The sequence below is a fragment of the Crinia signifera genome, chromosome 6 (genome assembly GCF_055691185.1).
Source record: "Crinia signifera chromosome 6, ASM5569118v1, whole genome shotgun sequence".
In the NCBI taxonomy this organism is placed as follows: Eukaryota; Metazoa; Chordata; class Amphibia; order Anura; family Myobatrachidae; genus Crinia; species Crinia signifera.
In genome coordinates, this window is record NC_139222.1 from 260,219,669 (window position 1) to 260,271,977 (window position 52,309).

Here is a 52,309-nt window from a genome sequence, read left to right on the forward strand (position 1 = left end):
TGAGGGGGAGGCGCAAATCGCAGTGGGGGGGTGCCATGAATCACGGGAGGGGGAGGTGGTCTGCAAATCGCAGGAGGGGGGGTCTCGGGGGCCCTTTTAATCGCAGGAGGGGGTCACGAGGGGTCACGCGAATCACGGGAGGGGGGTCGCGCGAATCACGGGAGGGGGGAGGTTGCAGGGGTCCCGCGAATCGTGGGAGGGGGTCGGGGGTCACGTGAATCGCGGGAGGGGGGGTCACGGGGGTCCCGCGAATCGCGGGAGGGAGGGGAGGTTGCAGGGGTCCCGCGAATCGCGGGAGGGGGGTTTGCGGGGTCCCGCGATGCGCGGGAGGGGGGTCCCGCGATTCGCGGGAGGGGAGGTCACTGGGGTCCCCCGATTTCGCGGGAGGGGGGGATCGCGGGGGTCCTGGCAGAGGGTAGGGGTGTGCGGGAGTAATGGTGGGTGGTGGCTGTGGAGTAATGGTGGATGGTGGGCGTGTACTGTAGCCCTGGCTGGGCGGGGAGTGGTGATGTCAAGGAGGTGGAACGTTATACACATGAAAATGTTCTACACAGGAACATTCTACACAGGGATGAGTGACAGATCTGGCTAAATATATAAGAGATATATTATATACATTGTGCGTATATACACACACGTGTGGTTTGGTGCTTTCTTGGGTTATGGTGTACAGCAGGGGTGGCCAAACCTGTCCTCAAGATCTACCAACGGTGCATGTTTTCCAGGCAACCTGTGGATCTATAGTAGGAATGAATGCAGCAGGTTTGAAAATGTGACAGTTAGTATTGACTACAGATGTGCACCAGCTAGGTGGTTTGGAAAACATGGACAGTTGGTAGATCTCGAGGACCGGTTGGCCACCCCTGGTGTACAGGGGTGGCCCCCCCAAATAAAAATTCTTAAAAATTACGACCTTGTCGCTTGCTTCAAAATGTTGTCTGTCAACCTACGGGGTATGGATCGTTTTATCAACCATACTTAGGTCGACACCATTGGGTCGACAGGGGGGGGAAGGGTTGACAGGGTTCTAGGTCGACATGGGTCAAGGTTGACAGGTGTCTAGGTCGACATTGGTTTAGGTCGACATGGGTTTTTCACAGTTTTTTACCCGAACACAGTCGACATGGACACAGTTGGAAGTCAACCGCAGCCCTTTACATCGCTCGCAATGCTTTGGGCACGGTGCCTCGCTGCACTCGGCACTCTGTTTTATTTTCACACCACGCCCCATTGGATGTTAGGGCATGAAATACCGCCTGTCGGCACATGTCAGCTCAAAAAACAGTGAAAAAACCCATGTCGACCTAACGCATATGTTGACCTAAACCCATGTCGACCTTGTCCCATCTCGACCTTTGCCCTGTCGACCCAACGGTGTCGACCTAAGAGCAGTCGACAATACGACTGTATCCCAACCTACGGACCAGATACCGTTTTCTTGCGAGTGGTGTAAGAATTCTTTAAACAAATAAGATAAAATGCAGAAAGTGAAACATTGCTCAATGTACTGTAAGCACAAAGACAGCTAACAAAGGAAGAATACGATTGTATTACCCATGGGACCATTTGCTTAATCATTAATCGAGCCAGACAGCACACGCTCTGCTAAGGAGCAATATCCTGTCTGTTAATTAACTTCTTCCTCCCAATGACACACTGCTAAATTCTCATGAGCAGGACACTCCTAAAGCCTTTGTTTTCCTACATACACTGACCTCATCTACCTTGTATGTCCGTGTTTTATGCAAGCTCACGTAGAGTACGTTAGAATAAAATGCTCCCCCTCAATCCCTCCGTCATGGATGAAACACAACCACCCACGCCATCACGTCAGGCAGACACAGATTACACTGTCGCCACAAATCTTTATATGAAACGTATCTAGTCTCAATGCAAGGCCTAACGAAGTGATAAAGTGGCAGGTGATAATGCAGCAGCCAATCTGTCCCTAACTGTTATTTTTCAAACCCAGCCTGTAACTTGACAGGAGCTGGTTGGCTGGTGTGTTATCACTTTATCACTTCACCAGGCTTAATACATCTGCCCCAATTTATACTATATCTGATTAACCTTTCTGTAATCAGATCTAAGATGACTCAATCCCACACCTACCACCACCTTCAACTCCCAGACCGTGCAACACGACTGCGTACATACACTGTAAGTTGTTTTAATAGAGAGGTTCGTTTAATGCATGCATCCACATCCATTTATGGAACCAATAAAGGCCTTACAGGGTTCGGCAGTATGGCTGGTGTAATGCTTAGCAGCACTGAGGTTGTGAGTTTGATTCCCAAAGCGGGCGTACCTGTGTGAAGTTTGTATATTCTCCCCATTATTCTTTAGTTTTCTCAAATACTCCAAAAACATACTGGTAGGTTAAACTGAAAATGAATCCTAGTATGAATGTAGTATGTATGTGCCGGTGGGGGCCGTGGATGGTCGCATGCACGGAGCTCCCTTCCCAGTCCCCGTCGGAGGGGTGCTTCAGCATCGATGGAGGCGGGGGAGGACGGGTGAGAGTGCAAAGGAGGAATGAGAGTGCCGAGTGCCCCTGGCGCAGGATGCAGCGTCCCCTGGCCGGAGACAGGCAGAGGCGCCGCAGCATGCATGACCACCAACCGCTGCCCTGGTGGTGAGACACAGCTCCATCGGGACGGGGTATCCCGACTTCCAGCCAGCAGCGACACCCATCAGCAGATGCTGTAACACCCTCCTGAAGAAGGATCACCTGTCGAGACAGAGGAGATTCCCGGCCAGCGGGCCGCAGGCCGAGACCTCCGGTGGACTGAGAGCGCCGGTCCGCCCCCACTCCCACCATCAGGTGAAACCAACATGGGCCTAGAGGGGGCCCAACTCCAGCCCCCAGCCTCACTGTCTCCCCCCACACACACACACTTGCTCTCCCCCCAGACACGGCCCCTGACACTCTGGCCCCACAGAGGGACAGCCTCAGGATCCATCCACGCTGGCTGACTCCTGTGGTACGCTGAAAGGCAAATGGCCTGTTAAGCCCTTCTACTGCTGCCCTGTGCTGTGCGTAGCAATGATCAAGATGGCGCCGCTGATGGCTGCCTAGGAACTGTGCCAAAATATGTACTCTATGTCACCCCTGTTGTGTTCTATATCTGTACTGTTCTACCATCTACCTATCTGGCTGTTGCAATCACCAAGTGGCGCCACTGAATGGCTGTCTGGGTGCTGTACAGCTCAGTTAAATATATGTCCCCATGTCCGTGTTCCTCATCATTTAGTGCATATGTGTACAGTACATGTGATCTAGATCTGTACTTTCACTGTTTTTACTTTTTCCCATCCTGGCTGTTGCACAGCAATCCAAATCGAATTCCTAGTATACACAAGTATACCTGGCCAATAAAGCTGATTCTGATACGGATGTATGTATATGGTTAGACTAGATGGGACAAGTGGTTCTTTTCCGCTGCCACGTTGTCTGATCCTACGAAAATCAACAGATGCAAGTAAAATAAATAAATTTAAAAAAAAAACCATACAAAACAATTTAAAAATAAAATTGTTTTTACTAAGTTTGGGATAAAATCAACCAATACAGAACTTGAAAAATGCTCATGTACATTAGTGAATACACAGAGTTCACATTAGGATTTAGAAAAAAAAAAAAGAATATCCCTATAACCGTTTGTTAAATAAATACTTTATACTAGTTGAAACTAGAGTTTCCTTTGGTAGAGATTTCAGAAAGAGAAACTTTTTGTGCAGAGAGAACCATACCGGTGCAATTCACGACATTTTGAAACCATTTCATTAGAACTTTTAGATACTTAGATTTCTACAGTGTATTTGTTTCATTTTGGCCTTGATTAAATACTTTCCGTTTCGGTTTCTTAGCTTTAGTCTAGTACTCGGTAAACTAAGCAGCAGCAAGGAGTTACATTTTTTTTTTTTTTTCGTTTTTAAAACAAAGAAAAGAAAAATTTTAATAAATTAATTTTGTGGTTTGTTTGCCGTTACTACATCACTACTATTAAAAACACAGAGCAGGTTTATTTGTGGTTTGATGTCCTTGAGAATTCCGCGTGTCAGCTGCGAGGCCCAGGTGACGGGCGTCCTTCACAGATGACCATATATCTCATCTTGCTGTCAGGAGAGCAGCCACCCCGAGTCTCTTCAGGGGAGTTTGTCAGGATGTTTATAGGCGTAGTGAAACTCTAGAGGAACAGCTGTCTTATCTGAAGGTGGAAGATGGGAAAAAGGAAGATAGATGTTAATGCATGACCACATAAATAACACACAGGCTATACACATCAATACAAATCAATTGCAAGACTGAAAAAGTAATTTTAATTAGTCTGTAAGAAAGCCTTCAAATTAAAGGTCCCCCATACACTAGTCCTGGGGTAGCCAACCCTAGTCCTCGAGAGCTACCAAACAGTGCATGTTTTGCAGGTCTCCTCACAGAATCACAAGTGAGCTAATTAGCTCCATCTGTGGATCTTTTAAAATGTGTCAGTGATTAATGAGTGCAGCTGTGCAGCAGCTAGGTTGTCTGGAAAATGTGAACTGTTGGTAGCTCTCGCAGGCTAGGGTTGGCTGCCACTGCACTAGTCCAACCTGATTTCCTTTGAACTCCCCAGCAGCTCCCCGGAAGTTGCCAGGGGAGTTCAAGGGAAAAATCGGATGTGATACACCGGCATGTACTGCACATCTTATTTATTTATAAGTGCAGCACATCAAACTTCCGACCCGCTGCGCACGGGACCGCGGATCAGATGGGATGTCAATCAAAAGCGATTTTGGCCACTTTTCACCCTAACTCTAGAGGGCAGTCACTGAGGAAATACTACAGCAGATGGGGCAAAATATTCTGGCACTGAGGCCAGCTTGTAATTGGGATAGGTGGGATGTGGCAATTCTAAGGCAACCGGAGTAAAGTAAAGCTGGGTACACATTGGAGCAATTCCGTCCTGATTTGCCGTTCCGAAATTGTGTGTATGGCGGATTGCACACTCCTGCGGTCCCTAGATTGCTGTTCTACACAAATGTACGGGGCCCTACACATTGAAGCGATATTGAGGCATTTTCTGAGTGATTTTAAATAATTTCTATAAATTTATCAAAAATGCCTCAATATAACCGCTGTGATCTAAATGCGCAGCCCCGCGGGTCTGAATCTATTGCCCAATAATAACCTGCACACAAGTTATTAATCGATCGGGGCCAGTGCACTGCCCCTGACAGATCGTGTGTAGGGCCCATAAGTGAAAGACTAAAATGATCATGTTCTGTCCTTCATTAGCATAAACAAGGTCACGAGCGTGTTTGCTAATGGTCCCTACACACGTTGAGAGCGTTCCGAGCGATAATACATCGCTCAGGTCTCAGCACACAGAGCTGCATGCGTATGGAAATCTGCTGGTGCAGGTGCAAATAGCAGACAGTGATGCTTTTGGTTACGTGGATTACTAGGGAATGTATTATGCTGGGAAACCCTTTTTCTCTCTGTAGACTAAGGTACACAGTCGTTTCTACAATTCTTGCCAAAGTATTAAATCCATGTGAATTGTGCTTGGCGTAAATCAGGCACATACAGATACTGTAGCAATATCCACCCCACAGACCAAGCGGTGGCTTGTCTGGCGGTCCGTATGGAAATCTGTTGAAAATGTCCCTCCAAAAATGGCTGCCAACCAGGACAAGACAGATGATAGAGGTCCTACTGGACCTCTAGCATTAGTCAGGGAAGCACAGGTTGCATAACATTACCCAAAAGTGCTAGAGATCTGGTAACGCTAGCGCCAGCGTTGACCATGAAAGCTCTGGCAACGAGCATGTAGGTAGAAATTAGAATTAATGTATAGGGGGAGGGACATAGACCTACATTTACAGGCCTATTCTCCGATTGGGGACACTCCGATGATGGCTGATCCTCCAAACCAGGCACAATAAGAATGGCATTCTGCTTAATTGTAAATGTATGGGCCCCAATTAGGGAAAGCAGCCAACTACACTACACGAGCGAGGTCCCATGCCAGAGACCGGCTACATATTAATAGCTAGTGGGGAGATGTTCTGAAAATGTGTGCTGGAGACTATTTAAATTGAACAAAAAAGGAAGTGCCAACACGTCGCTTACTTTCCCAAAAGTAGACTAATTCACTTCTGCAATTCAATTTGGGTTTGTCACAAGCCGGAAGCACCTATCGTACTGGTCAGTTCAGGCTGCCGGTACATGCAATAGCAGAATAACTACATGATCAGTGACAGCAACATAAACCCTTCTCACTATCCCATCTCTATGGGTAGAACTACACTTCATGTAACTAATAAAATGACATTTTCGGATTAGGTAACACAAAGCGTATTTGATACCCCTTTCAGATATGCAAAAATTAGGGAATTTTCCACAGGAACGTGGATCCTGAGCCCCTGCAAACTTGTCCAGGGTTATGTCTGAATGGTGCTACCTGTGTTTGTCTGTCTTTTGACAGTGGAGTCGGCTTCTGATGAGGTCATCAGCAGCAGCCGGGAGAGAGACACCTCAGGCACATGTGCGGACAATCTCGCCAGGCTCCACATGTCCTCAGCAGCCGTAATAGCAATGCATTGTGGGAACTCCTAACAGGCCCTTTTGTAGTCAGCCCCCACCTTTGTATGACATCATTATTGTGAGCCAGCAAAGTGTCCCCTTTTAATGACGAAACAGGGAAATACTTGAAAAACCCGGCTTACGCATGAAAGGGGTCTACCCCGGATATTCCTGAGGCGGCGGTATAGTGTAAAAGAGGGTCTGTGACTAAAATCTCGGGAGTGTACTGGGTTGAAAACTCTGGATCATCCCGGGCAAATCTGAGGAAGCATTAAGTCACAGAAAGAGTAGTGGATAAGTGGAAAAGCCTCCCATCAGAGGTGGTGGAGGCAAATACAATAGAGAAATGTATGCTTGGGATAGGGATATTGATATCCTCACAAAAAAAATAAGGATCAAATATGGTTTTATGGTTTGAGGTAACATGTTTAAATAAGGGGCAGACTAGATGGGCCAAGTGGTTCTTATCTGCTGTCAAATTCTATGTTTCTAAAATCTCTGGTAGTATGTCTGAAAGGGGAATTATTTTCGATTATTATTTTTGGTTTAAATAATAGCGATCACAGGCTGCAGCAGAAAGGAGACCAATGAATAAAACGTAAATGTACGACTTAGAGAAAGCAACTCAGCCACCAATAGTGTCGACCTTCCAACAAGGCCGGCCTTAGACATTTTGTTCTATTTCACGCGACGACTTAAGCTATGTTGACCGTCAGCGGCCGACCCACTGCATGTCTACCTAATGGCCGTATACCACGAATATAAGGTCTATGCCGTATGAACAATCAGCTTTCCTCAGTCGCTGTCACACAGGGTTTATAAATGACAGCTGCTGTGCGATACGTTCTGTAGAGCACGTGCATTCATTACTAGACAATAACATATCAAAGGTTGTGAAACATGGCAAAAATCAATACTTTGTTCTTCATTAAACCTGCGCAGCCCGCTCCTTTCCCATAGTAATGAGAATTCCGCTAGGTGGTAGAGTTAGCCAACACGCAGTTTAGAACTCCAAGATCTGACAAACCCCCCCCCCAAACACCGTCTCCCTGTTCTGTCCCTTTATGAATCTAATGGGGTAAGAGACAAGAGCATAGGACTCTGTCCAATGGGCTGGAATACTTCTGTGTGATTAATCAGATAGAGGCTCCTGGTAAGCAGTCATTAGTACGTTATCTTTAGATGTCATTTGTGAGCAATGCACCAGATTGTACAGGGAACAGTGTTCCGAATACAATGCAGAGACCAACACCCCAGCGTGACACATCACACGGACATGCTGCCTTCTCATATTACAAATGTGACGGATAACTGTATGGCAGTAACACGCAGAGCTGGCGATACAGTGATCTTCCAACTGGTAAATACACTGTACTCTGCTTCTAAGCCCTCATCCTCATAGCTACATTAGCGTGGTATACGGTCGACATACACTCGGTCGGCCACTGAAGGTCCACAAGCCTTATGCCTACACATGTAAAATGTCGACATGTCCAAGGTCGACAGGGTCAAAATGTCGACAAATCATTGTCGGCATTGGGAAGGTCAACAATCAAAAAGGTCAACATGGGGTTTTTCATGTATTTTGAGCCAACAGGCGGTTTTACTTACCCTACCATCCACTAGGGCATGGAGGGAGAATAAAATAGTGTGCCTGAAGCATAGTGAGCGCAGTAAGCCATGCGCGGGGCCGCGGTGCACCGACACGGTGTGTGTTGACATAGGGACAATAAAACCGCGAAAACCCCATGTCGACCTTCCCATTGTTGACATTTTGACCCGGTCAATCTTTTGTGTGTCGACTTGAGGCCTGGCAACCCAATGACTCATAAACCACAATACAATTTTTTTTACCCAATGTTGCCTTTTTTCCAGAAATAACGCAGCGGGCTTATCCATGCTGCAAAAGTTGCTTATAAGCTTCTATAGCTTATTGCCATAAAAAGGGGGCTTAGCTGTCGGAGCCAGGCTTCTAAAATCTAAGTGTTTTGGAACTAGGGGGATTATTCTGATTCACTCGGAAAGGCACAGTCCCGCTCAGATGTAACATGTGCAGAGATCATTAGATGTGGGTGTTTTATTGTTTCTGTGCAGGGTAAATACTGGCTGCTTTATTTTTACACTGCAATATAGACATCAGTTTGAAGTACACCCCCACCCAAATCTACCTCTCTCTGCACATGTTACACCAGCCCCGCCTGCAGTGCACATGGTTTTGTCCATTAGAGAGTGATTGTGCCTTTCCGAGTGAATCAGAATACCCCCCTAGGTGTACAGGATTATATTACCTCTCCTTTAGCGGTCTATGGTACAGACACAGGTCTCTCCAGCATTACCGCCTTATTACGGGATGATACTACAGCAGACCTTCCCATTGTTGACATTTTGACCCGGTCAATCTTTTGTGTGTCGACTTGAGGCCTGGCAACCCAATGACCCATACCCACAATACAATTTTTTTTACCCAATGTTGCCTTTTCCCAGAAATAACGCACCGGGCTTATCCATGCTGCAAAAGTTGCTTATAAGCTTCTATAGCTTATTGCCATAAAAAGGGGGCTTAGCTGTCGGAGCCAGGCTTCTAAAATCTAAGTGTTTTGGAACTAGGGGGATTATTCTGATTCACTCGGAAAGGCACAGTCCCGCTCAGATGTAACATGTGCAGAGATCATTAGATGTGGGTGTTTTATTGTTTCTGTGCAGGGTAAATACGGGCTGCTTTATTTTTACACTGCAATATAGACATCAGTTTGAAGTACACCCCCACCCAAATCTAACTCTCTCTGCACATGTTACATCAGCCCCGCCTGCAGTGCACATGGCTTTGTCCATTAGAAAGTGATTGTGCCTTTCCGAGTGAATCAGAATAACCCTCTAGGTGTACTGGATTATATTACCTCTCCTTTAGCGGTCTATGGTACAGACACAGGTCTCTCCAGCATTACCGCCTGATTACGGGATGATACTACAGCAGGTGTTCTCAAACTATATTGCTCTGGGACCCAGTCAGGCAATTAAAATGATTACAGGACCCCAGCAAGTTACCGCAGAATGGCTGCCACACCTGTGTGGCCAGCAGAAGGCACATGTATGGCAGCATTGTGGAGGCACAAACCATGTACTATATTCTATATACACACACACACACACACACACACACAAGATAGAGTCCAGGAGAAACTGAGGGGTAGTTGAGGGGCTTCCCCGTGGTCACAGAGTCCAGGTGGGGTTGATGTGCCTTGAGTGTGAGTTAGCCAGAATGCTTTGGGGGAAATTTGCTAAGATGTGTATTATATTTCACATGTGATGTTGCTATGGGCAACCAATCACAATGGCTATGGGACAGGAGGGTTAGGCTATGGGCTGCAGGGAAGAAAGGTTAGGCCTTCCCGAGGAGGGCTAGGGTTAGGCTGCGGGTCATCTCGTCCTCCAGTCATCTGTATGTATCCCAGTTAATGTCCTGTTTGAGTTCTAGGTTGTTATTTTCGGTTGGATTTATGCTGCCAGTAAAACATTATTTTTATCTATTCACGGTGATTATTCCCCATCATAATCTCCCATCTCTCTGGAGAGGTCTTCAGTTTACCCATCGCAACCCCATGGTCTGAATGCTAGCACTAAATAGAAGCAGGTTGGAATGCTGCAATAATTTAGGAGATTACCAGCAGAAATGAGATATCCAAATGCTAACATAGTAAGGCAACCCCAAATACCAGGAGGCAGAAGGTGGGTAACACGCATGGATTCTGTTTGTACAATCAGGTTGCTGAAGGAAAAAGGGGCAAAAACACATGAATATATAACCTTGGTATAAACCTCCACTATTAAATACTGTCACTAAACCAGTATAATATAAATATAAAGGGACTTGTATAGTTTCACGGCGCCTGATATAGCAGATGCAATATCGGCCGATATATCGATGCAATTTTTTACCCGTTCATAACTCCACTATCCACTACGCATGGTGTTGATTTTATATAGTGTGGCGAGCGTAGCGAGCCGTAAGCGTTGTGAGGGGACGCGGAATACTGCGCTCGCCACACTATATAAAATCAACTCCATGCGTAGTTTTGAACAGGTTAAAAAAAAAAAAAAAAAATCGCATTAGATCGCATCGATATATCGGCCGATATCGCATCTGATATATCGGGCACCGTGAAACTAAACAAGTACCAAAACAAGTACCAAATATAAAAACTGGTTTTGAGGACTTGTTATATTTGCATACCGGTTTAAACTAGTATTTATTAGTGGAGGTTTATTTTGGTGTTATATATTTATGCGTTTTAGCCCTGTTTTGCTACAGAGCATGGTTGTGTAATAGTTATTAAGATATACCGGCCGGTATTATAAAGTTTTATTTGGTAATAGTGCAATTTATATAGTTCTTGGTCTTTTTCTACTTATAGATGACTGGTGGTGTGGATGCCGGTGGTCAGAATACCAACACCGGAATCTAGAGGAGTCCCTCCCTGCTAGTGCCTAAACCTGTACCCCACCACCTAAACTTACCCCCCCCCCCCCCCCGCCACTCAGCCTAACCCCCTTCTAAGACACTCTGAGCCAGATGCACTAAGCTTAAAAAAAAAGTGATAAAATGGAGTAATAAACATCCAACCAATCAGCTTCTGCCTGACATTTTTCAAACACAGTCTGTGACATGCCAGATAGGAGCTGATTGGCTGGTTGTATATCACTCTCCATTTTATCACTTTTGAAGATTGGTGCATCTGGCCCTAAACCAAACCTTCTCCTAAGTGCCTAACCCTCCCTCCTAGCAGCCTAACAACCACCTTCCCCACAGTCGAATCTTACGTCCTCCCTTAGGGCCAGATGTATTAAGATTGAAAAAGTGATAAAATGGAAAGTGATAATCAGCCAGCCAATCAGCTCCTACCTGTCATGACATAGGCTGGGTTTGAAACATGACAGGTAGGAGTTGGTTGATTGGCTGGTTGTTTATCACTCTGCACTGTATCACTATTTGAAGCTTGATACATCTGTCCCACTGTTCCTAAACCTAAATACCCCTCTGCCTTAACACTACTGCTCCTTGCATACTTGCATTTGAGATGCTGGCAGTTGGGGTTCTGGCATTCTCACTGATGTTGGTATCCCGCCTGTTGGGATGCTGAACACTTCCCAATGAGAGGCACAAATGGGGGCTGATAGAGAGAAAGATGGGGGGACAGAGATGAAAAAGGCAGATGGTGGGGGTACAGACATGAAGTTAGAAAGAGATGGTAATGCAGAGGGAGGGAGAGAGTTCCATAGAGTTGGAGCAACAAAGCTCGACCCCCAGATGAATTCAGGGAAATTCTGGGTACTGTTAGTAGTCCTTCAACGGATTGAAGTAAATCGAGTAGGACAGTAAGGAATCAGAAGCTGCTGCAGGTACCTTGGGCCCTGGTCATGCCTGTTCAAGCCAATCTTGAAAATTATTCACCATTTTACAGGTAGCCAGTTTGGATTGGTACTAAATCCCGTCGTTCAAAATCCCGACACCAGAAGCCCGACCGCCGGAATCCCGACAAGGGGTGCGACGTGGATCGCCCCCCTTGTGGGCTCGGTGCGCTCGCCACGCAGCGGACCCGGTGCCTCGCTACACTAATTTATTCTCCCTCTATGGGTGTAGTGGACACCCATAGAGGGAGAAAGTGTCGGGATTTCGGCGGTCGGGATTCTGGCGTCTGGATTTTGACAGCCGGGATTCCGACCATCGGGATTGTAACTGCAGCCTGATTAGTTAATAGTCTGGCGGCTGCATTTTGTACCAGCTGCAAGCGGTGCAATTCTTTTGATGGGAGACCCAGGTAGAGAGCATTGCAGTAGTCTAGGCGTGATGATATAAATGCATGTATGACTTTAGGCAGGTCTTCTGAGGGAATTAAGTACTTGATTCTGGCTATATTCCTTAGATGATATAATGACGATTTCATTGTGGCTGACACCTGATGTTTAAGTGTCAGGCACTATCTAGGACCACACCAAGATTCCGCACATGAACAGAGTTTTTAGTGCTGTGCCGGTCAGTTGGTTATGCTGCCGTCTTGTCCTGTGATTTATCATCGGGACTTCTGTTTTATCTGGGTTCACTCTCAGCCAACTGGCACTCATCCACTCCTGGAGCTCAGCTAGGCAGCCGTTTAAGGTTGTTATTATGTTATCAGTGCCTGGAGCAAAGGACAGGTACAGTTGTTGTGTTCATTCTAGCACCCGCTATCTTTGAAAACCCATGCAGTTCCTGTTCCCTGCCTGGGGTGTCGCTGTCTGCTGTGGTGTTCCTAGCACAGGTCTGGTTTGCATATCAGTGCCGATATACATACCACACTGCTAGAAGCACTACAGCAGATAGCGACACCCCAGGTAGGGAAGAGGAACTGCATGGGTTTTCAAAGATGGCGGGTGCTAGAATGAACACTACAGTTGTGTATCATCTGCATAGACCAGGCCATGACGTCTGATTATATCACCCAGTGGAAGCATATATACTGCAAATAATAATGGACAAAACTCAAATCACACAGTCACGGGAAGGCTGCATTATGGTTTGGTAAAGAAGCTAAAGGCTCCCCAAGAGAATATGATGGTATCCCTGCTGTTGAAGGGATGCCCAATACACAATGTGTACTGTATTGCAATGTACGGACATTACAATTACAATTAGGAGTGCCCAATGTACAATTAGGAGTTTCTCAATACCAATTAATTCCAAGAACAGAGTGATCATACTCTAGAGAGATTGCTGGGGTTTCCCAGATATGGCCGACAGCTCTGCCCCAATGTTTCCCCAGCTGCCTACATGATTTGTACCATAGATTGCTATGCGCCACATATTTAGAAAATCTAGTTATTCTCTCTGTCAGGACTGACAGTTGCATCCTGAGCAATCCTGTCGTGCTTTATCCCGGCCGCTCCTGGTGTTCCTCAAACTCACACCTCCAGCTTTCCTTCTCAAGCATCCTGCACTTAGGTGAGTCATGTCCTGACTGAATGCTAAGCTCCATTTGCTGTCAGCACCATGGTCTGTCAGATAGGATGATGGATACCACTGTAATTCTTCCTTCCATCTCCTCCGTTAGCTGATGCAGGCCTTTTCAGCACTCTTTGAATAGGCAGAATTTTACTTAATGTTCCCCCATTGATTTTGTGATTACGCCTCAGGGGTTCTGCTCAGACTGTTTGTTCAGTTATAAACGTTATCATTTTTCCTTCTGGGCCTCTTCATGTGCTGTTTGGTGTTATATTACACAGTCCTCACTGCCGGGGAGAATATCCTGTAATACAGGTGCTAGGGAACTTACACCTTTGGTTGGACCTGGTCAACATTTTCCTGTTTGGAATGAAGGAGATTCATGGGGTCATCCTGCACCCCATAACTTATCCCGGCCATGTCATCCCAAATGGCCCTGTTAATTGATCACATGTATGTAGGGTAGTCAATCCCAGGATTGAGAATGGTGAAAAAAAAACCCAGGATTTGGCCCTAATATTGCTGGGATTTGAATCCCGGGATCGGATTGAACATATGCAGTCTAATGCACCCGCTCAGATGCTACCTAGCTGCTCCAGTCTCCGGCTGTGCGGCTCTGCGCAGCGTGATGTGGCCAGAGGTCACGCTGTGCAGCCAGCCGCTCCCCCGCTCTGCAAATCCTGTTTATTTATTATTAGGGAGGCCAATCCCATCTCTACATCATGTAGGTCAGGGATGGGGAACCTTCGGCCCTCCAGATGTTGTTAAACTACACATCCCAGAATGACCTGCAAAAGTTTTAGCATGGCCAAATGGCAAAACTGTACCAGGGCATGATGGAATGTGTAGTTCAACAACAGCTGAAGGGCCGAAGGTTCCCCATCCCTGATGTATGTTATTAGGATGTGTATTTTTGTCGATCCCTCAGTATGACATTACCAAGTGGTGTGCAATGATCTCTTTCTCCTGCCCCCTTCCCACCGGGCTTGTTCCAGCTGATGCCGTTTCCCTGCCTCAGGGTATACTGTCTGGATGTAGAGATCCCCGTCATGCTATGTTTTGTTTATCTCTGAATATAATTACAACGCACTCATCTTTTTTCCCTTAGATGTTACCACCTGGTTCCACAAAACACAATACACATCTACAGCGACGCTCTTACTCCTGATGCAAAAAGCCCGTTCATATGGAAGGTTACCTTCACAGCTTATCATTTACACAAAACACACAGCTCCGTCACACAAGACTCAAGAGTATAACAAACCTGCTAAACAACACCCTCCAGCATACTGCACATTCAGATACCAACACAAAAGAAGTGTTAATATTTCTCCCAAATATGTCCACTTCCATTAGCACAGATCGAATCACACATATCCGAAGGCGCAGTAAATTATCTTTATAGCCGACCTGTGCAGCCGCAATGACCATAGCATATACCCAAACATAGCAAGAGATTCAATATGGACTACGTGCGTCTCATTACTATACAAAATTCCAAAAGGGAAGCAATATTGGACATGGTGACTCCGCTGGGGCAAAGACGGATGTGAAATATTCTCAAAAAAATGCTGTAGAATATGTGTGCGCTTTATAAATATCTGGTAACAAATAAAATACCGATATTACGTGAACCTGCATCCTAGATTGGTCTATGCGCCCAACACACCCTACTAGGCCTTTTCAACTTAAGCTGGGATGAGATCAGGCCGATTTGCTTTTTAATAATTACGTGCTCCGGATGCTAGGTTTTATATATTGCACATCAAACGTAGTGATATCGCTAGCTAGCGTTGAACATGATCGTTCCGTCTTTCATAAAAATCATTCTAACGTGGGCTCAAGGGCACTGGTTCCGATGTCAGAATGAATACCAGGTGCTCCAGTGTGTAGCCAGCTTTATTCCGGGTACAGACTGGATGAATTCTACCTAGCCAATATATTAGCCCGGTAGGCTGCCATATCAGATCCTAGGCCGTGTGTAATGACACCTGAATTTGGCAACCGTGCGGAATGCCGGCCAAACCTAAGACCTTTTTTTAAAGGGGCAATCACTTAAAAGGCAAAACTACCTTGTCACAGTTAGGCCGGCATCCCTCACAGTCACCGAACACAGTAATTCTAATAAGGCATTTTATTGGCTGCCTTTTAAATGTAAAATACAGAAGGTTAAGAATAAAAAATTATTTAAAAAAAAAAATATACACAAAAAACACCAGGTCCCAAGAACAAACTGATACAATTAAATAAAGAGGAAAAACTCTTGATCGTACACCATCGTGTGTAAAAAATAAATAAAAAAAACCATCACAAACATATGTTAACATTCCACATAGGTTTCATACCTAATGAAGGAAAGCATTTGATCCAATCGCAATAACTACAGACCAAAAGGTCTTCATCTGGAAACTGTTCAGTATAGTACCTTCATTTTCAACTAGCTTCACATCTAAAGACCGAATTGTGTCAATTCTGGTCAGGAAGCTCCATATAGCAAAATAAAGCCCAATTTAGGCTCGCTCTATCCCTCCCTACAGCCTCCTGAAGCACTTTTAGACATTATCTAAATATTCATGACATTACGGTTTAAGACAATGGCTGCGAGTCTCAGCTGATGTGACCTGCAACGCTATCTCTTCTGCAATACCTTTGTAGGATGTCCATTATGTGTGTCACTTTTGATAAATCACAAGCTCTTATCACTCTCTCCCAAGGCCGAACAATAACTTCAGCTGCAGTTTGGCAAATTCATGTATTTAGGGATAAGCAGACATCTATTTATGAGACACTAGAAGAACATTTTTGACCATTACTAAAAAATTATTAAAAATACTATACTAAAAATAACGTCATGGTTTGGCTCAAACGCAGATCTTGCCCGAGAAGAGAAGCTGGAGTCAAAACAACATCTCACCGCAGACCATTTACCTCTTTAACCAGTTCAAATGTTTGATTCTATCCAGCAAGTTAAGAACCCAAGCACCTCTACAACTTCACCTAACTCCGGGGGAGACTAGTTACCAAATTTACAATCTTAGTGGGATGGGTGGGATTAATAATCCTCCACACCAATCATTTTACAATGTGTTTGTATGTTCTGTTCCTTTGTGCGTTCTTGCCATGACACCAATACTTCATGATGTGTTGCAGAAACAGCTGGAACCTACGATCAATTAGAATTTGACATGACTACCGACATTGCTTGTCGCTGTCCTTTCCATTCACACAAACACCGAAGTAACAGACCGCACATACTTGCCAGGATTGTCATTATTTTACCAGCCGCACAGCCTCCACACCCAAACGGATCAATGTCTGCTAGACTCACACCTATGAAACATGATCCAGCACTGGCACTACTGCCAACACACCAGCTTTGTGTCAGCACCCTCAGCAATGCCAATTTTATATTTTATTCCCTTCTCCAAAGTATCTGCCGACCACCATTACCCCAGGTACGCAGGGGTCCCAGATCACCGCTACAGTGAACTCCGTGTCATAGCACCATTCTGTGTTACTGCACCTGGGACTATTCACAGTCCATAAACCCTTTCAGTGAATTTCTATAATAAATGTGAGCGACGCTGGCATTTTTCGCGGATATTTTACAGTGATGTTGGCACTCAAAACACATTTTCCAGTCTCCATACTGAGTTGTATTAGTCCAGCCTGTCCTACACATAGACTATGCCCATGCCATAAATATAGGAAGCAATGACTACTGTTGGTTCCCTCGCACACTACTGCTGTAGTCGCACCAAACAGCATTTCTTGGGACCCCAGATCCCATAAAAACTTGGCTTGTGTCGATCGTCTTTTTTGGCTATAATGCGTCTTATTATCAAATCTGTGTGCAATGCAGTCTGAAAATGTATTCAAACTTCCACATATATAACAAATCAATCAGTGCATCTCCTAAAGCATTCTGTCCAATCTGTTTGCAACCAAGGTGAAAATTATGCAAAAGAGATTTCGGTACTTGTTTCCTAGCACGGCGCCCACGATATTTAGTCGTATGGCATCGTATGCATTGTATCGCATCGCATGCCATATGCCCGCATGCGATGTGATTTTAAAAATTGTATAAGCACCCTAATGGGTTTTTTCAATGGTAAATGACCCCCCCCTATACGATTTTTAAATTGTATAAGCACCCTAATGGGTTTTTTCAATGGTAAATGACCCCCCTATACGATTTTTAATTGTATAAGCACCCTAATGGGTGCTTACAATGTTAAATGCACCCCCACTATCAACGCCAACCCGAAGCGTGACGAGCGCAGCGAGGGGCGGCGGTACGCATCCTCTGACCAACGAGCCCGAAGCGTGGCGCTGCCGCTCGCCACGCTTTGGGTTGGCGATGATAGTGGGGGTGGCGTGGGGGTGCTTTTAACATTGTAAGCACCCATTATGGTGCTTATACAATTAATAATCTTATAGGGGGCACATTTAACATTGAAAACACCCATTAGGGTGCTAATACAATTTTAAATCGTATACCATTGTATATGGCATACAATGTGATGGTATACAATTTAAAATTGGCTGCCATCGCGTAACCTCGCATCGCATACCATCGTATGGCTTATGGTATGCAATGCGATGGGCGCCGTGCTAGGAAACAAGTACCGAGATTTCTGTTGCAAGGCACCAGGCAGGACACTCATGTTAGCCACCTCATGCCACATGGCATATTGTGATGAAGTGAATGAGGACATTTCAGTCAATACAATGGACTTTGTATGCCCCCATGTGCTATCCATGAATTTATAGGGCCTATTATAAAAACAAAAGCCACACATGCCCACTATCATAGAGATTAATGGGGGTATTCAATCTTGGCCGCTATTTCCGACCAGGGAAATAGCGGTGGCAGCCTATTCATTGCTGCCGTTTCCAACAGAATTGAAGGCATACTCGACAAAACAGATACGACTTTAAAACAAGTCGTATTTGTTTTGTTGGAAATGGCAGTGGATTGTCAACTTCACGGCCGTTTTTTTGACAATCCGCAGCAGTTTTCGCTGACACGCCCGGTTTTCAACACTGGACAGGCAGAACATTGAATTCTGCCCATCGAGTGTCTGTCAATCGGAGCGTAAACGGCCCGGGATTCCAACTGTTGGGACATTCCGGATTGAATACCGCCCTCAAACTAGTTTAATCGCACTGGAGGACCAGCAATGACAAAACAACTACAAATGCCCTATAAATATTTATTTAAAATGAAGCAAAATACAGCCAAACCCATAACAAATCAGACTATTACTAGATCCCCTTGGTAGTTTGAAAGGAGGAAGGGTAAAAGCTCTGCTGAGAAACAAAACCAGCAATTGACGAGAGAGCTATTAAATCCACTTGGGACTACCCAAGGACGGGATCAATATTAAAAAGGAACATAATTAGCCTTCCTAATCAGTAACAAACAGGCGCTCCCCTTCCTAAAAGCAGATGACTGATCAGTCTTCCTGGTCTAAGAGTTAACTATTTATCCGCTTCCACCACAATGGGGCAAGGAGAGCAAATATTCATTAGATGTCTGGTCACAAGAAATTTTTCAGTCTAATGCCCTGTACACACTGTTCAAAATCGAATAGACATCGAAATCGAATAGAAAAATAGACTGTGCAGGCCAGACTAATATTGTACAGATGTGTACTAGATCGTCCAAATCAAATACATTTGCTTGCTGTTCAATTCAAACCCAATTGAATTGGGATCGTATAGCAAGCAAAATCGAACCGTGTGAACAACCCTTTAACCAATATTCAAGAAAACAAAAGCTGTGAATTGAAAAGGACTTCACTACATCACCCAGCTGTGAGGCACGTTTCGACTGAATAATCTGCCTTCTCCAGAATACCAGAGCCAGTCCACATAACCAAGATGGCTGCATTGGGAAGGGGGTAGGAGGAAATTGTTGTAAATGCACGTCTAGCAAATTACCACTCCTATGTACACTTAATAATGGCAACAAATAGGATTTTTGTAATTCTTAAAGACGTCTTGAGATCACATGATTTTGCACAATTGGTCTTTAATATTCATTCTAGCACCCTGCATCTTTCAAAATTAGCTGTGGTGCTTCTAGCACAGGTTTGGATCGGCATATCAGTGCTGAAATACAGACCACACTGTGCTAAATGCACCAGAGGAGAGCGCAACACCTCAGGCAAGAAAGTGGAACTGCATGGGTTTTGAAAGTTGCAGGGTGCTAGAATGAACACCAGGGGGTAAAGTTACTTATACCCCTTTCACAATGCACAAATAACCCGGAAGTAGATCCTGGGTTGTTGCTATGTTGACCCGAGTCGGCCTGCGGTGTAAAAGGACCATGCTGAATATCCTGGGTCCAGGAACCCGGCAATCTGACCTGGGATAAAAGCAGTGTTATTCCCGGGTCGGACCCGGGTTGTTGGCCAGTGTGAATGGGTAAACTGGGTCCCATTCACTTCTATGGAGGAGGCAGCAGCGCCATTTTAGTGCTGCCCCCTCCCCCGCATGATGTGCCGCCACCCCGCACCCGGATGACCTCAGCGACTCGGGAATAAGCCCGGCCCCTGTGGGTGCGACCCGGCATTTGCGATAAAAGGGGTACAAGATGGGAGTTCTACTGAAGATGGTATTTGGCCCATTGTAACCAATTAGATTCTACTTCTTATCTTCTAGAAGATGCTAAATAAAGAAGAAGTTGAATCTGATCGGTTGTTTAATAGAACTCCCATCTTAGTAAATTCCCCCCTAGGTCTGTGTGGGTGAAACAACTAAGCGTATCAGTCACACTGACCTTAGACACGGGAAAGGCGACACACATTCTTCTGGTGGAAGATATAAATAAGCTGGCTGCGTGCCAAGCTGTATATTAATATGCGTCCGCTAGAAGAGCGGATCCATGGTGTGACATACCCAGCATGTGCTTCTACCTACAGACACAAATCACTTCATGACTAATCCACTTACAATGATCAAGTAAGGCCATTAGAATGCAAGTAGGTTCATGTGGAAAGAGGACCGGTTCTGCGTCTGTGACTTCATACAAAGGGTGGGCACAGCTGGCTGTAAGGAATGCACGGCTCACGCCTTTCATCACTATACGCATGTGCTTTCTGCTGTGCTGCCTGGCCACAAGGTAACACGCTCCCAGGAGCCTCATCCGTATCCATAACATGGTTTTAGTGTGCCCACAGTGGAGCCCATTTTTTAAATCCTGCCCAACGAGCTGTTTATAGGCTATGCTGGGACCCACTTTCTCCACACTACAAACCATACTGTGCGGGGACAACCTGGGAGTGCAGAGAGGTGAAATTATATCTCATTATCAGTTCCCCTCTGTTACAGGGATCAGCAACAAAGAGACAAAAAAGTTTTCTCCCAGAAAACCAAATAGTGTCATCAATAAGCCTTGAACACTACATCAGGCATGTCCAAACGATGGACCTCCAGATGTTTTGAAACTACAAGTCCCATCATGCCTTGCCACGGTTTTAGGGAATGCTAAAATGATTGCAAGGCATGCTGGGATGTGTAGGTTCACAACAGCTGGAGGGCCGCAGTTTGGACATCCCTGCACTACATAATAGAAAATTCAGTTGCAGATGGTTAAGCCCCCAGGCTGCAACAAGGCTTTTCTGATACTGGTTCTGATAAGAGGCCCTTATTCTGGCTCTTTTGCAAAGGCAAATTCCTTCTCAAATGGACAGAACCATGGGCCTTATTCTAGTTCACTCTTTGACAAAATCCTTCTTAGATGGACAAAACCATGTGCACTGCAGGTGGGGCTGATGTTACTTAGATTAGATTTGGGTGGGGTTTGGGTGGGGTTTTACTTCAAAGTGAGATCTATATTGCAGTATAAAAATAAAGCAGCCAGTATTTACCCTGCACAGAAACAAAATAACTCACCCAAATCTAATTCTCTCTGCACATTTTACATCTGCCCCCTGCAATGCACATGTTTTTTTCCATCTAAGAAGGATTTTGTCAGAAAGAGTGAACTAGAATAAGGCCCATGTGCACTTCACAAGTTACATCTGCCCCCCACCCCCCTGCAGTGCACATTGTTTTGTCTATTTGAGAAGGAATTTGCCTTTGCGAGTGAACCAGAATAAGGGCCATGCTCCATGATAACAGCACCCACTCTGGGCCATATAATTGGTTATTGTTCTGCTACATAATGGCACATACAAAAAATAATCTAAAACTAAATAGTAATTCAATTTTGGGGCATTGAGGCCCATACACATTGGGCGACTGAGTTAAAAGCCGCTCAGTTTACTCGTTTGAGTGGATTTCAGCTTGAAAGCCGCCCAGTGTGTATGGGGCAGCGATGAGTGGCGAGTGCTGGTGCGCGCTTTCACATCATCGCTGGCCCGGCCGCTCATCTGCTGGTATTACCAGCCAGGTGAGCGGTGGAGTGGAGGGCTTTCCATAGGGTTCTGCTATGGAAAGTCATCCACCCTGGGAATCGATAAAATGGCCAAAAGATTCTCAGTGTCTATACACTGAACATTTTTCTCCTTCATCGTTATACATACACACTGGGCAAAAACGCCCAGTGTGTATGGACCTTTAGCTCCGGGTGAGAGAGGACAGTCAGAGAGAGAAAAAAAAAAAAACTAAAAAAAAAAAAAAAAAAAAACTAAAAAAAAAAAAAAAAAACCTGTCTCCCCCTAACTAGGCCTGCCAGAGAAGGAGGAGAACAGATGAAGAGGTCCTGCGAGACTCAATGAACGCGGTAAAATAAAACACTATCTCACTTCAAATCAAGTAATTAAACACAAACAACATTTTTAGCTTTGAGCCTTTGATCACTGTAATTATGTAAATCTGACCCTTACTATGGAAGCCATTTCCTCTGAAACAGTCATTAGCATGATTGGAGATGGTAGTTTTACATATCTTCACTAGGGAATGGATTTCACTAGGTTGTCATTTCAACATTTGTGAGAGACCTGCCCGTTAATATGTATACAACATGGCAGACTTAAATGCAGACAATAATCGCACCGTTAATATTGCAGCTTTTCCATTGGCACCAGGCACAATATCATAACGGCAATTAGGCCAAACTCTGCCATCTGTAATGGTACAATGGTCACTGGGAAGGAGCCAGATTCTAGTTGCCAAGTTTACAATACTGCACATATGAACATAGGGCTTAATTCAGAGCTGAAAGTAAGGCTGCAATGGACAAAATCATGCTGCGCTGCAGGTGGGGAAGATGTAACATGTGCAGAGAGAGTTAGATTTGGGTGAGCGATATTGTTTATGTGCAGGGTAAATACTGGCTGCTTTATTCTTGCACTGCAATTTAGATTTCAGTTTGAAGACACCCCACCCAAATCTAAAGGTCCCCATACACTATGCCACTTCTCCAAGGGGACCTAGCCAATCAGCTCCTACCTGGCATTTTTCAAACACAATCTGTGACATGGCAGGTAGGAGCTGATTGGCTGGTTGCCCAAAGTGATTAACCATTTGCACACATTATTTCACAACCATAGCTCAGACAGGATGCCGGCATTCACTATACCGACGCTGGCATCCCAACTACTACAGAGATCATGTCACCGGAATCCTTACATCAATTCAAATGCCGGTGCCTGAATCCTGACATTTGTACAGCGAGTAACCATAGCAAGTTAGCGTTACACTGAGAATGTGTGTGTGTGGGTGGGGGGGGGGGGGGGGGTCAGGTTTAGGCAGGAAGATTAGGTTGTGGGTGGGGGATGGCCAAGGGTTAAACTTCAGGGAGGCAGGTTTTGGTTATGCACCCAGAAGAGGGGGTTAGGTACTAGTGGGGAGTGTTAGAGTCAGACTGAGGGGGGTGGTGGTGGTTAGGGGGGGGGGGGGGGGTTGGGTCGGCATCGGGAAGGCAAGTATACATACCTGAACCTCTGCACTCTGATTGCCAGTGTACCCAACAGTGGTCATCCATATGTACCCTCTCAGACATCTCTCCCACTTAAGACTACTGTAAACTCCTACTCTGGTGTTCCTCTCTATAGCCTACTATGCTAAATACTGCTGCTCATCTCATTACCTCCCTCTTTACGCCTCCCCTTTCCCTAAAAACTCCAGTGTAAGCACTATCCGCTCATTAATCTCGCTAAATCTTAACTTAAAGTGGGGGGGCGTGGCTTGGCCAAGCATGTGAGAAGACGTGTTCTCACTGAGCTCCGCAAAATCCTGCATTATCCTGCACCCTGAGCCCTCCTGGAGACGCTGGTGCCCCACTACCTTATAGGGGATTACCCCTGGCAACTGCAGCCGCAAGCTTGGGCTCTTTGTGTGACCGGGTGCCTGGCTGTGAGCGAGTATCCCCCTGCCTCGCTCACCACGAGCAGCGTCCGCCGCCATCTTGGATCCTCAAGGGACCGGAGCCCGCGAGTGCTGGAGACTGCCTTGCGGGAGACGCTGGGCACAGGCAGCCTGCTGACCCCCACCGCCGCCGCCCGACTTACTCCAGTGCAATGCTCAGAAGACCCGGCACCCGGCTCTGACGCGCACCCGCGACCTCGTCCCCCCGCCCGGCACACGGCGCTTGGAGGCGGCTGGCTGGACGCGGCGACCCGACGCTTCCCAGCCTGACATCCATCGGGAGGCGGAGGTCTCCTACAAGGGCTGAAACAGCGGGTGAGTCGTGACGGGGCGCCTGGGGAAACTATTGGCGCCAAACGGGCGCGAGGAGGGGGAGGACAGCGCCATCTTGACTGCCCCTATTCCCTGCCACAGAAGCCCTCGCTCTGCTCAGCACACTGCCTCTAAAAACCTCCTTGGCTGCCTCTGTCCCCCCTATCCCCACTGGCAAAGGACATTTATGCAGAGGCCAGACTCTGTGTGAGACCATACTGAGGGGCTTGCCTAAAGCACGCTGTATTTAACCTCCTGATATCCCCAAGACTCCCCTGCACAAAGCTAGCAGACACCACAGTCTTTAGCCTTGGTGACACTGTTGGCGCTGGCTGTGATCTGCCCTAGCCCACCTCATCATCTCAAGAAGGGGGGTGATGTATGGGAGTCACTGAACTCGCAGAATACCCACTTCTCTCACGGAAGCAGGCTGCCTCCTTCCCTCTGCCTCTCCCCCCAGACCCCACAATAAGCGACCTCTGGAAAGTGCAGAGCCCCTGCTATAAAGCAAAATCCAGCATATTGTTCACTGGCACTAAACCTGCGTGCTCCCCCCTGCTGCTGTACATAATACCTAAAGGTCTCATCTTGCTCCATACATCAATATTGCCGCCCTATATCTGCATCATATACTTCAACATAGTGCCTCTGACCTCCCTGTTATTACATTGAGGACGCCGTCCCCCCCTGGAGGTCCTGTCAGGAGGGTTGGCCACACACTGCAGTGACTTTGAACTCTCTGATATTGCACTCTGGCCTCCCTTCTCCAACCTTTTTTTTTCCTCTGATCTCTGCTGGTCTCGTCATCTACTACCTCCTCCTGGTCTCAGTGCTACGGCCCTCCCTGGGACAGAGGTGACTGTCTCCCCACCAACCAATAGACCACCCGCCCAGAGTGACCGCATTAACATATAACTCTGTCAATAAACCTCTTTCGGCCTAAGTTCCGGACCCCCTTGTGCCATGGGGAAAACGGGAGGCCCCTCCGCAGCGACTAGACTGGAGAAGTATGCTCGGGGCTCCCAGCCCCCCCCTTCAGCGCAATCAACGAGCCGAGCTGAATCTCCAAAATCCCCAAATGCGGATGAGGACTCTCCCCCTACTGAGACGGCTGCTCAGTCCACTCAGCAGATCCTCCTAGCCATATCGGCTACCGAGCAGAGAGTCATGGACAGAATCGGTCAAGTGCAATCTGACGTCTCCCTCATTCGCCATGATATGCAGAAGGTCCGGGAGCGGGTGGGGGAGGCCGAGCATAGGATATCAGACTTGGAGGATGTGACCAATCCCCTTAAAACAGCAGTGGCGGATCTCACCACGCAAATGGCGGCCGTTAAATCCAAGATATCTGACATGGAGGGGCGTCTTCGTCGCAACAATGTGCGATTTGTTGGTCTACCGGAAAGGACGGGGGGCTCCTCCCCGGAGAAATTCCTAGAAAGGTGGCTACTAGAGACATTCTCCCCTGAAGACTTCAGCCGGCAATTCACAGTTGAAAGGGCCCACCGATTACCCGCTGGAGCCCCACCACCGGGAGCCCCCCCACGCACCTTCATAGCCAGATTCCTACACTACAAAGACAGAGACGCTGTCCTCAGGCTGGCTCGAGAGAGAGGTCCCCTCAAAATTGATAACCAGGTGGTAGCGGTGTTCCCCGACTTTGCAGCAGATGTTCAGAAAACACGGGCACAGTTCCTACAAGTCAAACGCAAGCTACGAGACCGGCAGGTGCAGTATTCCATGCTGTTCCCGGCACGGCTTAGGGTAGTGGCGGATGGTGTCACCCACTTCTTCAACTCTCCACAGGAGGCCGAGCAGTGGCTGGACCGCAGGCCACGGCACCAGAACTGACACACGAACTGTGAGCATTATTGATCTAATACCTCATGAGTGGGGCACTTGGGGAATCTAATTACCCATACTGTTTACTAACCCTGTCTATTTAGCTCAGGATGCACTCCATTCTAAGGAGCTCAAGCATGTTAGGAAATTGTTATTTGTCTATAAGTGATTACTATTACCTATACCCCTTAGTTAGTACAGTTAGCATTCTGGTTGGGAAAGTTTAGTTCTAGCTGTTACTGGGATCCAAGGTATATCTAATGTTCGGTAGGTATACAGGGTGGGTTAGGGTTATTGGGACGATTGTTTTATTACTGTTTCTACTGTTCTTTCTTCTTTTAGTTTCTTTAATTTTTTTAAAAGTGAAGATGTGTATGAGGCCAATGTATTCTCGCATAAGTAAGTGTTTGCATAGTGACCGTTGCGTTCGGGGGGGTGTATCCGGGGGCCGCATGGGCCTGACCATCACACAGGTGGGTCGTGGGAGTACCAGGTCTTTTTTACTAAAGTGCCAGGGCCAGCCAGACTGCACCCTCTTCCTATGGCCAATGATGGGCCTGTTTGCCCCCAGCCCGGGCGACGAGAGCCCTCTTTTCTTCTCACCTACTTTTCCCCTCACCTATGCCTCCCTCTAATACAGTAGCGGGGCTCCGCACACTCGGTTGGAATGTGAGGGGTCTTAATGACAGGGTTAAACGCTCGCTTGTGCTTGCTGAGATAAAAAAACATGGAGCAGACATAGCCTGCCTGTCTGAGACTCACCTGACTGGCACTAAAACTATGTCCCTAAAAAAACCCTGGGTGGGACATATGTTCCACTCCACCTTCTCCAATAACGCCAGAGGAGTTACAATCCTTATTAAAAAATCCATTAACTTCCATCTCACCCACCACCAAATCGACCAATATGGTCGATATGTTTTCCTAAGGGCAAATGTCAACCATATCACCTTAAATATTCTTGCGGTATATATACCCCCCCCCTATAGCAATGAGGTCCTTAAGAAGGCTGTGACATTCCTTACCTCTTTCCCCTTAGCCCCTACGCTATGCATAGGGGACTTCAACAATATTCTAGATAAATCGCTAGACAGATGGACGGCCGCGGGCCGCCCTTCCTCCCCCCCTGTCCTCACACCCACCCCGTTTGCTAGGTTAGTTAATGAGCTGGATTTGGTTGACGCCTGGAGACATAGAAACCCCACGCAGAGACAGTTTTCGTGCTTCTCCCCGGGTCATCAATCGTTCTCTAGGATAGATCTTGCGTTAGTATCCCCAGACCTATTACCCAAAATTATTACGTTGGAGTATCTCCGCAGGGGGATCTCAGACCACTCCCCCTTATCTATTACGCTGGATATGCTACCCTCCCGAGGTGCTCGCACCTGGAGGCTTAATCCCTTCTGGCTCACACTAGTGACCGACGGCGGCGGACTGGAGGGGGAGTGGTCTGCGTTCCATGAGAACAATGCTTCGTGCCGGGATCCAGTTATTAAGCACGAGACATTTAAAACAGCCATTCGCGGTTCCCTTCTAAAAAGAATAGCGAATGTCAAGAGAGCGGGTCGGGAGGAGGAGGCTAGACTTGAGGAGGCGTGCTCACTGGGTGAAACTGAATACCTACGCTCTGGTCTCCCTGAAGATAGAATACGGTGGGAGGTGGCACGTAAAATGTGGACCGACCACTTGTTTGACAAATCTAAGCGCAAGCTTCTCTTCTCGGCCCACGCTAGATATTCCCAGTCTGATGTGGGAGGTAGCTATATGTCATATCTCGCCCGTGACGAGAGATCCGCCTGCTCCGTTCAAAAAATATGTGACACGCAAGGCAGGGAACACTTCACAACACCAGAAATCGCACAGACCTTTTTAGCTTTCTATTCCTCACTATACTCATCCCGAGCGACATATACACCATACCAACTAGAACAATTCCTTTTGGACATTAACATACCGTCCTTATCCCAGCAGTCCGTAGCCCTGCTTGAATCAGATATCACCTCCAGTGAGATTGATGCTGCCATATCCTCGTTCCCCAACAATAAAGCCCCTGGTAGCGATGGTATACCAATAGAGGTATATAAAAAACATAAGGAATATTTTGTACCCTATCTTTTCCAGCTCTATGCGGATCTAAAACAGGGGGGTATCCTACCTCCGTCTATGGCAGAGGCGATTATTGTTGCTATCCCAAAACCGGGTAAGGACCCCTCCCTCCCAGACTCTTACCGCCCCATATCGCTTCTCTCAACAGACGTTAAAATACTCGCCAAAATCTTGGCAACTAGACTTAACTTAGTGGTGACCACCGTTATAGACGAAGACCAATCAGGCTTCATGCCGGGCCGATCAACCACCCGGAACCTCAGGAGACTATATTGTCACCTGCAGGGAAGCGACCTGGATGATTCGGGGGCAGTGGTGGTGTCTCTGGACGCTGCCAAGGCCTTCGACTCTGTGGAGTGGGATTATTTGTGGGGGGTCCTGCGCAGATTTGCCTTTGGCCCTAATTTCATACAATGGGTGCGTCTGCTATACTCATCCCCAGTAGCTCGCATCTCAGTTAACGGGTATGTGACGGAGACATTTCCCCTTGGTAGGGGTACTAGGCAGGGCTGCCCGCTATCACCTGCCCTTTTTGCTCTTGCCATTGAGCCCATGGCCATTATGCTTCGTGACTCCCCGGTTGTCAGGGGCATCCCTCTGGGAGGGCGGGAGGATGTTGTTGCACTATACGCCGATGATACCCTTCTCTTTCTGAGGGACGCTGAAACCTCCTTGGAGGGGATGCTACAAATAGTCCAGTCCTTTGGAGTCTTCTCGGGTCTCCTGGTCAACTGGGGGAAATCTAGTATCCTCCCTCTCTCGGGCAAAATACCGGAGAGACTGCCAATTACCTCTCCACTCCAGTGGGTCCTCAGGTTTAAATACCTGGGGGTCTGGATCACCCCCAAAATCCCAGATTTTATAAACCTCAACATCAACGCGGTCACTAAAGACCTTAAGGTTAAAATACATGTATGGAAGAAACTCCCCTTAATAGTCATGGGCAGAATCAATCTCATCAAAATGTCTATCCTCCCTAAATACTTGTATTTACTCCAGCACTCCCCGATCTACATACCTAAACATATATTTACGACCATTAATACCCTCCTCTCCTCTTTTATATGGGCAAATAGACCACCTCGGATAGCGCTTAAAACCCTTACCAAACCACGAACGGATGGAGGTCTGGGACTACCTGACTTTCGACTCTATTATTTTGCAGCACAATTGGCACATATCTCGGATTGGATCCTGGAAAGATCTGGCCCCACCTTTGAGGGATCATTTGCCGAGTGTGTGGGGTCCCGCCTCCTCCCTCTCCAGTTCCTTCTTTCCTCTCCCTTCAAGCCTAAACTATCCCCTCTTTTCAGACAGGCAGTGCTGGTTTGGCGACAGTCCCACAGGGTGTGCGGCTGGGGAGGGGTGGATGGGGATACTCCCCTATGGTTTAACAAAACATACCCGGAGTTTGAACAGCTCTCATTAGATGGTTTCTGGCTGGGGGCGGGTCTCATGTCAGTAGCCCAACTATTCACCTCGGGAGTAATTAAGACGGTCCAACAGATCTCAGAGGAACTGCAAATCCCCAATAGCTCCTTTTACCGCTATCTGCAACTTAGACATGCAGCCCAAACCCAGTTTAAAGATTCCCCCCCCCTCACTGCTGACTCCCCTCTAAAGACCCTCCTTCGGAGCCTACCCACCACAAAACAAGTCTCTACCATCTATAAGGACATCGTCGGCCGGGTTGACACTGATAGTCTCACCCCCCTCAGGGATAAATGGGAATTGACCATAGGAGCACTGGATGCGGAGCAATGGGCCGAGATTCTAGACTCAGTTAGATACGCCACTTCATGTCTGAAATACCAGCAAGTGTCATACTATATACTGCACAGGGCTTACAAATCCCCAGTTTCCCTGATGCGAGCGGGGTTGAGATCAGATGATAAATGCCCCAGGTGCGCATCGCCTGGTGCTGATTTCTGGCATATGATGTGGTCCTGCCCACCGATTCATGACTTTTGGGAGATGGTCTGGGTCGACGTACTTGTCACTGACCCCTCTCTTCCTCCCTTTGACCCCAAATATTGTATGTTTGCTCTGGGCCTACAAGAGTCCCGATCTCCTCCAGTTTATAAATATGTGCTAAGTCTTACGGCCATTGCTAAGGTACTAATAGCTAGAAAATGGTTTGATGTAACGCATCCAAATGTACACCATTGGAGGGCGCTTGTCAACGAGGTGGTGAGCCACGAGAGGTTCACCTACAGATCACGTGGCTCGCTTGGTCCATATGCTGCTAAATGGGGCAAATGGAATGCTTCCAGACTGGCCTTGGCCACTGATCCACAATGAGGGCTATAGGCCCTACTACTACTAATACTATGCAACTCTGGGGCCTGTTGGGTGCCCGCTCCCCCTCTCCCCCCTATATTGCAATGCGGTCCATCAAGTAGTCCACAACATATCTTACTGAAATACTTGAAATTCACCTCAGTGCCTACATGCACATCTAAGTTTTCACGGTCTAACATTGAATACCTGGTCTATTCTTTTCCTTTTTTTTTTTCTCTTTCTTTCTTTTCTTCTCTTTTGTTAGTTGGGGGTGGTAGGATGGTACCTCATCTTGAGAGTACTGGGTTAAGGTTATTTGTTATTTGTTTGTTAAGGTTTAAAATATCAAATCCGAGTGCCTTATATGTGTACCCGTTATGGCTAGTAGACAATCTACCCAACAAGCACACGATCCCTGGAATGGACATTACTCAAAAAATGGACACAGTCTATTTTGTGCGCTATCTTAAATACTTTATTGTCTATGAACATCCCATGCATTGTACCCCTCCAGTGTTGTTTTACTATATCTGTACATTGAAATGTAAAACTGTACACCCAATTTCATGTGTTTCAATAAAAAATTTACACAATTAAAAAAAAAAATCTTAACTTAAAGTCTCAATACATGTTAGTATGGCTTGTGCGTGTTCAACAGGAGCATGATATCAAGGAAGAAGGAAGGTGTAAAGGAACAGCTGTACTAGACACGTTAAGCCACATACATGCAAGTCCGCTACTCTGTTTAGCAGGCAGTGATGGAAAGTTGTGCCAATACCGATCTGCACCTTCCTGCTAATGCTATCCCCTGATGCGCCCACTCCCTGCACCTAGAGTCACTGCACTACCGTCCGGTGTGCGTTTAAATTCACCCTTGAAAACTGCACCTGCCCCACGGCAGTTACTCTGGGGCAGATTTATTAAGCCTGGTGAAGTGATAAAGTGGTCGGTGATAACGAAGCAGCCAATCAGCTCATAACTACTAAGTTACAGACTGGGTTTGAGAAAATGGCAGTTAGGAGCCAAATGGCTGCTGCATTATCACCGGCCACTTTACCAATTCACCAGACTTAATAATATGCCCCTCTACCTGAGAATGGGCCCCCATGTGAGCGGGTGGTTATACTTTATGTAGTCTCTTATGGCAGATAAGGAGTTTTATTGCAGCGGTCATTATAGGAACCATTCGCTTGGGCTTGTAACATAGTAACCAAGGCTGAAAAAAGACGTTAGTCCATCGAGTTCAACCTATCTGACTTGTAACTACTGACTTGAGTAAGTCATATCTGTAGGATTCCCTTAGTGGCCAAAAATGTATCCAGTGTTAATTTAAATTCATTAACAGTAGTTGCTGTAACCACCCCCACCGGCAATGAGTTCCAGAATGTTGCTGCTCTATTGGTGAAGAATCCTCTTCCTAATTCAGTACGGAATTTCTTCTCCTCGAGCCTCAGTACATGCCCGCGTGTCCTAAGTATAGGCCTGTTATACCCCTTTTAGACCAAAACGCCAGGTCGCACCCGACTTTTTGGACCCTGGTTGAAGCCGGGTGCGACCCAGCGTTTAGGGGCATTTACACCGGATGGGCTTAAACGCCCGCACCCCCCTCCCCGGCGCTTGAAGATGACAGCGCAATGTCATCTTCAAGCGCCGATCGACGGCGCCGTACCCGGAACGCTGCTGGGGGCAGCCCAGCACTAAGGTAAGCTGCTAGGCTGCCCCCAGTCCCCGCGCGCACCCCCCCGCCATTGGACAGGAGGTGAATGGATGCCGCACACAGGCATCCGTTCACCTCCCTCCCCCGCCGCTGTCTGCAGAGTATAGCAGCGCTGGCTGTCAGTGTCAGACTGACAATCCGTCCAACCTGTGGACGCTGCGGTCCGCAGGTTGGACGTTCCCCATTCATGTAAATGGGAGCCGGGTCATCCGACCCGGCGTTCCCATTTACACCGCCCTCTACCCAGGTCCTAGCCGTGTTCTACCCAGGTCAGGACCTGGGTAGAAGTCCCGTGTAAAGGGACACGGCGTTAGGGATTTACACCGCCGAAGATCCGGGTCTGACCCGCCGCTGACCCGGATTTTTCGGCGGTGTAAAAGGGGTATAAGTGACCAATCATCTCCCAGTTCCGTATGATTCCCAATCCTGTATTTGAACATACTAATCATATCACCTCTCAGCCTCCGTTTCTCCAGTGAAAACATATTCAGCCTGGTTACCCTATCTATGGATTCTAGTGATCTGGATGTACATGTTCAACATGGCCACAAACAGTCAAGCTTTAATATTATACTTCTCTGTGCTCAGGCATAGTGACTATGTCAGCCTGATTCTCAAATGGGACTTTACTTAATGATTTGGGATAAATCTTTTGGAACATCCCATCACATCACCGCACGCAATACTAGATGCAGATTTATTTTTTTATGGAATAAAAAAAAAAAAAAAAAAAAAAGCGCACCCACTGCAAAATGGAAGTAACCCAGTTATTTTGCAGGATTATTATAGAGAATGATCCTTGGTTTCATGAAAGGGATATACCCAACCACACGCATAGGGACAAGGATAAATCAGGCTCATCCATGCAGCTCAGAGCACAGGGGGCGGAAGGGCTGGATGGAATTAGACCAAAGTGACCCAGGTACATTGCAATGAGTGCAATGAAAGTTTAATGCCTGCTTTAACAAAGTATAAAAACAAAGCGATCACTCACCGGATCTGTATGACAAATTCACAACATTTTGGAATTTGCGTATTTCTCCATTGATGGAGTAAATGTAATAACACGTACAATAACAAAACAATTTCTATATGGTTTGCACCGTTAGCTGCCATATTTATATACACAGCTGGGAAACAGTTGGGGAAAACGACCTCCCTATAGCAGGAGAGGCACGGTTTCATATTGGGGACCTTGCACGTATTGAAAGAACACACGGGTTACTGAAAACCATAGCAGAGGTGATATTGCTGGTATTTATGCTATAGATGTATTGTGTAGTTTACATAATTCCAATACATTAATCCTATGAATCTTTGATGATCAGAGTACATGCAGGGTTATTTGTTCTTTTATTTAATAGCAGATTTAGGGGGATATTCAATCAACGACGAGCATCTCCCGTCGGGCCCTAATCAATGCTGTATTCCCCGACAGCATTGAGCAGGGTATCTCGGCAGATCGAGCCCGACAGGACAAGCGGTCAGGATTGCTCTGCCGAGAACGGCCGGGAAATGACAAGCTGCCGGCTGCAGCTCACCTCTTCCCAGCCGCAACTCGCTGCCATGCGCCCTTCTCGCTCCCCAGAAGGCGGGACATTGAATCCCGCCTGCATGTTCTCGGTCGAGCTGACTGAGAACGGGACTGGGTCACGGCGGTCGAGCATGCTCGACTGCCGTGAACCTCACATTGAATACCCCCCTTACGCTGCATCCACACTGATGTTCTATATCAGCGATGGCTAACCTTGACACTCCAGCTTTTGTTGAACTACACATCGGAGCATGCCCTACATCATTTTTAGCATGGCCAAATAGCAAACCTGTTGCAGAGCATGCTGGGATGTGTAGTTCAACAACAGCTGGAGTGTCAAGATAAGCCATCAGTGTTCTATCCACTGGAGCCAGTAAGAGGCTGGAACACTGGCTTCGGTACTCTTTACCTAGAAGGGCGCCCATTGCGGGCATCGCATGCCATTATAATGGCATGCGATGCGACCGATGCCTGCGATTTTACATTGAAATACATGTTAAAATGTAAATCGCGTCGATCGCATCGCATGCGACCAAAAATCGCATGCGATGCGACCGGCGCGATTACCGCGATTTCACATAGGGAACAATGTTAAATGGCCCAATTGACCCGATTTTACATAGGGAACAATGTTAAATGGCCCCACAGAGGCCAAATAGCCACCCTGAAGTGTGAAATGGACCCCCCAATTGTTAACGCCACCCCACGATCAACGTCAACCCGAAGCGTGGCGAGCGCCGGCGGTACGCGTCCTACGATCTTTTCATACCCCCACTATCCACGTCGACGTGGAGTTGAGAATAGAAAGTGTGGCGAGCGCAGCGAGCCCGCGGTATCCGCGTCCCCTCGCGGGCTTCACAGGTGTCCGCGTCCCCTCGCCACGCTTCGGGCTCAGTGGCTCGCCACACTTTCTATTCTCAACTCCACGCCGATGTGGATAGTGGGTGTATGAAAAGGTCGTAGGATGCGTACCGCCGGCGCTCGCCACGCTTCGGGTTGACGTTGATCGTGGGGTGGCGTTAACAATTGGGGGGTCCATTTCACACTTCAGGGTGGCTATTTGGCCTCTGTGGGCCATTTAACATTGTTCCCTATGTAAAATCGGGTCAATTGGGCCATTTAACATTGTTCCCTATGTGAAATCGCGGTAATCGCGTCGGTCGCATCGCATGCGATTTTTTGGTCGCATGCGATGCGACCGACGTGATTTTTTACCTTGCGATGCCCAAGATCAAAATCGTGGGTGCCGTTCTAGGTAAAGAGTACCCTGGCTTCCTGCAGCACTTCTAACACGTGCAACTGTAGAAAGGCATGCATGCTGTATTGTGCTGCATAGAAAGTCTTCTTACAGATTGTGAAATAATAAAAAGTACACCGTTCTAAAAAGAATAGATATTTTTTTAAACTTCCCATAACGCATTTAAATAACAGCTATAAAATAAACATATAACATATAATATAAATATATCATTTAAAAAAAGGCATGCAGCCAGGCTTTCAGATCCAAACCATCATGGCTCCCATAGGTCAGGACCCTATTTCCACACTGCTATGGCACCACCGATCAATCTAGCAGGAAATTGGGGAATTTCTTAATTGGAAAAAAAACCCTGATTTGCCAATCAGTCAGACTGTGGGAATTTTTAAACATATTTAGCATTCCTGATTCTCTGACCTGGCTGTGATACAAGTAAGGATATTGATTTAACTTTTAATTATCTGTGCTTTAAAATTAACTTTTAATGCAATGCAAAAAAGGTCTTCACAGCAGATCATGACAGTCATTAAGTCCACAGGAAAATACCTTGTTAATATCCATACATTAACACACATTCACATTAATTATAGCAACCTGCATATTTTAAAACCAGTGCAGTACCTCTTCCCTGCCTGGGGTGTCGCGCTCTGCTGTGGTGCGTTAAAGCGCCGGTCTGGTCTGCATATCAGTGTTGAAATAAAGACTGCACTGTGTTAGATGTAGAGGGTGACATCCCAGGCAGAGAAGAGGAACTGCAAGGGTTTTTTTGCCACTGCAAATCATTGCAGCAGTGGCCACACTTTACAGCAGCCAGGATTTGTCCAAAAGTGCACCCTGCCCTATAGTGTAGCGAGCAATTTTGTGTGAATTTGGGCTGAAACTAGCCTGTGAAGGGTGTATTAAAATCCTGCGGCAATGGAACCTCTGGTCTGTTTGCATATATGTCCAGACTGTCAGGTCATGCTGTGATGTCATAATAGTAACTGCCTATACCAGGACTATGCTGCTGCCCTCACTTATACTCTTCATTAGCGCTTGCAACAAAGCTCACCAGCAGTAGGCGAATCACTGGAAAAACTTCTCACATAAGGTTAGTTTCTAGACAAAGGGTAGGACATGGACAGATATACATGTAAGCTGCCCTACTTAATAAATATATATCTACTGTATTTCAAAGGCTTACAACTACACCTCACTTCTATTAGGTAAAGTACTGCTACTGACCACTAGACGGACTAAATTACTACTCTTGTATATATATTCAAATGATGCCGGATCCATTCCGACATTCTTTCGCCAGAATGGATCCGGCATCCATTATTCAATCCAGCGGCCAAATCCGGATGTCGGATTTGGCCACTGATTGACACTCATCCGGCCGGCGCTCGTACCAGGTGAGCGCGGCAGCGGGAGACAGCAGGAGATGGCGTGAGGCAGTGGGAACCTGAGAGGGAGCCTGGATGGAGCTGGGTGAGCTGCTCTCACCTGGCCTGGTGGCGCGTAGGTACGGGAGTCGGCGGGAGGGTGCGGAGAACAGGAGGACGGCGCCGTGTTAGCTGCTGCTCACCCGGAGCTGTCCTCCCTGCCCCAATCCGGCATCTTGTTATGTCGGATTGAGAATGACAGAAACACAGCCACAACCAAGTCGATTAGTGGCTATTCCGTCAAGTAGAAACATTTCAACAATTCGAAAGTGAAAGCAATTTTGCAGGGACACCGATCTATTTCAAACTTTCTATCTATAGAGAGGGAGCTGTGAAGACAGTTTGTGGGCGAAAAGACATCACAGCTCAAAGTCAAAGTACATTGCAGAAGCCGCCATTCTAACAAACTTTTAACTAGTGTATACATAATTAAAAACAAATGAAATGTCATAGCTCATGGCTTGTTTTAGAATTGGGTTATATTATACGGGACTGGGTCACGGCGGTCGAGCAAGCTCGACGGCCGTGAACCTCACATTGAATACCCCCCCTTACACTGCATCCACACTGATGTTCTATATCAGCGATGGCTAACCTTGACACTTTTGTTGAACTACACATCGCAGCATGCCCTACATCATTTTTAGCATGGCCAAATAGCAAACCTGTTGCAGAGCATGCTGGGATGTGTAGTTCAACAACAGCTGGAGTGTCAAGATAAGCCATCAGTGTTCTATCCCCTGGAGCCAGTAAGAGGCTGGAACACTGGCTACCTGCAGCACTTCTAACACGTGCAACTGTAGAAAGGCATGCATGCTGTATTGTGCTACATAGAAAGTCTTCATACAGATTGTGAAATAATAAAAAGTACACCGTTCTAAAAAGAATAGATATTTTTTTAAACTTCCCATAACGCATTTAAATAACAGCTATAAAATAAACATAGAACATATATAATATAAATATATCATTTAAAAAAGGCATGCAGCCAGGCTTTCAGATCATGGCTCCCATAGGTCAGAACCCTATTTCCACACTGCTATGGCACCACCGAACAATCTAGCAGGAAATTGGGGAATTTCTTAATTGGAAAAAAAACCCTGATTTGCCAGTCAGTCAGACTGGGGGAATTTTTAAACATATTTAGCATTCCTGATTCTCTGACCTGGCTGTGATACAAGTAAGGATATTGATTTAACTTTTAATTATCTGTGCTTTAAAATGAACTTTTAATGCAATGCAAAAAAGTCTTCACAGCAGATCAGGACAGTCATTAAGTCCACAGGAAAATACCTTGTTAATATACATACATTAACACATTCACATTAATTATAGCACCCTACATATTTTAAAACCAGTGCAGTACCTCTTCCCTGCCTGGGGTGTCGCTCTCTGCTGTGGTGCGTTAAAGCGCCGGTCTGGTCTGCATATCAGTGTTGAAATAAAGACTGCACTGTGTTAGATGCAGAGGGTGACATCCCAGGCAGAGAAGAGGAACTGCAAGGGTTTTTCGCCACTGCAACTCATTGCAGCAGTGGCCACACTTTACAGCAGCCAGAATTTGTCCAAAAGTGCACCCTGCCCTATAGTGTAGCGAGCAATTTTGTGTGAATTTGGGCTAAAACTAGCCTGTGAAGGGTGTCGGCGGGAGGGTGCCGAGAACAGGAGGACGGCGCCGTGTTAGCTGCTGCTCACCCGGAGCTGTCCTCCCTGCCCCAATCCGGCATCTTGTTATGTCGGATTGAGAATGACAGAAACACAGCCACAACCAAGTCGATTAGTGCCTATTCCTTCAAGTAGAAACATTTCAACAATTCGAAAGTGAAAGCAATTTTGCAGGGACACTGATCTATTTCAAACTTTCTATCTATAGAGAGGGAGCTGTGAAGACAGTTTGTGGGCAAAAAGACATCACAGCTCAAAGTCAAAGTACATTGCAGAAGCCGCCATTCTAACAAACTTTTATCTAGTGTATACATAATTAAAAACAAATGAAATGTCATAGCTCATGGCTTGTTTTAGAATTGGGTTATATTATACTAAACTAACAATCACCAAAATGACTTAAAATTGGATGTGAGGGGAAGGGGAGCATATAATGTTGTGCCTAGGGGTGCATGAACACCAAAATCTGCCCCTGTAAATGGAAAAAGCAACAGCAATCACAAAAACAATAGCATCTAAATTATGGTTTCGGCTCATGGCCCTCCGAGGGATTTAGAGACAGAGACCACATCGATGTTAAGTTGCATACACACGGGGCGATTTCGGACCCTCTTTTAAAGGGATCAGACTAGAAAAGGTGCAGGGAATGCTCCTTGTGTATGCCCTGCAGCGATGCCGATGCAGGTTCCCCATGCGTCAGTATCGCCGGCTGGGTAAGCGATTTCCCTAGATCACAGGGTTTTGCCTATTATAAAAATAGGCAAAGCCCGGCTCAGCACAAAGCATTGCAGTGTGCTGACCAGGTGGAGATGTGTGCTGAGCGTTCAAGCCGCAGCACATCGCCCAGCCAAAAGCTGGGTCGCCCCATGTGTACGGGACTTTAGATTAATTGCCATAATTATTACCAAATATTTAAGTTATAGTGGCATATTCAATTGGCCATGGCAATGTCTAGTGTTTACTGCGGACACTGTTAATGTGGTTTGCACAGGCAGGTGGCTAGAAGTATTTGGGAAGGGTTGACACAAAATTCCTTAAAATGATAATGGAGTTTTCTAAGATCTCGCAGCCCAGAGACATGCATGCAGATACAAACGTTAAGCTACAGACTAATCCGTGCTAAGTTACTGCAGGTTAGCAACTGAATAGCTTTTAGGATGTTCCCGTCTATTAATCCTACAGGGTCATGCAGGTCTAGCGAATGTCGCGCAAGCATTCTTTTGACTCTCGTTACAACTGTAAAAAAATGTAAACATTTTAGAACGTAGCCTAATTTTCAAGTGGAAATTGGCAGGACAGGGAAAAAAAAAGAGAACAGAAAATGTAATACATTTTGCCACCTGATCTAAAGCAAACTTTTATTTTTTTTTAAAAAAAGCCAAAGCCAGGTGCTTTGGATTTGGATTGGAAAATGTCTATTTCAAGTTCCGTCATTAAAATAAATTTCTCACAGTTGCTGAAATCAGCAGTTTTCACGAAATTCACTTTTCACTTCCTCTGAAGATCTTTCACCGCTAGTGTCCATGTAAACACAGTTTGTTCCACATTAACCTGCAATTGTAACTGTGCATACGTCAGCGGAACCACCAATAGTGGGTTACTTCTCCTGTTTAAAGCCGAGGTATGTTCCTAAACATTAGGTGCATGAAAGAAGCTGCATTGTTTTTACGGAAAAGGTAGCGGAACTGCATTCCGGTGGCTGCACGCAGAATTTCAGGATACTTTTAAAATATGAAAATGCAGATTATGACACGTAGCGGATGTGTGAATAAGTGTACATAACCATACTGAGGGTGGGCTTAATGAAATGTGTGAACAGGATCCTGATGCCAAGATAGCTGTAGGCAGGTTAAACCTCTTTGATGCAACAGTGCCAATTAGCGCAGAGGTTTGTGATTTGCGTCTAATGTGAATAACATGTATAGTAAATAAGTATTTTGTTGGGTGTCACTGCAAAGGATTAAGGGGGTTATTCTGGTTCACTCCTGGCAAATTCCTTCTCAAATGGACAAAACCATGTGCACTGCAGGTGAGGCAGATGTTACTTGTGCAGAGAGAGTTAAAATTTGGGTGGGGTTTTACTTGAAAGTGAGATCTATATTGCAGTGTAAAAATAAAGCAGCCAGTATTTTCCCTGCACAGAAACAAAAGACATCACCCAAATCTAATTATCTCTGCACATTTTACATCTGCCCCCCTGCAGTGCACATGGTTTTGTTCATTTAAGAAGGAATTTGCCTGACGGAGTGAACCAGAATAACCCCCCAAGTCCCAGACTAGATGTAATTTAAATGCCCAGGTGTAGACGTTGTTTAACCAACCTGTATGTTTACATGTGACTTCTAGCAGTAAGAAGTAAAGGCACTTCAGCCAGGAGAGCAATCTCAAGGCTGCTGCACCAACAAGGCTGCTGCACCTGAATTAAGCAGTAGCACAACCAAGGTGTAGAGCAGGCATGTCCAACGTTGGCCCTCCAGATGTTGTGAAACTACACATCCCAGCATGCTTTGCCAGTTTTTCTATTAGAGAATGCTAAAACTATTGCAAAGCATGCTGGGATGTGTAGTTTCACAACATCTGGAGGGCCAACGTTGGACATGCCTGGTGTAGAGGCTCATCGGAGACCCAGGAAGTCAAGTGCCACATTGGAATCCAGATGTAGCAAGGAAATAAGGGGAGACAAGACTTCCGAACAGAGTGAACACCTAAAAAGAAGATCTTGCATCTATAATGTTTCAATCGACTAGTCTCCCCTAAATGATATTTAAAAGCCCCAAACAATTAAAGTCTTTGGGCGGGGAAGACAATTGCAGGCTATGTTCTCCCTTTTGAGGTAGTGCGCCAACAGCTGCACTTTATGGCTGCACTTAAGGCTGTGTACAAAAATGTACAAATATTGGTTTGGAGGGGCACTAAGGGTGTGAGATGGGGTGCCATTGCCAGAGTTTCAACTCGCTGCAATAACTAGATAAATGATGAGTAGAATTCAGGGGTAGCATACAATTTGTATATTGGGGCATATTTCACAAGGTCTATATGCCACATAGCAAAATGTCACAGAGTAGGGTGAGCCTGGAACCTGCAGTACTATAGGGGGAGCAAATAAAACTCAGACATTTTAAAAAGTTAACAAAAAGACCTGGTAAATGCTATTCAAAGTGAGTACATGTCCTAAAAGTGTAAGGAATACAGTTTATTTTAATTGGTTTACATCATCATTTCTTGGGGTACAGAAGCCGTCAGTTCAGTAATGGGTCTTGGTGGAGGTTAATAGACCTCTGCTCTCAGATGGCCCATTGGCTGTGTAGAAGCCTCTCATGAAGTGGATGAGGACCGATTTCCATCCAGCAATGAACATTCTGCTTGTTAGCGTAGTCAGACAGATATACGCTACCTTCGCCAAGTAATGACAGTGAAAATGCGGTAAATGACCCGCTGGGCGATGCAAACGTCAGAAATCGACTACAATTGTGTATCACCACCAAAGGGCTTCATGTGGACAATATTATATTCAAAACCAATTGAATATAAACTGAATTCCATGCACTTTTAGATTATGTACTAAAATTCTAAGTAGCATTCCCCACGCCCTTTTTTTTGTTAGGCTTTTAAGTCTGGGAGATCTTTTTGCCACGCCCCGTATAGTCAAGTGATAAAGGGCTCAGATACAGCCCTTATTACACAGACGCCGCAACTATGTATACATTGGCTGTACAATATGCTAATGTTGGCTCCTCTGATCTACTGCTGCACCCAAAGACGGCATCTTAGGGGTCAACCGATATTGCCGATACAGATCTACCGTATGCACAAGTCGCTTAACATCTGATATTTATATACTGTCAACCAGTGCATTTTAGTGCATTTCACAGGCCCTAAGACCCTTATTTAGAAATGTCAGAATCCCGGGACGTTTTCGACTGATCCGACAGTAACTCGAAAGTCGGAATTCAATGTTCCGACTGTCGGATAGTCCGCGAAAAAAACGGCCGTGAACTTGACAATCTGCGGCCGTTTGCGACAAAACAGATCCAACTTTTAAAAAAAGTTGGATCTGTTTTAGGAAAGATCGACACAGATTGAATAACCCCCTAAGTCCGGGACATACCTCACATTTCCATCTTCGATGTGCTATGCACACATTTATTCGTTCAGCGGGACAGCCAACTCAACCTTTTCATTACTGTCACATGTAAGTTCAGTACATTTTGTAATTAATAAAAACTAGATAGAATACAGCCAGACTTCAAAATCCCACATCATTTGCTACCATCATTTATATGTGACAGTAATTAAAAGGAATGAGTTCGCCAAGAAGTCATAAATGTTAAGATTTGGAAGGGACTTTGTAAAACTACTGAACCAAAGGGGGTCCCGTCTACGATAACCAATAGGATCTCATTAATACACTCATGCATTCACAGCGTGCCAGGTCATGTGCGCGCGGCTTGCGCCACACTTCTTTTTTTTTTGTCCCAATTTTGCATCCAAAAAATGCTACACAAGACTACACTGATTTATTTGGTATGCAACAATTTTATGGCTGTGTGTGAAGGAGGGGCACATTTATTAAACCTGTGGCCGGTGATAAAGCAACAGCCAATCAGCTCCTAAATGCCAAGGGACACGCAGGGTTTGAAAACGACAGTTAGGAGCCAATGGGCTGCTGCATTATCACCAGCCACTTTATCTATGATGCAGCAGAGATATAGATAGATATATATATATATATCTAGATACTCTAGATCAGGACAGGCCAACCTGTGGCTATCCAGATGTTGTGAAACTACAAATCCCAGCATGCCTTGCCACAGTTTTAACAGTCACTTACAGCAAATCTGTGGCAAGGCATGATGGGATTTGTAGTTTGACAACATCTGGAGAGCCACAGGTTGGCCAGGCCTGCTCTAGATAGATAAATAGATGTGGAATCACATTAGGCGTTTTGTGTTGCATGGTGCATTATGGAGGGCTATGGGTACTTCAGTAGAGTATAGATTACTGTACAGACAACAACTAGGTCGACATTCATGAAGGTCGACATAAGCATCTTTAAAGGTCAAAAGATCGACATGGGATTTTTAACTGTTCTTTTTACCTGAATATCAACAGTCAATATGGACCCCGAAACGTAGCACCGTGTCCCCTCGCATGGCTCGCTACGCCCGGAACACTATTTTATTCTCCCACCATGCCCAACTAGATGGTAGGGCGTGAAATACCGCCTGTCGGCACAAAAAAAGTGAAAAGCCCGTGTCGACCTTTTGACTGTCTACCTTCTCCATGTCGAGCTAACTCCATGTCAACCTTCAGTCATGTTGACCTAATGAGTGTCAATCTAATGCTTGTAGACCTAGCGGCCGTATTCCCTTCAGAAGTGGAGGAACCTAAATACATTTACAACTGGTTTTGGGGGGGGGGGTTACAAATACAGATAGAAATGTTACCATACACGTAGCACCTCGGGGATCTACTCTGACAACAATACACAAAATAACTCTCACACGCAAGACAAGCTCTTGTTAAATATCATACATTCTAACAAGCCATTGTAACTTATGCTTATGGGTCATAGTTGGTTCAAGTTGACAAATTAATGTTGCAATGTACTAAGGGGCTGAATCTGAGAAGTAAATAAGCAACACAGCCCATACAGCTAACGGGAAAGTCCCATATGTTCATCAGCAATCTGCGTTGCCGATCGGCAAATCCTGATGGTTACGGATGTCATTTTGTCAGCTAAATGCTATTGGTTAAATCCCTGACTAGCAGATTCAGCATTTTAGTGTTGGAATCGGCGATTCATGATTTTCCAACATGTTGGATTTTACTGATCACCTGTTCAGTCATTGGCGGAACACGGAATTGACCCAATTATTTGCTGATGTATGGGCCCCTTATGTTTGTATCTGGAACAAGCCACGTCGCAATGCAAGGGGGTGAAATACATTTATTAATTTGTTTGCATGAAGGGTAAGTACTGGATGTTTTAGCATGTAGCCCACAATTCCTGGCTTTATATTTACACTGAAAGTTAAGCTCCGTACACATGGAGCAATATATTGCCCAATGTCCCGTTTTCATCAGCAAACAGAGATGGTCGCTGATAAAAAAGGAGACTCTCTGCCAGGGGAAAGAGCTGACCGATAAGCGACCACCCCATGGCTGGTCATGGGAGCGCGCTCCCGGCAACAGGCATCCCGTACACATGGGTATACGGTTGTTTAGCAACCATGTCCCCAGCGATATAAGCAAGAACCGCCCTGTGCGAACGGGGCTTAAGAGTTTGCACATGCCCCTTACATCTAAAATCTTTATGATTATTGGTACTTGTGTAGTTTCACGGCGCCCGATATATCGGATGCGATATCGGCCGATATATCGGATGTGATATTGGCCGATATATTGATGCGATCCGAGGGAATTTTTTACCTGTTCATAAGCCCACTATCCACTACACATGGAGTTGATTTTATATAGTGGCGGATTACTGTGCTCGCCACACTATATAAAATCAACTCCATGCGTAGTGGAAAGTGGGGTTATGAACAGGTACACAAAAAAAAATAAAAAATTGCCTCGGATCGCACCGATATATCGGTCGATATCACATCCGATATATCGGCCGGTATTGCATCCGATATATCGGGCGCCGTGAAACTACACAAGTACCTGATTATTGTACATCAGCACCACCAGAAGCGAGCATGGTTTACCTGCCTTTTATTGCTTTGCTTTCAAAATCAGAATCCGCCCCTAAATTTGCACTACAACCTACAAAACTATCACATTAGGTTTCCTAAAGTCATTAATGCAGACAGATGAAAGCATATAAGCTTTTCAAACAGTGGATAAAAAAAACAAGAAAAAAAGAAAAAAAAAAAACTTTGCAGTGTATGTAACCGTATATCTCTGAAGTCTGCTCACTAACAAAACATAAGTGGCGGTAATTGAAATACATTGTAGATGAGTTTTACATTAGAAAGGGCCATTTCACATGTACCTTCTGCTATTGGTTCTAATCAGGGTATGCCTGGGAACAAAGCCAAATTTTGCCAAATTTGCAAAACGGTGCAAAGTTTTGCAGCCAAATGTGGAATTAGGCAATTATTTTTTCACAATTCCAACAATACCACTAAACACATTTCTCATAGACTCCAAGTTCATTTTTAACCTATACTGGATGGAGATGAGCAACGCCCTAAAGATCTCAGGAGTGTCTGCAATTACTTACGTGTGGTAACGGTTACGTTTCGCACTGCATTAACAGTTCCCTAATTTCTGGAGTCAGCTGATTGGTAGCCTTGGCAGCTTCGGCAATAGCCTTACGGTACACACCCTTCTTCTTCCGGTTGAACCTCAGTTTGAAAAACTCGGAAAAAGAAGAGAGCTTTGAAACCGACAAGCTGGAGGTCGTTGGAGAACCAAACCAAGCAACGGTTGCCTCTTGCCATGAAGGATCGCCATTCTCCTTTTGGTTCACATTAATACTCAAAATACGTGCGGGCCACCAAGGAAAGCCATGGACCTTCCCCCATACGATATCCCCCACTGAAATAGTCTTTCCTTCTACAGTAATGAGGTTTGTTACGCTTTTAGAATTCAGCCTAACCGTTAGGGGCGGGACAATTTTCTGCTCATCTTTAGAAGACGATACTGAAATGTCATCGCCAGGCATAAGGTCACAAAAATCCACCCTATTCAATTCCAGACAAGAAGACTTGGATTCCTCCAGGCTGTCGTTGCTGCACAACGACGCGCTAGACGAATCGGCTTTCCTTTTCCGATAATTCACAAGCAAGTTTAAATTATGTCCCTCATTGTTGTGTGGAAACCCTTTAAAGTCATCGTCCTCGCCGGAGCTTCCCAGAGACACGTCTTGGAAACTTCTACCTGTGGCATTGTCCATGTAAAACGCATCAGTCTCGGGCTCTCGGCTGGTCTGCAGGACATTGATCTGATCTATTAGCTCAGATGTATAGACCGAAACACTTTGTCCATCAGTAATCTGGGGCTTTAGTCTGATCTTTGGAGGTGGAATAACTACATTGGAATGCAAAGGCTTAGTTAGCTTTAACTTTGGAATGGAAGCCACCTGACTATTTGTAGACCGGTCTATTAACCGCTTGGGGGTTTCACACCGTTCACCGTCCTTAGACATCTCCTGGTCCCTGCTTCCATTACCTTGAGTTTGATTTGGACAAAAAGGCTCAACAGAGCCATGTATACGCGAAGGGATCTTCACCACTTCGCCTTTACCCTGTGGCGTACTATAGGAGATCTTTATTACAGGACTCCTATGTATCAAGTCTCTGGAGGGGCCATGTTCCTCCTTCCTGTCCTTTGTCATCTTTCGCTCTTCGGGGTCAGACTCCGCTTTATGTCGTTCTCGGTCCTCGCTTTGGAGCCTCCTGGCACTCCTAGAGTTTTGCTTGTCTTTAGCAAGTTCTTCTGTATTTAATGTGTTTTTACATTTCTCACAAAGGACTTGTCTAGGCCGTAGCCTTATCGTGCTCATTATGAGCCGCCCAGGGTCTCTGTTTCTTGACATTCGCCTTTTTGTCCTTTTGATAGTGCGAGGTGGAGGCTGAGGAACCCACTGATTATAGGAGTGCCTCAGCCATAAAGGAGGGGGAAAGGGGGCACCTTCAAAGTAAGGAGGATAAGAAGGTGCCGTTCCTGGAGGTGGAAGGAGTGGAGGAACTTGATCAGTGTTACTTGTTACGGGGAGACCAGTGTCTTGAAGAGGGGTATCAGATAATGGGTGCGAATAACTGGCATCTTCAGGAATACTGTTACAGGAACTGTTGGGAGAAGGGTCTTCATGTTTTGGAGCTAGAACTGGTGGCACACAGAACAACCCGGACCTAACAAGGAACAATAAAAAAAAAATTAAATATTTAAAATAAACCTATGTTTAGTTCGTTTAACAAAAACAACAAAAATATAAGTAATTTGTGTATTACTGTGGAATTCAAAATATACAAGCCCTATAAAGAACGCTAAGGATATCATAAAAACTTGGGTATAGTAAAGGTCTTGTAGAGTGTGTGTTATTAATACATGTCTACCCCTTTCCACTGCCTTGTGGGTTTTTCCATAGGAATGCACAACAATGCAGGTTTTTCTCAGTGAAAAAGACCCCCCCCCCCTCCCCAAATAACAAAAAAAAAATGGTCCAGTTATTCAGAGACCCAACCAGCATAGCTTGCAGGGTTGACCACAGGAAGTACCCAGGTTTATGTCCACACCCGTTTGCAGCATGGTGATTGGGCCAAACCAGAATGACTGGCCTGTGACAGCTGTTACCAGGGAAGAAAAGATTATAGTCTCTCTATATGGTCCAGACCATTACGGTTTGTACCACATCCCCGCTTCATATGGGGAGGCTGTAATATCTCTCTGCCTGGATTCCCGGGGACAGCTGTCAGACACCACCTCTCCCTGCAGGTTGCTGGTTCAGCGATCAGGGGAGGTCTGTACATGTGCAGCAATGCACATGTGTGCAGTGTGAATGGCACCAACCAGGGAATTTCCAAGGTTAGCGCTGCAGTGAGGATGGGATCCAAACCGTGTTCCAAATTCATGCTCAAACCCAGGACTTTGTTGGGAAAGCGGTATAAACTATACATTTAAACAATGGGACTTGATCAGAAGAATTTGTGCCTCTCAACTCTTTCATTTTACATGTGTATTAAAGACATAACACTTTAACTTCAAAAGGCACAAAGGCAGCTGAAAGGCTTCTCTTTGCAGTGACTTGTCTTACTGGCTATTAAGCAGGCAGAAGGGAAATTGAGTCAACACAGGAGGACAGCAGATCATTAGAAAGCTGACTGCTCTCCCCTTCCCCCACCTCACAGTGGAAGGCTTATATTCATTAAAGCTGATTATACCCCAGGCCTTCCCAGCTGCCCTTTCATGTTCTTCCCTATCACCTCTATTTTAATTCAACGCCAACCTAAGGTTTTACAGGAGAAAGCAGAGCTTCAGCTTGTGTATAAGAAACGTCAGGTAAATAAGTGCAGTCTTACAAAGGTCGGAAATCGATTGCCAAGGCAAAATACAATACTGTCTTCGGTAGTTCCTGCATTGTCCTGACAGCTCCTTCATACCCTATATGGTAACATATTAAAGGAAACATCCTGCAAAGTGTAAATCAGTAAATAAGAATTTATCAGGACCACCTTATGCAGCACACAGTCTGTACTGCCATGGACAGGATAAGCTGGATGTAGCAAACATTAACTCTTCCTTAGTCCACAGCAATTTATCAATGGGCCTGAACGTCTTGGTGCTTACATTTATGCTGCTTTCACATCGCAAAATGCCGGTTCGCACCGGGACTTTGAAACGGGTCAGCCCCGGTGCGAACTTGCATTTTGGGATTTTCACATACCCACAGCAAACCAGCATTATTGTCGGTTCTCTGACATCATCCAGGGGCGCGGTGTGTCGTTGGGTGCGGTGGGAGGAGGCAGCACTTAGAGCGAGAGAGGGAAACGGGTCGCTCAACCCATTTAACCCATTCACACCACCAAGCCACACGACAACAAACCGGTAAGGACTCTGCTTTTTTTACCGGTTTGTTTTGCCGTGTTGCTACCCATTTTCGGGAAATGGTAACCCCTTTCACATCACATCGCACTAAATACCGGATCAAACCGGCTGGTACCCGGTAATTAGTTGCGATGTGAAAGGGGTATTCGATACATTGCACTCACAGATAAACGTTTGATGCTTTAAGCATATGCTTTTTAAATAGCCAGAAAGCCTTTGGTGCATACGTTATAATGCAAGGCTGGCCTCTGAGCCCAATTGTCAATATAGTTTATCACTCTTCTTATCCTTTATTTATACGGCACCACAAGGGTCCGGCAGCACCTAACAAGGCACATAAACAAATGAGCAAAGGAGAAAACAGTGACACCCATTATAAGACATGGCTAGAAAGGTACCCGGTTTATAAACCTTTGTGCAGCAGCTGTCACGGCACTGAAATACACAGCCGGGTGGGAGCAACCAAGGACCCGATTCAGTAAACCCCCCCCCCCCGCCGAATCAATCACTACATTTGCATGCGAGGGGATGTGTACTCTTACATAGTTTTTATGGTCTCCCCTATAAGACACTGGGCGTTCCTGCCCCAGCCTCCTAGCCATCTCCAGGCTGAAGTACAGTAGCCTCCTCTATCTGGCTTATACCCCTTTCACATCGCACCTAATTACAGGGTTGATGCCGGTTCGACCCGGTAATTGGTGCGATGTGAAAGGGGTTACAGCTAACCTGTAGCAACACGGCAATATGAACCGGGTAAAAAGAAGGGTTCTTACTGGTTCGTTGCTGTGCAGTAGGAACAGGATAATCGGGCCGAGCGACCCGTTTCCCGTTCACACTATGGAGGAGGCATGGCTTGGAGCAGCGCCAGCTCTAAGCACTGCCTCCTTCCCCGCCCCCGATGGTGCGCCTGACGTGCCCACACATGACGTCAGCGATCTGAACAGACTGCAAATGCAGGGATTGCACCGGGACTGAACCGTTTCGAAGTTCCGGTGCGACCCTGCATTTGCGGTCTGAAAGCGGTATCACGTTATACGCCGACACCTGAAGGAATCCAGGGGCTGCTCAATGATGCTGGTTCTCCCCAAGCGGCTCTTCTGACCACCACAGACAAAGAACGGCCTGCAAAGCTGCTGTATCAGAGCATGGGGTCTTCTGACTTCCTGCTCACCTGCGACCCCAATGCCCACATTTTCAAGTGGCAATGGAGATAAATTAGCTGGTTTTTTATATCCTGGCCAGACAACATGGATGGCAGCTCAGCGTTGAATATGTGTACCTAAAGGTATGGTTTTGCTGCGTAAGGTGATGCCGCTTGTGAAAACTAGTAGCCAATGGGAGGAGATGGGCATAGTGATATCAATGGAAGAAGGAGGGGGGGCAACATTAGGACTCCATTGCAATTAAGGAGTCACAATTATATGCTTAATGATTACAGAGATTAGGTTTCACCCTACGGAAGCAACACAATGAAAAAGCCATAGGCATCAGTTGCCAGTATTCAGATCTTTTCCCCAGCAAGTCAGTCACCAACATAACAGATCTATTCCACAGTCTATAGAAGTGTGCGGGTAAATCTGCGATGTCCCTATACCATAATCCTTATCCCTCTTAATATCAAACCGGACCAATTTTATGACACCCATAGACACCGACTTTCAATGCAAGTCCTGGCTGATGTCAGTATTCAAATATTGCCTCAATGGCACACCGCCTGTGTACATCAGATCTAATTGAACTGGCCCCAAAGGCCCCCATAAACTACTAGTGCGACTTATCCGCTTGATGTCACATGATTTCTCTTGAGCTCCCCGGCAGCTCTGCTGTTATGATTTTTGTACACGAGTGCTATTTTCACATGCGATTTATCAAGCTGCAACAGATCGCACGCGATATATCGTACCGCACACTCATTATACGATTTATCAGTGCCAGTCAAGTGACTAGTGCGACAGATCGCATATGCTATACCACAGGTAGTAAAAAAACACTTTGATGTGTTCGGTTTAGTTTGAGGAGAAATAGAAAAATGTTCTGTTCCCAGCAAATTGGACTTGCGTGCCAGCAGTGTAATACAGAGTGCTCGGTCTGATGGCGGAATCGCCACCTGAGCCCCCAGATTTGCATGATACGGATCACCTGGCAATACCACTGCCAAAGCATTCCAAGGTGCCCACCATGAAGGTGTGCCCAAATTGTATCCAGACATTGGCACACAACTTTTAAAGTAGCAGCATATGTGGCTTTGTGATTTGTATTATGCATAGTGTACATACATGTTTAACCCCCTCACTTCCTGCCTATGGGATCCCAAAATCACTGAAGGCTGAGGGACAATACCTGAGAGGGGGCAGCTCAGGTGGCTGAGTCAGGGGGTAGGTAGGTTGGAATAAGTAGTTTGGGTGCATATGCCCAAACAGCTGGGCGCATGGGGGGGGGGGTGCACTCACCTCTTGCCGCAGTCCAGCAGGACCCCACTGTAGCTCCTCTCCCCGCAGCTCAGGGTCACCACCAGAGTGTCGTTCACCATCTGCTCCAACAGGACCGGCACCAGCGAGCCGACCCGCAGCTCCTGACCGCCCCCGGCCTCTTCCATGTTCGGCTTCCGGATGCCAGCTCTGGCTGGCTTCTCCTCGATCCCTTTTTTTGCCGGAGGCCTATGGCGTGCACAGCGCCCCCCACTGGCTTCCCCTCTCCCTTCACTGACCTCCGCCTCCTCCGCCGCTGCCGCTGCTGCTCTGGGACCTCGGTGACGCCACAGCTGGGACAACCCGCCCCCCTCTGCTTACTCCCCCCTCCTCAGTGGCAGCGGGGCATTGTGACGTCACGCCATGGATCCCTGAGGTAACACAGGCTGATACTGAGTGATACCCAGTGGCACAGGGTTCTGTGTGTCTCACAGCAGTCTCTTGGTGAGGGGTTCACTCTCAGTTGTTTCAGGCATTGTAGTCACTATTCAAGCAGGACTGTCCCACTGAGGCTCAGAGAGATGCATTTATCCTGTGATTACAGCAGGCTCACTGTGACATTTTCCAGTTAACTTATTAATTAAATCAGTGTGTTTTTATTTATTTTTTATTTTTTTCATTTGTCTCCTGTTAAAGGAGGACAGTTGATGACACCAACTGGCCCCTGCTTTAAGCTAAACAGGTGTGGGTCATTGGGTCGACCAAATTAATGTCGACATTAAGTGGATGGTAGGGCATGAAATACCACCTGTTGGCACATGTAGACCCAGAAAAAAGTGAAAAACTCGTCCTTCCCATTGTCGACCTAATGCTTGTGTCGTCATTTTGACCCTTAGTCATGTCGACCTTTTAATGTGTCTACCTAAGACCTATCGACCTTCAGTCGTTGACCCAATGCATGTCGATCTTAATAGTGTCGACCTAACGGCTGAACACCTAACTGCCTATAGGGGGCTCATCCTGAGTTGCACGCCTGCTGCAAGGCACACAGGTCTCGGGGATTTCATCACGCTGCACATGTATCAAAGACACAGATAAAATTCTGTGCGGTAAATTTACTAAAGCTACTACAAATAAAGAGAGGTGATGTTACCCATAGCAACCAATCAAATTCTCTCTATCATTTTACAGGATGCTATAGAGAAATGACAGAATCTCATATTTAGGAGCTTTAGTAAATTAAAACCTGCACGAATAATTATCATGTTGCGGGCCGAGATGGCTAGTGCACACGGATGGTTCCATCTGTTGGCGGATCACACTCTCCATTAGGGATGGC

The 52,309-nt window shown here is 46.1% G+C and overlaps 1 protein-coding gene across 1 annotated transcript; it reads right to left on the bottom strand.

Moving 5' to 3' along the window:
* Positions 1-3,522: 3,522 nt before the first annotated feature.
* Positions 3,523-51,315, bottom strand: PWWP2B (PWWP domain containing 2B). Its single transcript, XM_083149449.1, has 3 exons — positions 51,013-51,315; positions 45,237-46,869; positions 3,523-4,211 (listed from the first exon to the last, which is right to left on the bottom strand). The coding sequence occupies exons 1-2, from the start codon at positions 51,156-51,158 to the stop codon at positions 45,249-45,251; spliced, it is 1,767 nt and encodes a 588-aa protein (XP_083005575.1). The 5' UTR covers positions 51,159-51,315; the 3' UTR covers positions 3,523-4,211; positions 45,237-45,248.
* Positions 51,316-52,309: the final 994 nt, after the last annotated feature.

Coding starts and splice junctions, on each gene's coding strand:
- PWWP2B (XM_083149449.1), bottom strand. CDS start 51,158: ATGGAAGAGGCCGGGGGCGGTCAGGAGCTGCGGGTCGGCTCGCTGGTG. Junction 46,870..51,012: donor CTGCTGGACTGCGGCAAGAG/GTGAGTGCACCC, acceptor GTTCCTTGTTAG/GTCCGGGTTGTTCTGTGTGC.